Source organism: Hyla sarda, chromosome 7, assembly GCF_029499605.1.
Source record: "Hyla sarda isolate aHylSar1 chromosome 7, aHylSar1.hap1, whole genome shotgun sequence".
NCBI lineage: Eukaryota > Metazoa > Chordata > Amphibia > Anura > Hylidae > Hyla > Hyla sarda.
The window spans coordinates 206,774,294-206,846,382 of record NC_079195.1 but is presented as its reverse complement, the minus strand read 5'-3'; the positions used below and the strand labels follow the sequence as shown (position 1 = coordinate 206,846,382).

Here is a 72,089-nt window from a genome sequence, read left to right as displayed (position 1 = left end):
CAGCGATCCTTAGGTCAATAAAACCAAGATAAGCAGGCAAATTAATAACATTATCCCGCTTACCACAGTAAGTTGTGCAACCAATACACAACAATGGTAAAGGTGTGTAAGGTAAAAAAAGGATGGGATCTGCAGCCTTCCTGACCCAGATGATACAGAAAACACTTCATAAGAATGGGCAGGAATTCACCGGCGCTGATCAAAACCACCATGTAAGTTGAAGGATTAGCTTTATTGGACCATCATGCAATGCATTTCACTGTGCAATGGCAGCTTCATCAGGCATACCTCAACTATGAGAGACATAATGAGAAAAAAATCCATAAAATCACATTGTCTAATTTTTTAAGAATTTATTTGAAAATTATGTTGGAAAATAAGTATTTGGTCGATAACAAAAGTTCATCTCAATACAAAAGTTCATCTCAATACTTACTGTCATATACTCTTTGTTGACACTGACAGAGGTCAAACGTTATCTGTAAGTCTTCACAAGATTTTCACACACTGTTGATGGTATTTTGGTCCATTCCTCCATGCAGATCTCCTCTAGAGCAGTGATGTTTTGGGGCTATTGCTGGGCAACACGGACTTTCAACTTCCTCCAAAGGTTTTTATGGGGTTGAGATCTGGAGACTGGCTAGGCCACTCTAGGACCTTGAAATGCTTCTTACGAAGCCACTCCTTTGTTGCCTGGGCGGTGTGTTTGGAATCATTGTCATGCTGAAAGACCCAGCCACGTTTTATCTTCAATGCACTTGCTGATAGAAGGAGGTTTTCACTCAAAATCTCACGATACATGGCCCCATTCAATTTTCCCATTACACGGATCAGTCGTCCTGGTCCCTTAGCAGAAAAACAGCCTCAAAGCATGATATTTCCACCCCATGCTTCATAGTAGGTATGGTGTTCTTTGGATGCAACTCAGCATTCTTTCTCCTCCAAACACAACGAGTTAAGTTTTCACCAAAAAGTTCTACTTTGGTTTCATCTGATCATATGACATTCTCCAAATCCACTTCTGGATCATCCAAATGCTCTCTATCAAACTTCAGATGGGCCCGGACATGTACTGGCTTAAGCAGGGGACACGTCTGGCACTGCATGATTTGAGTCCCTGTTGGCGTAGTGTGTTACTGATGATAGCCTTTGTAACTTTGGTCCCAGCTCTCTGAAGGTCATTCACTAGGTCCCCCCGTGTGGTTCTGGGATTTTTGCTCACCGTTCTTGTGATCATTTTGACACCACGGGGTTAGATCTTGCGCGGAGCCCCAGATCGAGGGAGATTATCAGTGGTCTTGTATGTCTTCAATTTTCTAATAATTGCTCTCACAGTTGATTTCTTCAGACAAAGCTACTTGCCTATTGGAGATTCAGTCTTCCCAGCCTGGTGCAGGTCTACAATTTTGTTTCTGGTGTCCTTCGACAGCTCTTTGGTCTTGGCCATAGTGGAGTTTGGAGTATGACTGTTTGAGGTTGAGGACAGGTGTCTTTTATACTGATATCAAGCTCAAACAGGAGCCATTAATACAGGTAAGAAGTGGAGGACAGAGGAGACTCTTAAAGAAGAAATTACAGGTCTGTGAGAGACAGAAATCTTGCTTGTTTGTAGGTGACCAAATACTTATTTTCCACCATAATTTGCTATTAAATTCTTTAAAAATCAGACAATGTAATTTTATGGATTTTTTTTTCTCATTATGTCTCTCATGGTTGAGGTATACCTATGATGAAAATTACAGGCCTCTCATCTTTTTAAGTGGGAGAACTTACACAATTGGTGGCTGACTAAATACTTTTATGTCCCACTGTATAACAAGGTAGTCTACCTTGTTATACCTGCTATGCCTGATGAAGCTGCCATTGCGCAGTGAAACACTTTGCATGATGATCCAATAAAGCTACTCCTTTAGCTTACATGGTGGTTTTGGTCAGCACCAATGAATTCCTGCCCATTCCTGTGAAGTGTGTCCTTTGGGTTTGCCATATATAGTTATAGGCCCCTGTGCCCCCATTAGCGGTTATAGACCCCTGTGCTCCTATTAGTAGTTCTAGGCCCCTGTGCCCTTATATGTGGTTGTAGGCCCCATAGGCCCCAGACCACTGCCCCTCCGGGTCAGAGCAGTAGGCCCCCAGACCGGTGGAGCAGTGATTGGAGCACTGAAGGCAGCCTGCTGTACCTACCTGGAGGCCCGGGCCCTTTACTGAGGTGCCATATGTACCCCCCTGAGCAGCGGAGTACCCTTTTAAAAAGGAAACACGGAAACAGCAAAGTTGGTGTAAAATAAGCAAATGCATTATACCATTATACATATACAAAAAGGGTCTTTTTGTATACAACAATACTCATCAACTCTCCACAGGAGTGTGTCTGATTGTTGAGTCCCCGATAATGAAAAAGGGGTTCTATGTTCCCCATTGGAATAAAGTGGTAATTGAACATTTACCTTGATGTTCCATTCAACTTTATGGGCATGTTGAAGTGAGAGTCCTATCACTGGGCACACTACATTTGGTCATTATATTTGATGTATTCGCTGGAAAATTTTCCAAAATATACATTTAAGGCCCCTTTTACGCAGGCCGACAGGAGGAAGACGACAAGCTCTAAAAAAAACAATCAGCTGAAGATCTTGGCCCTTTCACATGGGGAATGAGCGTTCCTCAAGATGCTCCTTCTCAATAATGAACCCATGTAAGAATCTTTTACATTGACGTCCATTAGTCTGACACATTCCTAAACAAGTGTATTTTGGACCAGACCATGTCTTAGTACATCTACTAATGTAAATATTATTATAATTTCCTTATGGTTATTACTATTGCTTTATTGTAATTATTAAGTAGTTCCCAGTCACCTTCTTGTCCGTAAGCAGAATTAGCATTGTGTATTGCTTGTTTTGGAGTCAGTATTCTTACTTAGTAAATGTAGTTGTATTAGAAGTGTTATTTCTAGAGGTTTTAGCACTAATAAATGATCTATTCTGCAAATCATTACTAAGTCCCACTGTCATGTCCAAGAGATTTCACATATCCTTCTTGTTTAAGGATATTATTTAACTAAATCCCCCCAGCTCATGTCCTAAGTAAAAAAATACAGAGGTGCACTAGGGGGTAGCATATAGACTAGCTAGACATATCCCAAGGGCTTAAAGGGGTACTCCACTGCTCAGTGTTTGGAACAAAATGTTCTGAACACTTAGAGCCGGCACCGGGAGCTTGTGACGTCATAGCCACGCCCCCTCATGATGTCACGCCCCACCCCCTCAATGCAAGCCTATGGGAGGAGGTGGGACTAGCACTCCTCTGTGCTCACTCCTGTCCTGTCCATCAGACTCTTGTCTGAAAACAGAGAGGAGGGGGTTGCAGAGCAGCCTGCAGTGATTGGATGAAGAGACCCAGCACAGCACAGCAGACTTAAGAAGGAAGTGAATGTATGGTGAGTGAGGGCGGGCTCAGTGCTTGGCTCAGACACCCCCTTCCTGAGCAATGGATGTCAGAATGAGTGAGCGGCAGAACAGACGGATTTGTGAGCCAAATACAGAAGCTAGACACATCAAAAAATACATGTAAAGAATGTGCATGACCTTGTGAGTAACATATATAAGGGTGTTTTTTTTTTCTGTATTAAGTACTATCAAATAGATTTGGCCTAATTTCAGCACTGTTTCTCCAGACTTTACAGTCTTCTGTTTAGATCTTTCGGTTGCTCACGGGGCTATTTTGCTAGAAAGTATTAAAGGGTAACTCTGATGATAATCTGGTAACAGGATACCTGTTTAAAGCTCCCGGCAATGCCTTAGCCCGAGACTACAGCATGAAAGTAAATTTTCAGCAAATCTGTATCTTGGCTACAAAGTTGGCGGGAGACTTAAAGGGGTACTCCGCTGCTCAGCGTTTGGAACAAACTGTGCCGAACGCTGAAGCCAGTGTAGGCAGCTCGTGACATCATATCCCCGCCTCTCATGATGTCCCACTACGCCCCCTCAATGGAAGTCTATAGGAGGGGGCGTGACAGCTGCCCCTACCCATATACTTGCATTGAGGGGGCGTGGCGTGACGTCATGAGGGGGCGTGGCATGACGTCACAAGCTCCCGGCGCTGGCTTCAACGTCGGAACAGTTTGTCAAACAATTCATGATATGCATGGCTTTTCTTATAGTTCAGAAAGTTCCGACTGATGGTCTATATGGGGTCTTCTCCATGTATTGTGGCCTGATAACTAGATCCAAGCTGGGTTCCTCCTTACTATCCCTAATATTACAACATATCGCTAACTAACTGACAGGAAGGAAGAAATAGAGATTAACTTAACAAGTTCAACTCCTGGTCCGGCTGCACTCACGTTATCCCTGACTGGCTTGTAAATAAAATCTGTTGGCTTGTTACACAAATTCCCTCACATGTGCCACCTTGTCCTAAAAAAAAGAAAACAATGTAAAAATATATATATGGATATATATATATATATATATATATATATATATATATATATATATATATGTATACTGTTACGCCGAGCGCTCCGGGTCCCCGCTCCTCCCCGGAGCGCTCGCAACATCCTCGCAATCGCAGCGCCCCGGTCAGACCTGCTGACCGGGTGCGCTGCGATACCTCTTCCAGCCGGGATGCGATTCGCGATGCGGGTGGCGCCCGCTCGCGATGCGCACCCCGGCTCCCGTACCTGACTCGCTCTCCGTCGGTCCTGTCCCGGCGCGCGCGGCCCCGCTCCTTAGGGCGCGCGCGCGCCGGGTCTCTACGATTTAAAGGGCCACTGCGCCGCTGATTGGCGCAGTTGGTTTAATTAGTGTATTCACCTGTGCACTTCCCTATATAACCTCACTTCCCCTTCCCTTCCTTGCCGGATCTTGTTGCCATCGTGCCAGTGAAAGCGTTTCCCAGTGTGTTCCTAGCCTGTGTTCCAGACCTCCTGCCGTTGCCCCTGACTACGATCCTTGCTGCCTGCCCCGACCTTCTGCTACGTCCGACCTTGCTCTTGTCTACTCCCTTGTACCGCGCCTATCTTCAGCAGTCAGAGAGGTTGAGCCGTTGCTAGTGGATACGACCTGGTTGCTACCGCCGCTGCAAGACCATCCCGCTTTGCGGCGGGCTCTGGTGAAAACCAGTAGCAGCTTAGAACCGGTCCACTAGCACGGTCCACGCCAATCCCTCTCTGGCACAGAGGATCCACCTCCTGCCAGCCGAATCGTGACATATACACTCATGGCCGTAAAAGTTGTCCCAGTGTGAGAAAGCTGGGTTTACGTCCGAGATCTTGGGTCTTCCAGCAGGACAATGAAGCCAAACATACGTCAAAAAGCACCAGAAATGGATGGCAACAAAGCGCTGGAGAGTTCTGAAGTGGCAGCAATGAGTCCAGATCTAAATCCCATTGAACACCTGTGGAGAGATCTTAAAATTGCTGTTGGGAAAAGGCGCCCTTCCAATAAGAGAGACCTGGAGCAGTTTCCAAAGGAAGAGTGGTCCAACATTCCGGCTGAGAGGTGTAAGAAGCTTATTGATGGTTATAGGAAGTGACTGATTTCAGTTATTTTTTCCAAAGGGTGTGCAACCAAATATTAAGTTAAGGGTGCCAATAATTTAGTCCAGCCCATTTTTGCAGTTTGGTGTGACATTATGTCCAATTTGCTTTTTCTCCTCCCTTTTTTGGTTTAGTTCCAATACACACAAAGGGAATAAACATGTGTATAGCAAAACATGTGTTACTGCAATCCATTTCTGTGAGAAATATTTAATTTTCTAGAAAAATGTCAGGGTTGCCAACATTTACGGACATGACTGTAATCTAATAATCTTCCTAACCAATTTACTATTTCTGGGTCAATAACCATTTGAATGCCCTTTTGGTACCAAAATAAGAAGGCACCAAACAAATAAAACTAAACAAAAACAAAAAATACATAAGTTTGAAAAAGAGAGGAAATATAAAAATAATAATTACAGCTGTTTGACCAAAAAATATGTGCTTTGAAAAAAAAGGTCCATACTCCTGGGTATTAAAAGCAAAAGTAAATAATTCTGTGCTGACACCTGATACACAATGGTCAGGATACAAATAGACAACATAAAATTGTCATGGATTAACTCAATGGCCCTCCTGCCGATTTCACTGCAGATGTCCCAATCAAAGTTGATCGTCTTGTCTAAATGCTGTAAATTTCTTTACAGTAGCTGGGGAGGAAATTTACAGCATTTAGACAAGGTGATCAACTTTCATTGCCATGTCTAAAGGGTTAAAGGGGTACTATACCCCTAGACATCCCAAAGGAGAGGACCCCCAGCAATCTCCTGCAGCACCTGGTGCCACTTGTGGCAATGGAGGCTCGTGACATCATGGGGTCACGCCACTTTGTGACGTGAAGCCACATTCCCTCAATGCAATGCTATGGCAGTGGGCATGGCAGCCCTCCCATAGACTTAAATTGAGCAGGGCATGACTTCACAAGGGGGCATGGCCATGACTTCACCTGGCACTGATGCGAAGTTTGCTCCGTGCACCATATAACTAGGGTGCCACAGCTGCTTCACCACAGCTTTAAACCTACTAGACAAAGTTATGGGTGACTCCTTTGTATCACATTCTCCTATAACTTTACATAAATGAAGTCTGTCTTGGATGGTTATTGCTGTTGGAATCTATTAATGAAAGGGACCAGATGTATTGTTGTTGACTAAATATCTGGGATTTGGCCTCAGACAGTTGCCCCTTATAATCCCCATTTGGCTAATCTGGCTCTAAGGATAATACATTGGCCCTGAACAAATGTTCAACTCATATTTCTCTACCAACTCCACCAGTCCATTATTTCTTTCTGTTCATTCATCTATCTTTTGCAAATTATTACTTAACCTTTAACCTGTTGGGGATGAAGGGCGTACAGGTACGCTCTTGCATCCTGGTACTTAAGGACCAAGGGCGTACCTGTATGCCCTCGTCCCGCTCCCGCAGTTTGAAGTGCGCTCACGAGCTGAGCATGCTTCATACCTGGTGGGTTCCGACTGCTATCAGCAGACAGGACCTACGATTAATGCCAGACATGGCCGATTGGGCCGATGCCTGGCATTAACCCTCTAGACGCTGCAAGCAAAGTTGATTGCGGCATCCAAATGCGGGATCTAACGTTGCCGGTAGCCCAGCTGTTACGCCGAGCGCTCCGGGTTCCCGCTCCTCCCCGGAGCGCTCGCTACACTCTCGCTCCCGCAGCGCCCCGGTCAGATCCACTGACCGGGTGCGCTGCGATACCGCCTCCAGCCGGGATGCGATTCGCGATGCGGGTGGCGCCCGCTCGCGATGCGCACCCCGGCTCCCGTACCTGACTCGCTCTCCGTCGGTCCTGTCCCGGCGCGCGCGGCCCCGCTCCCTAGGGCGCGCGCGCCGGGTCTCTGCGATTTAAAGGGCCACTGCGCCGCTGATTGGCGCAGTGGTTCTAATCAGTGTGTTCACCTGTGCACTCCCTATGTATACCTCACTTCCCCTGCACTCCCTCGCCGGATCTTGTTGCCATTGTGCCAGTGAAAGCGTTCCCTTGTGTGTTCCTAGCCTGTGTTCCAGACCTCCTGCCGTTGCCCCTGACTACGATCCTTGCTGCCTGCCCCGACCTTCTGCTACGTCCGACCTTGCTTCTGTCTACTCCCTTGTACCGCGCCTATCTTCAGCAGTCAGAGAGGTTGAGCCATTGCTAGTGGATACGACCTGGTCACTACCGCCGCAGCAAGACCATCCCGCTTTGCGGCGGGCTCTGGTGAATACCAGTAGTGACTTAGAACCGGTCCACTAGCACGGTCCACGCCAATCCCTCTCTGGCACAGAGGATCCACCTCCTGCCAGCCGGCATCGTGACAGTAGATCCGGCCATGGATCCCGCTGAAGTTCCTCTGCCAGTTGTCGCCGACCTCACCACGGTGGTCGCCCAGCAGTCACAACAGATAGCGCAACAAGGCCACCAGCTGTCTCAACTGACCGTGATGCTACAGCAGCTACTACCACAGCTTCAGCAATCATCTCCTCCGCCAGCTCCTGCACCTCCTCCGCAGCGAGTGGCCGCCTCAGGCCTACGACTATCCTTGCCCGATAAATTTGATGGGGACTCTAAGTTTTGCCGTGGCTTTCTTTCACAATGTTCCCTGCACTTGGAGATGATGTCGGACCAGTTTCCTACTGAAAGGTCTAAGGTGGCTTTCGTAGTCAGCCTTCTGTCTGGAAAAGCTCTGTCATGGGCCACACCGCTCTGGGACCGCAATGACCCCGTCACTGCCTCTGTACACTCCTTCTTCTCGGAAATTCGAAGTGTCTTTGAGGAACCTGCCCGAGCCTCTTCTGCTGAGACTGCCCTGCTGAACCTGGTCCAGGGTAATTCTTCCGTTGGCGAGTACGCCGTGCAATTCCGTACTCTTGCTTCAGAACTTTCCTGGAATAATGAGGCCCTCTGCGCGACCTTTAAAAAAGGCCTATCCAGCAACATTAAAGATGTTCTGGCCGCACGAGAAATTCCTGCTAACCTACATGAACTCATTCATCTAGCCACTCGCATTGACATGCGTTTTTCCGAAAGGCGTCAGGAGCTCCGCCAGGATATGGACTTTGTTCGCACGAGGCGTTTTTTCTCCCCGGCTCCTCTCTCCTGTGGTCCTCTGCAATCCGTTCCTGTGCCTTCCGCCGTGGAGGCTATGCAAGTTGACCGGTCTCGCCTGACACCTCAAGAGAGGACACGACGCCGCATGGAGAATCTCTGCCTGTACTGTGCCGGTACCGAACACTTCCTGAAGGATTGTCCTATCCGTCCTCCCCGCCTGGAAAGACGTACGCTGACTCCGCACAAAGGTGAAACAGTCCTTGATGTCAACTCTGCTTCTCCACGTCTTACTGTGCCTGTGCGGATATCTGCCTCTACCTTCTCCTTCTCCACTAAGGCCTTCTTGGACTCCGGATCTGCAGGAAACTTTATTTTGGCCTCTCTCATCAACAGGTTCAACATCCCAGTGACCAGTCTCGCCAGACCTCTCTACATCAATTGCGTTAACAATGAAAGATTGGACTGTGCTGTGCGTTACCGCACGGAACCCCTCCTAATGTGCATCGGACCTCACCACGAAAAAATTGAGTTTTTGGTCCTCTCCAATTGCACTTCCGAAATTCTCCTTGGACTACCCTGGCTTCAACACCATTCCCCAACCCTGGATTGGTCCACAGGGGAGATCAAGAGTTGGGGTCCCTCTTGTTTCAAGGACTGCCTTAAACCGGTTACCAGTACTCCTTGCCGTGACCCTGTGGTTCCCCCTGTAACCGGTCTCCCTAAGGCCTATATGGACTTTGCGGATGTTTTTTGCAAAAAACAAGCTGAGACTCTACCTCCTCACAGGCCTTATGACTGTCCTATTGACCTCCTCCCGGGCACTACTCCACCCCGGGGCAGAATTTATCCTCTCTCTGCCCCAGAGACTCTTGCTATGTCTGAGTACATCCAGGAAAATTTAAAAAAGGGCTTTATCCGCAAATCCTCCTCTCCTGCCGGAGCCGGATTTTTCTTTGTGTCCAAAAAAGATGGCTCCCTACGTCCTTGCATTGACTACCGCGGTCTTAATAAAATCACGGTAAAGAACCGCTACCCTCTACCTCTCATCTCTGAACTCTTTGATCGCCTCCAAGGTGCCCACATCTTTACCAAACTGGACTTAAGAGGTGCTTATAATCTCATCCGCATCAGAGAGGGGGATGAATGGAAAACGGCATTTAACACTAGAGATGGACACTTTGAGTATCTGGTCATGCCCTTTGGCCTGTGCAACGCCCCTGCCGTCTTCCAAGACTTTGTTAATGACATTTTTCGTGATCTCTTATATTCCTGTGTTGTTGTGTATCTGGACGATATCCTGATTTTTTCTGCCAACCTAGAAGAACACCGCCAGCATGTCCTCATGGTTCTTCAGAGACTTCGTGACAATCAACTTTATGCCAAAATGGAGAAATGTCTGTTTGAATGTCAATCTCTTCCTTTCCTAGGATACTTGGTCTCTGGCCAGGGACTACAAATGGACCCAGATAAACTCTCTGCCGTCTTAGATTGGCCACGCCCCTCCGGATTCCGTGCTATCCAACGTTTTTTGGGGTTCCCCAATTATTACAGACAATTTATTCCACATTTTTCCACCATTGTGGCTCCTATCGTGGCTTTAACCAAAAAGAATGCCAATCCTAAGTCATGGCCTCCTCAAGCGGAAGACGCCTTTAAACAGCTCAAGTCTGCCTTTTCTTCAGCTCCCGTGCTCTCCAGACCTGACCCATCTAAACCCTTCCTATTGGAGGTTGATGCCTCCTCAGTAGGAGCTGGAGCGGTCCTTCTACAAAAAAATTCTTCCGGGCATGCTGTTACTTGTGGTTTTTTTTCTAAGACCTTCTCTCCGGCGGAGAGGAACTACTCCATCGGGGATCGAGAGCTACTAGCCATTAAATTAGCACTTGAGGAATGGAGGCATCTGCTGGAGGGATCAAGATTTCCAGTTATTATTTACACCGATCACAAGAACCTCTCCTATCTCCAGTCTGCCCAACGGCTGAATCCTCGCCAGGCCAGGTGGTCTCTGTTCTTTGCCCGATTTATTTTTGAAATTCACTTTCGGCCTGCCGATAAGAACATTAGGGCCGATGCTCTCTCTCGTTCCTCGGATGCCTCGTAAGTAGAGCTCTCTCCGCAACACATCATTCCTCCTGACTGCCTGATCTCCACTTCTCCAGCCTCCATCAGGCAAACTCCTCCAGGGAAGACCTTCGTCTCCCCACGCCAACGCCTCGGAATCCTCAAATGGGGTCACTCCTCCCATCTCGCAGGTCATGCGGGCATCAAGAAATCCGTGCAACTCATCTCTCGTTTCTATTGGTGGCCGACTCTGGAGACGGATGTTGTGGATTTTGTGCGAGCCTGCACTGTCTGTGCCCGGGATAAGACTCCTCGCCAGAAGCCCGCTGGTCTTCTTCATCCTCTGCCTGTTCCCGAACAGCCTTGGTCTCTGATTGGTATGGACTTTATTACAGACTTACCCTCATCCCGTGGCAACACTGTTGTTTGGGTGGTCGTTGATCGATTCTCCAAGATGGCACATTTCATCCCTCTTCCTGGTCTTCCTTCTGCGCCTCAGTTGGCAAAACAATTTTTTGTACACATTTTTCGTCTTCACGGGTTGCCCACGCAGATCGTCTCGGATAGAGGCGTCCAATTCGTGTCTAAATTCTGGAGGGCTCTCTGTAAACAACTCAAGATTAAATTAAACTTTTCTTCTGCTTATCATCCTCAATCCAATGGGCAAGTAGAAAGAATTAACCAGGTCCTGGGTGATTATTTACGGCATTTTGTTTCCTCCCGCCAGGATGACTGGGCAGATCTTCTACCATGGGCCGAATTCTCGTATAACTTCAGAGTTTCTGAATCTTCTTCCAAATCCCCATTTTTCGTGGTGTACGGCCGTCACCCTCTTCCCCCCCTCCCTACTCCCTTGCCCTCTGGTGTACCCGCTGTGGATGAAATATCTCGTGATCTTTCCACCATATGGAAAGAGACCCAAAATTCTCTCTTACAGGCTTCATCACGCATGAAGAAGTTTGCTGATAAGAAAAGAAGAGCTCCCCCCATTTTTTCTCCCGGAGACAAGGTATGGCTCTCCGCTAAATATGTCCGCTTCCGTGTTCCCAGCTACAAATTGGGACCACGCTATCTTGGTCCTTTCAAAATTTTGTGCCAGATTAATCCTGTCTCTTATAAACTTCTTCTCCCTCCTTCTCTTCGTATTCCTAATGCCTTTCACGTTTCTCTTCTTAAACCACTCATCATCAACCGTTTCTCTCCTAAACTTATCTCTCCCACTCCTGTCTCCGGTTCTTCAGACATCTTTCCCGTAAAGGAGATACTGGCCTCCAAAAAGGTCAGAGGAAAAACCTTCTTTTTGGTTGACTGGGAGGGCTGTGGTCCTGAAGAGAGATCCTGGGAACCTGAGAACAATATCCTAGATAAAAATCTGGTCCTCAGGTTCTCAGGCTCCAAGAAGAGGGGGAGACCCAAGGGGGGGGGTACTGTTACGCCGAGCGCTCCGGGTTCCCGCTCCTCCCCGGAGCGCTCGCTACACTCTCGCTCCCGCAGCGCCCCGGTCAGATCCACTGACCGGGTGCGCTGCGATACCGCCTCCAGCCGGGATGTGATTCGCGATGCGGGTGGCGCCCGCTCGCGATGCGCACCCCGGCTCCCGTACCTGACTCGCTCTCCGTCGGTCCTGTCCCGGCGTGCGCGGCCCCGCTCCCTAGGGCGCGCGCGCGCCGGGTCTCTGCGATTTAAAGGGCCACTGCGCCGCTGATTGGCGCAGTGGTTCTAATCAGTGTGTTCACCTGTGCACTCCCTATGTATACCTCACTTCCCCTGCACTCCCTCGCCGGATCTTGTTGCCATTGTGCCAGTGAAAGCGTTCCCTTGTGTGTTCCTAGCCTGTGTTCCAGACCTCCTGCCGTTGCCCCTGACTACGATCCTTGCTGCCTGCCCCGACCTTCTGCTACGTCCGACCTTGCTTCTGTCTACTCCCTTGTACCGAGCCTATCTTCAGCAGTCAGAGAGGTTGAGCCGTTGCTAGTGGATACGACCTGGTCACTACCGCCGCAGCAAGACCATCCCGCTTTGCGGCGGGCTCTGGTGAATACCAGTAGTGACTTAGAACCGGTCCACTAGCACGGTCCACGCCAATCCCTCTCTGGCACAGAGGATCCACCTCCTGCCAGCCGGCATCGTGACACCAGCGGAGCTGATCAGGACATCCGTGGTGAAATTGCGGGTCCCGATCAGCTGAGTGGACGGCGGAAGGGCCCTTAGCTGCCTTCTCACTGTCCAATTGGTGATCTGATGCTCCCAGCCAGCCATGGCAGGCTAGAGCAGCAGAGCACCGATAACACTGATCAATGCTGAGCCAAAGCTCATGTAAAAAAAAATACCAAAGTCCAAAATTGTGCATTTTTGGTCATTTCATATACCATAAAATTTTTTACAAAAAGCGATCAAAAAGCCCCATCAAAACAAAAAGGGCACTGATGAAAACTAAAGATCATGGCGCACAGAATGAGCCCCCATATAGCCCCATATGCGATACAATAAAAAAGTTATAGGGGTCAGAAGAGGACAATTTTCTGCATATTGATCGTGGTGCACAGAGGTTTAAAGTAGTAAAATAAATTAAAACCTACATAACTTGGGTATTTTTGTAATCGTATGGACCTACAGAAAAAAAAAATAAGTTGTCATTTTACCAAAAAACTGCACTGTGTAAAAATGGAAGCCCTCCAAAATTTACAAAATGGCGTTTTTTTTTTTAAATTTATTTCAGCCCAAAAATAATTATTTTTTGTTTTGCCGCGGACTGTGTTATAAAATAAGTGATGTTGTTACAAAGTACAATTGGTGACGCCAAAAAACAAGCCCTTATATTGGTCTGTAGATGCAAAAGTGAAAGCGTTATTTTTTTTATGAAGGGGAGGAGGAAAAAAATAAAGTGTAAAAACGAACATTGGCCTGGTCCTTAAGGGGTTAAGCTAATTCAAGAACAGACTTTGTAATCTTGTCCTAATTCTCTTTCATTCTGCCACGTGGTGTCCTTCTCTTCCGCTATCTCCTTTGTTTTTATTATTGAAGCAGTTTCATTGCATAACTTTTCTTTCTTCAACTTCTTGCTAATCTTTTTACAACCAATGTTTCATTATACAATAATCATCATATTTCTGGCATTACATACTCAAAGCCCTATACTGATCTCTCAGATCTGCACAGGTGTCATATATAGCAGGTCATGTTTCTTAAAAGGGTACTTAAGTACTTAACCCCTTAAGGACTCAGCCCATTTTGGCCTTAAGGACTCAGACAATTTAATTTTTACGTTTTCATTTTTTCCTCCTCGCCTTCTAAAAATCATAACTCTTTTATATTTTCATCCACAGACTAGTATGAGGGCTTGTTTTTTGCGCGACCAGTTGTCCTTTGTAATGACATCACTCATTATATCATAAAATGTATGGCGCAACCAAAAAACACTATTTTTGTGGGGAAATTAAAACGAAAAACGCAATTTTGCTAATTTTGGAAGGTTTTGTTTTCACGCCGTACAATTTCTGGTAAAAATGACGTGTGTTCTTTATTCTGAGGGTCAATACGATTAAAATGATACCCATTATTATATACTTTTATATTATTGTTGCGCTTAAAAAAAATCACAAACTTTTTAACCAAATTAGTACGTTTATAATCCCTTTATTTTGATGACCTATAACTTTTTTATTTTTCCGTATAAGCAGCGGTATGGGGGCTCATTTTTTGCGCCATGATCTGTAATTGTTTTTGATACCACATTTGTATATAAAAAACTTTTAATACATTTTTTATAATTTTTTTTTTAATAAAATGTATTAAAAAAGTAGGAATTTTGGACTTTTTAAATTTTTTTTCGTTCACGCCGTTCACCGTACGGGATCATTAACATTTTATTTTAATAGTTCGGACATTTACGCACGCGGCAATACCAAATATGTCTATAAAAAATGTTTTTTACGCTTTTTGGGGGTAAAATAGGAAAAAACGGACGTTTTACTTTTTTATTGGGGGAGGGGATTTTTCACTTTTTTTTTACTTTTACTTTTACATTTTTTTACATTTTTTTTTACACTTGAATAGTCCCCATAGGGGACTATTCATAGCAATACCATGATTGCTAATACTGATCTGTTCTATGTATAGGACATAGAACAGATCAGTATTATCGGTCATCTCCTGCTCTGGTCTGCTCGATCACAGACCAGAGCAGGAGACGCCGGGAGACGCACGGAGGAAGGTGAGGGGACCTCCGTGCGGCGTTATGAATGATCGGATCCCCGCAGCAGCGCTGCGGGCGATCCGATCGTTCATTTTAATCGCGAACTGCCGCAGATGCCGGGATCTGTATTGATCCCGGCACCTGAGGGGTTAATGGCGGACGCCCGCGAAATCGCGGGCGTCGGCCATTGCCGGCGGGTCCCTGGCTGCGATCAGCAGCCGGGATCAGCCGCGCATGACACGGGCATCGCTCCGATGCCCGCGGTTATGCTTAGGACGTAAATGTACGTCCTGGTGCGTTAAGTACCACCTCACCAGGACGTACATTTACGTCCTGCGTCCTTAAGGGGTTAAAGGGGTTTTCCAGGAAAAAAAACTTTTTTTTTTTTTTTTTTATCAACTGGCTCCAGAAAGTTGAACAGATTTGTAAATTACTTCTATTAAAAAATCTTAATCCTTCCAATAATTATCAGCTGCTGAAGTTGATTTTTTCTTATCTGTCTGGAAATAGTGCTCTCTGCTGACATCTTTGCTTGTCTCAGGAACTGCACAGAGCAGAATAGGTTTGCTATGGGAATTTGCTTCTACTCTGGACAGCTCCCGAGACACTTGCCATCAGATAGCATTTAGACAGAAAACAACAACTCAACTTCAGCAGCTCATAAGTACTGAAAGGATTAAGATTTTTCAATAGAAGTAACTTACAAATCTGTTTTAACTTTCTGGAGCCAGTTGATATAAAGGGATACTCCGCTGCTCAGATTTTGGAACAAACTGTTCCAAATGCTGGAGCCGGGAGCTTGTGACATCATAGCCCCGCCCCCTCAATGCAAGTCTAAGGGTGGGGACGTGACAGCCGTCACGCCCCCTCCCTTAGACTCACATTGAGGGGGCTATAACATCACAAGCTCCCGGCGCCGCATCCATCGTTCGGAACAGTTTGTTCCAAACGCTGAGCGGCGGAGTACCAATGTTAAATCTTATGCCCTATCCACAGGGTAAGGAATAAGTGTCTGATCGCTGGGGGATCCAACCACTGGGAGCCCTGCGATCTTCTGCCCACGTCTCGGTTCTCCCCATGCACGGAGCACGAAGCAGTGGTAAACACGTCCCCTCCATGCATTTCTATGAGAGCGCTGTACACCGGCTCTCCCAAAGAGATGCATGGAGGGGCATGTTGACCACCTCTTTGCGGGGCAGTCAACACAGTTCAAAGCACTGAGCAGTGGCTGCTCCGTGCATGGGTAGAGATGGGGCGCCGGCTTGGTCAATATGGAACTTGTAAAAGAGTTTGTTAAAGGGGCACTCTACAGGATAGTGGATTAAACATGAATTTATATAAACCCAATCAGACATATCCATTAAAGTAGACTTTATATGGGCAGTTAAATGTATTTCACTGGAGTCAATTATAATACAGCAGAAACTCCCGATAGCAGACACTCACAGGGAATAAAAAAGTGTTCGCCATTGAGAGATGTCCCCTATTGGGAAAAAAGGATCAACAATCTTTCTAAATGACCGAATACTGTACTCACTCCAGAGTGTAATTACTAATAAAATGTGATAAAAGGCTATATTACAGTAGAATCTCCTAGTGAAGTTAAATCACCACTTATAAACCCCCCTGTACTATTTCATCCCCCCTTTATGTTCTGTGCCGTTTTATTCTCCCTGTGCTTTGTGCCCAAATCATCCCCCCCTTACCCCCTGTGCCACATCATTTCCCCTTGATCCCCCCCATGCCATTTAATTCCCCCTTTATTACCCTCTGTGCAAATTCATCACCCCCTCTTTACCACACCACCCCCTGTGCCATTTCACCCCCCCCCCCCCTTACCCCTTGTGCCACATCACTTTTCCCCTTCCCTTCTTCCCTTGCTGTTCTTCTTTCCTGGCCAGCAGGCTCAGGTGCAGTGGCTCTTAGCGGGATTCAGGTTCTCCTAAGGAGGTCAGGAGCTTCACTTGTCAGTGCCCGCAGCCGCCGCTGCTCATAGTATCACAGTGAGTGCAGCGCAGAGGACATCAGGCGGAGGAACCTGCTGGTCAGGTAAGAGGAACAGCAGGGGAAGAAGGGTGATTTTGCACAGAGAGAGTAAAGTGGCACGGGGGATAAAGGGGGTTAAATTGCACAGGTGGGATAAAGGGGGAAAGAAATTGGAAAAGTAGGATGAAATGGCAAGTGGGTGCTGTGGGTGATGAATTTGCACAAAGGGTAATAAAGGGGGAATTAAATAGCACTAGGGGGGCGTCAAGGATAAATTCTGTGGCACAGGGGGTAAAAATGGGATGATTTGGCACAGGGGTAATAAAGTAGCACAGGGGGAGGGGGGAATAATGTGGTCGGCGGACATACAGATGCAGGAGACCACTGTTTAAACAGCAGTCTTCTGCTTCTGTGCTGGGGCTGCTGCATGGAGGTGTAGCATGGGCCAGGACCCTCTGGGAGCCTGGGCCCCTTACTGGGGTACTGGCTGTACCCCCCTGATGGCGGCCCTGTGTACAAGGTAGGGCCAGAACATAAGCCTGGTTATCCTCTATTGGGAGTGTTTTGTCACCTATTGGGTGTGTTTGCGTCCGCTATTGGGAGTTTCCCCTATTTGGGTGCAAATACATTAAGTCTTATGGGACTCTGCCAGGGAATTAAAAACTGACCGCTATTGGGAGGTGTCTGCTTGGGAGATTTTACTGTACTAAGAACACAAGAGTCAGGTCAGGTCATGGTACACTCCTAAAAGCACTTCATATTTGGACCGCTTCATCCAAATCCAATTTTACAGTCCATTAAGATAAGAAGAGATGATGGGCAACACTTTTTGTACAGATTGTCAACAATTTGTTTCAAGCCTGAAGTGATCGTCTGCTGGATACTGCAGGATCAATAATTGTTAGGCGGCTGTCAGCAGGTAGATAAACTCTGTCAGTCATTAACATCTGGTTAGTAATCAATGTGTAGATAAGTTCTGCTCCATCTGAGAGAGATGCATTCAACACTCCACCAAGAGCCATGGACAATGCCTCCCAGTCCTCAGGTCCTAAAGTGGCCAGCTTTGGGATTCCTGATATAGTTGTTGTTGTGGTTTATTTTGTCTTTGTCCTTGCAGTTGGAATATGGGTAAGTCCATAATATTTTACTGTTATGGTCCACAGTACAATTCTGGAAGACTCATTTACTTATATTAGTCTAGTATCTGGTTTGGATTTAGTTGCTACCAAATCCTTCCAGTACTTACCATCTTTGTCACAGATACTGAAGCTCATTCCCTGTGTCTACTCCTACTTTCTAGGGCATGTTGCACAGTATAGGTTGCCACCTCATCTAATCTTATTTGGTCTACAACCATTGGGAGAGGTTTACTACATCTAGGAAGAAACATTGCACAACAGGCCACAATATTCCACTGCTGAAGGTACCAGAGATGTCCAAAACAGGTGCACTCACTGCAGGTGTACTCACTACAGGTGTACTCACTACAGGTGTACTCACTGCAGGTGCACTCACTACAGGTGTGCTCACTACAGGGGCACTCACTACAGGTGTACTCACTACAGGTGTACTCACTACAGGAGCACTCACTACAGGTGTACTCACTACAGGAGCACTCACTACAGGTGTACTCACTACAGGAGCACTCACTACAGGTGTGCTCACTACAGGTGTGCTCACTACAGGGGCACTCACTACAGGAGCACTCACTACAGGTGTACTCACTACATGTGTACTCACTACAGGTATACTCACTACAGGTGTACTCACTACAGGTGCACTCACTACAGGTGTGCTCACTACAGGAGCACTCACCACAGATGTACTCACCACAAATGTACTCACTACAGGTGTACTCACTACAGGTGTACTCACTACATGTGTACTCACTACAGATATACTCCCTACAGGTGCACCCACTACAGTTACAGGTGCACTCACTACAGGTGTGCTCACTACAGGAGCACTCACCACAGATGTACTCACCACAGGTGTACTCACTACAGGTGCACGCACTACAGTTGTGCTCATTACAGGTGAACTCACTACAGGTGTACTCACTGCAGGTGCACTCACTACAGGTGCACTCACTTCAGGTGCACTCACTACAGGTGTACTCACTACAGCAGCACTCACTACAGGTGTACTCACTACAGGGGCACTCACCACAGGTGCACTCACTACAGGAACACTCACTACAGTTGTGCTCACTACAGGTGCACTCACTACAGGTGTACTCACTACAGGTGCACTCACTACAGGTGTACTCACTACATGTGCACTCACTACAGGTGTACTCACTACAGGAGCACTCACTACAGGTGTACTCACTACATGTGTACTCACTACAGGTATACTCACTACAGGTGTACATACTCCAGGTGCATCCACTACAGTTCTGCTCACTACAGGTGAACTCACTACAGGTGTGCTCACTACAGGTGCACCCACAACAGGTGAACTCACTACAGGAGCACTCACTACAGGTGCACCCACAACAGGTGAACTCACTACAGGTGCGCTCACTACAGGTATACTCACTACAGGTGCACTCAGTCCCATACTACTGATCTCCATATGTAATGGTTTTTCCAGTTTACCTTGGGTGGGGTCTAATGGTGTCTACCTGTTCTTCTGGATCACGTGACTATATTGGGGTCTTTCACATGCACAGAGCTCTGGCTTATAAAGAGCTAGTGGCTACTGTGGCTGTCATAAACTAATATAGAGAAAACATGGATTTTTTTAAGGATCCCAAAGGTCGATTTATTTTTAATGCTGTCAAGTTGTGATATTCATGTTAATGTCACCAAGGTCCCATGCATATAACTTTCAATGACTGTATTAAAACAAAATAGTCACAAGAACTATAAGATATTTCCTATGCACACAAGGTAGAAGTAGTTGTTATGGCAAAAGGTCAGTTGTAAGCAATTTATCAAGTCAGATAATTTCTGATAACTACAGGTCTTCCACTTCAATTCCCAACAATATAGAGGAATGAATATGATATTGGGGCCAAAAGGGCTAAATTTTCCCCAGAATATGATCTAAATGAACCAAAGTACAATTGGGAATTTTTTTGGCGAAGATGTCGAGATCTGAATCAAGGAAGATTTATGGATTAGAAACGATAGAACCCAAGGGCCTTACCTCTGAGTAAGAGATTTTTTGATTTTTGTAGGACCCCTGTTGGGCTCTGACCCATTCCCTGTCCAATTCAACAAACTTTTATGTGACTGGCATCTGATATATTAATTCAGTCATCCTGGTTATCGCTGTTTAGTGTTGGAGTCAATGCTCATTTTTGCATGTTATAGGCACTGTTTGAGTCCATTCATTCTTCATTATTAAAACCATTGTGATTGAATGTATATGTGATCCTAATCTAATAGAGATTGTGGCGGTAAAGGGTGAAGAACTAACAAACAACCCCTTTGTCTCTGGTCCCTTTTTAAGTCCTAGTAAAATCAATTAGGGACCAATTTTTAGTCCTAGTCAAATCAATTAGGGACCCATTGGTCCTCATCTTTAGAAGGACCAAAGGTCTTTGCACTGCTCAATTATCAAGCAGACACAAACCACCACTGGATCATTCATGTGGCGATTTACCTTCATCTTTTGTTGGGCACATGCCCCCCTATTACACAGGAAGATGTGCGTCCAACAAATGAGGATGCTTTAACCTGTTAAAACAATGCGATCTGCCATCAATGAAGAATTGGCTCATTTATCAGCTGATCCCTGTGACTATTACAGAGGGTTATATTAGCCTGTTCAGCCGATAATTGTCCCTTAAACCAGAGAGGTCAGTGAACTCCCCCCTTATGATAACTCAACTCTATTCAGAAAGTAGGATGAAGAGGAGCAGATATGATAAAATTCGAGATCATTGGCCAGAAAAGTAGTCAGGTTATTAGAAGAAGTTGTGTCTGGAAATAAGTCAGATATTAATGAAGATGGTCCCATGAACATTTCGGTATTACCCATCAATGCTTATACAAATTCTAGTATCTAGTTTCAGTCTATGTGGACCTAAGGAGGACCACACTCATGCTGTCTTTTACTGTGGGTGCCAGCTGACAAAACTTGGGTCAGGGGTTTACCATGAAGACAAAACAAAAAAGATCCAGCAGCACTCCAAGGATACAATTAATTAGTTTTAGGCTTTATTCATCAAATACCACTGATAATGGCTACGTAAGGCAGCCTAAACGTTGCTTCACTATTTGATGAATAAAGCACTAATTCATTGTATCCTTGGAGAGCTGCAGAATCTTTTTTGTTCTATCTATTCTTTATTTGTTTTGCTTCTTTTCCATAATGCAATTGACAAGGACTTGGAAGAACATTTGAAGGCGAAACTAAATAAACTAGGAAAGTTGCTTTTTTTACACATGTCTATGGGCTGTCTGGTTTTGCAGCTTATCTTTACTCCAATGAATAGAGCTGGTTGGCAATACTAGGCACGGCCCATGGATAGATGTGGTCCTATTTTTTTGACTAGGACAACTCCTTTAATGGGTGTTGCCCAATATGAATATTCTTCCCTGCACTTAGACCTCTTGCGGCACCATGCTGTATCGGTATGGTACCAACGTGATTATTAGTAGATGATCATTGTGCAACTATAGAGTGTGTTCTGTAGATATATATATAGTTAAGTATTATCTTGTCTTAACTAATTCAGTATCAGCCGACTGTATCTTCACCCTATCAGTACCTGTAATACAAAGGTCAATAGAATGGAATCCTAACAGTAAACACTCATGGTCATGGGAATTCCTTACCATTAGAATATATGAATTATATGTAACTAATAGGACACTAATCAGTTTTTGTTAATTGTTTTTCAGTCTTCTGTCCGTGCAAGTCGGGGAACAGTAGGAGGATATTTCCTAGCTGGAAGAACAATGACCTGGTTTCCTGTAAGAACTTGTACAGCATATTGGCTAAGGGTCTATTCACACTGCAGAATTTCCGCTTGCTGAATTCTGCCTCAAATTAAAGCCCATAGACTTCTATGGGATTCCGCACTCCCATTCACACTTTTGAATTTCTGCTTGCAAAATTCCGCAAGTGGAAACTAAGAAGTGTGAATGGGAGTACGGAATCCAATAGAAGTCTATGGGCTTTAATTTGAGGCGGAATTCAGCAAGCGGAAATTCTGACACGTGAATAGACCCTAATGTTCATGTTTCCTTTACTTCCAATACAATGATTATTTTCATAACTGAATCATTCAGTTTTCTAATATTAAAAAGTATAGAATTTTATGAAAAGCATCTATAAGTATTAAATGTCCATGACTTAGCTTTAAACGGTTATTCCAGAGGAAAACATTTCTAATGTTTAAGGCTCTGGGTCCTCTAAAATAGAAAAAAAAAACATATACTTACCTCTCATACTCCCCTGCTGCCCTTATGCTGTCAGTCCCAACTGCGCTGTACTTCCTTGTGTTGATGTTCGCACAAGGACCTTCCCATTTAGCCCATCAGTGGGTGAGGTGGGAAACCACTGCGACCAGTGATTTGCTGATCAGCAACCCAAGGAAGTGCAGTACAGAGAGGATTAAGACTGTAACAGCAGTGGTGACGTGAGAGCAGGGAGGGTAAGTATGTTTTTTTTTATTTTACATCCTGAGCCTGTATCTTTATAAAAAAATATATACATATATTTTCTGTAACCCAAAGGAGTTTCCCAAATGTCCAAAGTGATAGTATAGAAGCAGGAGAAATCACTTTAGTATTGTTCAGGGTCTGAACACTCATCTTAAATTTTTCCCTGCTCAGTGGCATCCCAGCCACCATCTGAACAGAAAAATTGCAGCACAACTCCATTTAAGTAAATTGGATGAGCTGCGATTACCTGCACATCCAGATAGTGTAAAGTAGAGCCCTGGATTGGGATCCCACAAGTCCCGCAGGACCCAATACAAGACTTGCGGACGTTAATGAAGTTGCTGCGGGCCGGAGCAGACAGTCACATACAGTGAGTCCTGCAAAATCATTCACAGTCCCACAAACCTCTAAAGTGCCACAGGGGCCCAATGAAATGGCACAGGGGGGTAATGAAATGGCACAAGGGGGGTAATAAAATGGCACAAGGTGGCAATGAAATGGCATAAGGGGTAATGAAATGGCCAAGTGAGTGATGAAATGGTACAAGGTGGTGATGAAATGGCAAAAGGGAAATAATAAAATGGCAAGGGGGTACTATTTCTAAATTTGTGACAAAATGTTTAACGTAGCGGACGGGATTAGATACATACCTTGTGGGAGTGTAAGAAAACAGTCCCGGTCAGGTGTCTAGTGTCAGGTGCCATCATACTAGAACAAAAGTGAAGTGGCCAGTGCATTTAATCAGTATCAGTAAGGCTGCATTCACACTACGTTTCCTTCATACGGGGACTGGATCTGTCTGGGGGATGGGAAAACCGGGCGCACCCGTATCCCAGCCGGCCCCGGCCCCCATCTCATTCATTTTAATGAGCCGGCCGGCATCAGATAATGACTCTTGTCTGCTAATTTTTGCCCCATTTCCAGTTTTCTGGCTGGACTAAAAACCGTGGTATGCTGCGGTTTTCAGTCCGGCCAGAAAACCAGATACGCGGCAAAACTGAGCCGACCGGAGTCACTTACTAACTCCATTCGACTCATTCAAATGAGATGGGGGCCAGGGCCGGCTGGGATACAGGAGCGCCCGATTTTCCCATCCCCCAGCCGGGTCCAGTCCCCGTGTAGTGTTAATGCAGCCTTACTGATAGACACTATTGTACTTTCAGTCTATTACTAACACCAACATTTTAAAGATTGGAGGATATTCATACACTGGATCTTTTATCCACACAACTTCAAGTTATCATTATTGCTTAGATAACGGAAATGGCTAGTGCATTATTTTTTCATTATAATGCCAAAAGTTTTTTCTCCAATTTTTTTTCATAGATTTTGTAAAAAGAGAAGAGAACATTTGCAACACGTTTATATTGGGGATTGTCTCTAGCCTGGTTAGTGTAGTGTATTTGGTGCTATCCATGTTATTAATGCAACTTCTATAACCCTAAAGCACTGCCAAGGACTAGATAAGGCATTACTATTTCTCTTGGCATGCTTCCCATCTAGTCTTAACCCTTAGACTCATTACATAAAAAATTCTAACAAATTATTATCATTCCACGTGAACACCACATGTGGTGCCGTGTTTCCCCCATTGTTGTCTCAAAATAACTACAAGGAATTATTTATTTAATAATAAAGTAACTGACTTTTCATTATTCCATTATATTGTGTCCAGAACTGTCCAAAGTAGGAGCAAATCCCCATGGCAAACCTCTCCTACTCTGGACAGTTCCTGACATGGACAGAGGTGTCAGCAGAGAGCACTGTGGTCTGACTGGAAAGAACTACAGCAGTTGATAAATACTGGAAGGATTAAGATTCTTAAATCGATGTAATTTACAAATGTGTCTAACTTTCTGGCACTAGATGATTCTGAAAAATGTCCCCCCCCCCCCCCCCCCTTCGGAGTACCCTTTAACCTTTTGTCAATCAGTTTTTACTTCCAACTTCAAAAGTGTCAGGAGCACCAAACATGTAGACTATAGACAAGTCCAGTGCAAATTGTACATAGCTCACAGACCTGGTAAGGCTATAACTCTGAAGCTGTAGGATTGGCGCGGCTTGGTTAATAAATGCTTAGATACAAAATGAGGTCAGTGAAAGCTCTTATCTGGTAATATTTAATAAGGAGCAAAACTTTTACAATGGGAACCTAAACCCCATTGCTGCTTCTATAGAAGGTCATTTGCATCCACAGAGATTCCAAGTGGATGTATTAACCATACTGGGCTCCCAACCGCTGTGCCCATTGTTAATTATTAGAAGAAAGTACAAGGGTGCTAGGAAAGAGGCAGTAAGGCCTACAGTGATAGAGCAGTCGGGGATCCCATTGTATCAATACTTACTGAATATCCTAGTGATATGCTCTCAGTTGGAATAATGCAAAACCCCTTTAAAAGTTGTTGTTTTTTTTGTGAAAAATTAGTGTTCATTTGGGGTCTTGTTCCATAACCCACTCCAAACAGCAGAGTGACCTTAGGGATGTGTAACCTGTGAGGTTGTTGGGGATCACCACTAGTCTGGATGCCTCAACACACAGATCTCTCATCCAATTCTTGGTCCCCAAACCCACATTAATCAAGCTGCATAGGCTTCGGAAACCATTCCATAGATTATTGATTTGGTAGAGGTTTAATATATTGTACACCATGAGAGAGGATATCCACATAAGGTGCTGTAAAGGGCACCAACCCGCCGAAATCCTACACACGTGGTTAGTGTATTATTTGCAATTTGCAACTGCAAATCCAGTATCTGGCCCTGATTTACTAAGAATGTTGTGTAGGTTTCTTTGTGGGTTTTAATTCCCTACAATTCCCCTAATTCCCCTACATTTTGCTTAGCTCAAATACACCACATTTTCTGTGGAAACCTTAGTAAATATGTTGGGTTTTTGTTATAATGTTGGGAACACCCCCCTTTTCAGTGACCACGCCCCCTTGTCCCGATGGCCATGCCCCATTTTCGGGTTTTCTCAGTAAAATGGAGAGTTAGTCTGGTTTTTCTCAATTCTGGTGCAAATACTGGTGCAGACAGAATTTATGGCACAATGCGCCAGAATCTGTCGCACAACCCGCAATAGTAAATGAAGGCCTCTGTGCCTGATGCTGCACTCGAAACAGATGGCGTTGCAGTACCAGGAAGAGCTACATAGACATCTACAGCGCTGTTAGGTTGGCTGCTGCAGTGGAAGGGCAACTACCACTGATCGCTCATTGAAAACCAATCCCAGAATCTTAAAAATATGTTCTCTGGGTTGAAGATTGAGGTTCGGCTGCTATTAGGATACATTGGCCCAAAAATTTGTTGTGTTTCCATTTTAAGAGTCCACGTAGAATTGTGTTGATTTGGTTTACCCATTGAACACCAAAAAGGTTATTGGCCTATAATTGCTCCTGTCGTCCTGTGGTCCTATCAAATTACCCTCACCAAAAAATCAAACCACATGATACCGAATCATATCAAATAATAACAAACTTTATTGATTCAAAAAGGGGACAAAACATGTTGATACAAAAACACACACAAATATATGCTCAGGCACGGCTAGTAGCACAAACTGAAAAAAGGAGAGATATACAAAGGAATGTATAGGTGATAAAGTACAAAATCACAAGTATACAGATGTAGGGGTATACAGCATAAACAGCAAACAGAGACTGCAAAAAGAGAAAGCAACCTGCCTACATACTGAAATCAGCAATGAAAAGTGCACCTAATGGAAAGACATCTCACCTCCAGCCCCTATCACCTCACCTTTACCCATTGAAGCTAACCTTTCACACTGAGCAGGATCAGGGGAGTGAAGTAAGTTATGAGCACAAAAGTAGATGCAGGGCGGGCCATAGGTTGGATGGTGCCCGATGCAGAACTCACTATTTATTCTCTCTCAACAATCCAGAATGTAACTCTCCATGGAGAGCAATGGGAGAGTAAAGTATTGTCACACATGTGCTCTGTTCATACAGGGAGCATGACGCACCCCAAACTGCGGCAGGTGTTGAGCACCACCAAGACTATATCTTAATTCCACAGTAGATACAAACATAGTACTTTTATATCAATGCAAATATCTAGAACATTGTTTTTGTCCTTTCAGATTGGTGCATCTTTAATGTCCAGCAATGTTGGAAGCGGTCTCTTTGTAGCAATGGCCGGATCAGGAGCCGCGGGAGGTTTGGCAGTCGGAGGTTTTGAATGGAATGTAAGAACATTTTTCCCTTACTATGAACTTTCATGTAAATAAGCAGACTTGACTTTGAGATTTGTCAACAGAGCAGCAATCAAACTTTTCCTTGTTGCATCAGCCATTACTGAAAATAGATAGTGATCCAACACAGTGACAAAATCATAGATGGTCATTACAGACTAAGAAACTTATGACAACCAATATGGCTTCACTTCCTATTGTCCCTTTAAAAGTATCTGTGGAAACACAATACAAAAATACAGACAATGGGAGAACGCAACATTGATTTTACCCGATTTTTTTCAGTGGAAAATTGTTGTGCATTTTTGCCTGCAATGGGTAAAATGGTCCAAAAATTTTGTCCAACTCTTTTAGACTAAAAAAACAAAACAACTTATGTGTAGTGTGGTATTTTTAGCTTTTTATGCTAGGTTTTTCCAGTGGTCGGTGTTTGATCAACTGATTTTTTTTTTTTTTTTTTTAATTGTCGCTAAATTTTTGTGCAGTCTTACACTAGCCCAGACCATACCTACAAACTTGACAACATCTATGCTACTTTGCTGTTTAGAAAGAATGTATTTCTCTTTGATAAATATGGGGGAACATACATGATATAAGCCCAAGAAAACGAGGGTAAAAAGATTTTGATTTACACAATGATAAATTCGCCTCAGAAACTAAAACAGAACTTTGGCTTTTGCTTTAACTTCTGATTTACTATTCAAAATGTTGTTTTGGGAGGAAACTTTGTTACTAATGTTTTGGATAACATAGTGTGGTGACCCATGGTGTATGGCGGGACCAGGGGGTGTATCGGTGTAGGTGGAGGGGCAAGATGGTATTAACCCCCTGGGCAAGGTGTTGTTAACCCCTAGTGTTTGTGTCGCCAGAGTGGTTTTTGGGTACCGGAACCACACGAACGGTATCTCCGCTATTCCAATGGCTAGGTAGTGAAAGAAGAGTCCACAACCAGTTATGGTTTAACAGAGGCTTTACTGAGTTTACATAGATGGTATTATGTTCACAGCTAGGCCAGATTCCCCAGAGAGGTGGCCAGGAAAACAGAAGGACCTCGCAGCTTGCTGGGACAAATTAGACTTGTAATTGACTTTAGATAATTATCTTGAGACTTGACTTTAGACTGGACTTGACTATGGGTAGTGACAGCAGACACAGACTTTTGACTTACTGGAATGACTGTAGCATTGCGGCCTTCCAGGTGCTGGTCACTAGCACTAAGATCTCAGGTCTTGACTTTTCCTCAGCAGGTAGCATAAGAGCTAAGAGAGAGAATTGTAATGGCCGCCCCCTTATATAAAGGGGGGCTAAGCCAAAGCCCATTGGTAAAGCTGTGGGTCATGTGTTAAGCTGGTGCTCTCTGGGTAAACATGTGATAACATAAGCATGTGACAGTTCACATGTCCTTTAGACAACTGCTGGAGTCTTCCAAAGGTCCTTTATACTAACTATACATTAGGACACTGACTATCCATAAAATAAAATAGATTACAGTACAGTAACAGCAGGAGAGACACTGCAGGAGAGCCCCCAGGTCACCGAGGGACTCAACCTGACAGGGCCTAAGGGTAGTACAGAACCATATTCTGTACTGGGACATTACTATAGTCCTTAAAGGGGTTCTCCACCAGAAAACATCTTATAAGGAATAGGATAGGGGATAAGATGGCACGCCCCCTTCCCATAGATATGAATAGAGGGGGCGTGGTGTTACTTCACGAACACGGAAGCTCCAAGCTTCCATGTTCTGGAAAATGCCGCTGCCAGCGGCGGTACCCCCGTGATGAGACATCTTATAAGATGATAAGATGTTTTCCGTCAGAGTACCCCTTTAAGGAGTGTTCCACCCCTGCATTCATAAAAGTTGTGCATGTGTGACTGTTCCTCTATTCCATGTCCTCCTCCCCCATTCGAGTAATTGCGGGGTCCATGTGATCATACATTTATCACCTATTCTGTTACAATGTCATTGTAATTGCACAATAATGGTGTCCTACCTTGACCAGTGATTTGTTTAACAGAAGGGGCATATTTAGAAAAAAAAAAAAAATTACCACCAAATAACCACTCACTAAATTTTCTGTTCTTAACTTCCCTATTTACTTTTTATTAAGGTTGATGAAAATAGATAATTTCAACCATGATGATCAAACATTGGGCAAAATGTAACAGTACATGAAAGTTTTGGCCCATTGATGAGACTGTTATTAACATTTTCAGCCAATGCAGGGAAGATCTTTTGTCCACAAATGGTCTTGCAGATAAGAATGTCCTTGACAACTTGAAACCGGTCCCTTCCATCCGCTGAAGTGCATGGGCGTCATAGTCAACAAAACAAACAGAACTGGACAAAGTCAGGAACATAACAGGAATACAATACACAACAAACAGATATATAAATACAAACAAGGCAGGATATAGCATAATAACCTACAGTTCAGAAACTGGAATCAAGATTAACCGCAGATATGATAATATGAACAAGAATCGATATAAGGATAAGTAAACCACAGACAAAAACCAGGAGATGCAGGAGATGAACAGGTTAACTGAATATCAGAGCACTAAACAGGTCAGGAAATAAAGAGCACTGTTCACACTGGACACAGAACCAGAAACACACTGGGCACCCCACTCCAAGCATGGAGGGACAACAATACTAAAGTCGAATAGGCTCCTAGCTAGTGGGCACACTCCACAGAGATCAGAATACTAGCCTGAGAGAAAACAAAAATTCAAAATACAAGCAAACATGGGTACAGACTCAAGGCTAACTCACTCCTAGATAAACGGATTAGCACAAGGCTCAGAACAGGATTCTATCCTAGGAGATCCAGGATCAAACAAGGTTAAAACAGGACTGACAAAATGCACAGTGTGAATGCAACTAAAGAAACATAAGACAGAACACAAGAATACTAAATACTAAAAATCGTGTCTGTGAAATGATTTTTCATCATGATCATTTATTTACATCCAATCTACTTCTATCTATTGTGTATGGCCACCTTTAGTGTGATAATGGTATCATTTTTATTTGCAAGGCATCTTGGATGCTGATCGCTCTTGGATGGATCTTCGTACCTGTATATATTGCCTCTGGAGTAGTCACTATGCCTGAGTACTTGGAAAAACGTTTTGGTGGTCACCGTATTCGGATTTACATGTCTGTCCTATCCCTCATCCTCTACATTTTCACCAAGATATCGGTAGGTTCGATATCGGCTAGACTGTTATTATTTACTTTATCGCTGTAATTATTAAAATTGTATCAGATATTACTGGTATCAATCATTTCAGTATTATGTTAGGCCCATTAAAACGTTCCAACTAAATTTTGCATGGTGTATCTTGTATTTTAGGTGCAAATATAAAGGCAAATCTAATCAATCATCTCAGAGGTATTATAGGGCCCTATTTAATTATAGTACAAAATTATAGGGCCCTATTTCCTGCTAAACCTACTTCATTTTAGTTAGAGTTAATGGTTCAGATTTATCAATATGTCTGAAAGCAAAACTATCTGGTTTTGGCCATATCAACCAATCACTGTCATGCTGGAAGGGATAATTGCAGCCCTGTACTGACTCATACCCTCTGTCTATGCCTTTTGGGATGCCCACCTTCTTAATACGGTGGCCCCAACCACAGTGCCAGTCCCTATGCTATTAAGGTGCAGGGCATAGTGAAGATCAGGACACAAAAGGGTTAACATACATCTGAACGCTTCCTGCTTGGCCTGAGCATTGTTTTGCAACAGATGGAGAAAAATTGTTATGAAAACACTGCTATAAGTAGTATATCTATTCTTTATTTAACTCATTAGTGACCCCCTTTTACCTTAAAGTGTGCCTATAGTTAGCAAAACATTTTTATATAATGTAGATAATACCATTATATCTATATTTGTAATATACATTGGTTAAAAAATGTGTATATTTTGGGTGAAAAAAATGCTGTCCCTGCAGATATTGCCTGTGTGTCTCTATGAGGAGGCCAAATACAGGAAGTGAGGGCGGGACAAGCAGGGCTTTGTGCAGGCTCCTGGATTGTCAATCATCCTGCTGTGTGAGGCAGGAGCGTGTCACAGAGCCTCACTGCACAGAGCCCTGCTTGTCCTCAGTGTACAGAGCCCTGCTTGTCCTCAGTGCACAGAGCCCTGCTTGTCCTCAGTGTACAGAGCCCCGCTTGTCCTCAGTGTACAGAGCCCCGCTTGTCCTCAGTGTACAGAGCCCTGCTTGTCCTCAGTGTACAGAGCCCTGCTTGTCCTCAGTGTACGGAGCCCTGCTTGTCCTCAGTGTGCAGAGCCCTGCTTGTCCTCAGTGTACAGAGCCCGGCTTGTCCTCAGTGTACAGAGCCCGGCTTGTCCTCAGTGTACAGAGCCCTGCTTGTCCTCAGTGTACAGAGCCCTGCTTGTCCTCTGTGTACAGAGCCCTGCTTGTCCTCTGTGTACAGAGCCCTGCTTGTCCTCAGTGTACAAAGCACTGCTTGTGGTTATGTAATGTAGCAAAACCCATACAGAACCTGTCTTTTTTATGCATAATGGCATTGATGATAACATTTACATTTATTAATTTTTATTTTCATTTATTATATATTTATTTAATTTATTTATTATTATTATTATTATTTTTTTGTAGACAGATATTTATTCTGGAGCTCTGTTCATCCAGTTATCCCTGGGTTGGAATATTTACCTGGCTACAGTGATATTACTAATAGTCACAGCCATTTACACTGTTGCTGGTAACTATCTTTATAATGTATTTTTTATATATTACTACTGGATGGATGGTGGGATGATGATGTTTTTTTTTTTTTGTTCCCTAAAAGGGGGAGGTGGAGTGGGTTTCAAAAATGAATCAACTTTAATCCTCTATTATACAAGACCTTTTACCCCAAATCATTTACAATAAAAAGTGTGAAATGTGTTGCTGTAATTTAAAGGGGCACTCTGGAGAAAATCAACCAATCAACAGGTAATTGCAAGTTACACATATTTATAAATTACATCCATAAAAAAATGAAGCCTGCCAGTACTTATCAGCTGCCAAATTTCTTGAAGACAGTCATGTAGTCCTCTAAGTTTGACCACAGTGCTCTCTGCTGACACCTCTGTCCATATCGAGAACTGTCTAGTGCAGGAGTGGTTTGCTCTGGGAATTCATGCTCTGGAAGTTCCTGATACAGACAGAGATGGCAGCAGAGAACACTGTGTGTGACTTGAATGACTACAGGAAATCCTCCAGAGCATAAAGCAAATGATAAGTACTGGAACAGGCTTGAACAGGGGTTAATTGTAGTAAATCGGTCATGCACAACCCCTTCATGTGTAACCATGTTCCCTCTGCACCAAGCCCCACTCACTTGGCGAGGCTGCTCAAATTTGCAAAAAGTCACAAAAGTTTTGCACAATCCTGGGGTTTGGGCAAAAATCTGTGATTTATAGGCAATTTATTCCAAGTGCAGAAGTTAATAAACCCATATATATATATATATATATATATATACATACATATATCTCAATACTCTGGTTGTAAATGGGTTAAATAAATAGCACTTTCTCCCTGTTATCACGGCGTAATCGCATAATTGCACTTTGTCCAAACCATCATGATAGGAATGTAAGCTGAACCCGGGGGTTGCTAAGATTAATAATCTCTTCATATGATTCTCAAGGACTGTGCCAGCAATTCCTTTTTGGGCAAAAAGGTTATTGTTAAACACCGGCTGATAAAAATGGAGGGAGCCAATCCTGTGTACATGAGCATTTCAGCGTATAGGACCAGTTCTGCACCAGTCAACTACACAGCCTAAGGGTCTGTTCAGACTACAGACGATTTTCAGCAGGTATTTAAGTTTAAAGGGGTACTCTGGTGGAAAAAAAAAAAACATTTTCTAATCAACTAGTCGCAGAACGTTGAAAAGATTTGTAAATTACTTCAAATTAAAAAATCTTAATCCTTCATGTAATTATCAGCTGCTGTATGCTCCAGAGGAAGTTGTGTAGTTCTTTTCTATCTTGAAGTAATTTACAAATCTGTTCAACTTTCTGTTTAGTTGATTTAAAAAATAAAAAAAAATTCCACCAGAGTACCCCTTTAAGTGCAGTTGCAGATTTTTTGCTGACCTATTGAAGTCAATGATAGCATAATCTGTTACAGATTTTCTGCAGAAAATGTGCACAAAATCTGCTTACTGCCACGATCTAACACTTTTGCCATATCCTTAGGATAGGGGATAAGTTTTCTATCCCAGGATACTCCTTTATGTATAAAAAAAAAAGTAGTAATTGTTGAATGCCTCATTGCTCTGTATGTAAAGGTGTAGGGACTCCTGTTTTTGATAGGAGTCCTTGCTCCTGTACATCAGCCCAGAGGTGTTCAGCAATGTACTATACATTTCTCATTACACTTCTTAGTACATTCAGTGAGCCAGACGCTCTTCACCATACCCAGCAAGTGCACGGGCCGAATACTAATCGGCCAATGAAACAAATCCACCTTTATCAGATAAGACACGTGTGTATCTTGTATGTGTATCTTATTTCCTACATCCCAAACTGCAGAAAATATAAAATGATATTACACTCCTGCTAATTCAGAACATGCAAATATCATGTACATTTTAATTAAATAAAGTTGAACAGTTGATATAACGTAAAATGTGCTGTATCCAACAGGTGGACTAGCTGCGGTCATCTACACCGATACCCTGCAGACAGTCATCATGGTGGTCGGGGCCTTCATCCTCATGTTTATTTGTAAGTTTTTCACTGTACACAGAACTTATTCTTCAAATTTTCAATAGTCGTAAGCCCAGTCCGACCAATGGGGAATCGATGTCATATTAATTTCATCATTTTAATAGGTCCTTGATACCAGTGCTAGTTGCACATTGCTCATGCCTAATGATGAGCGGCATAGGCCATATTCGAGTTTGCAATATTTTGCGACTATATGGACGAATATTCGTCCTATGTTCGCAAATTTCACATATTCGTTCACCTTTCTTTTCCATGCGAAATTTGTAATGAAATTCGCAAAGTGCGCATGCGCGATTATATCTTTCAACTAACTACTTTCCTATTGGTTGCTAGGGATGTTGCTAACCTCTGACAACTGTGTTTGCATCCTTCTCATTGGCCCACAAGCTAAAAGAAGGGAGGGATCAGTGTCCCCTAGAAGTGCCGATATTGGCGAATTTTTGCATATTCGCATATATGAAATATTCGCGCTCCACACCGACTCACACAGTAAATAATATTGGAGCCTTCTTCTGGACCACAAGCTGGAAGCAGGGAGGGAGGATCACTTTTTTTTTTTTTTTTTTTTACACAGTACACGTCATATGTACCCTTCAAATTCAGTTTATATATTTAGTTTACATTTTCATTCATTTTGCAGCATTTGTGGAAATTGGCTGGTACACAGGATTAGAAGAGAAGTACATGAAAGCGATCCCGAATGTAACTGTTCCCAACACAACCTGTCATCTGCCCCGCAGTGATGCCTTCCACATGCTACGTGACCCGATCACTGGCGATCTGCCCTGGCCCGGTCTCATATTTGGTCTGACAATATTGGCCACTTGGGTTTGGTGTACTGACCAGGTGAGTCAAAGACACATGACTTCCTCAAAAACCACAGCAATTAAAAAGTAACTTTCCAATTTCGGGGATGTTTATATCATTTTGGGGATGTTTATTATTTTTGACATTTCACAAAAGCCTGTTATTAAATTGCATCCTGGGAAGGGTTTTTTTTTCCCCCACGAACTTCAAATTCACAGTAAAAAAGTAAAAAAAAATACTGCTGCATTACAAAAGCTCAGTTAAATCTCCCTGCTTCACCCGGCGTTTGTTTAGAGCGTCGGGTGCAGAGCCAGAGGCTCGTGACATCCCGGTCACGCCCCGTTTGTGTCATCATGGCCACGCCCCCTCAATGTCACGCCCCCTCCCATAGACTTGCATTGAGGGGGCGTGGCCGTGACGGCATGAGAGGGGCGTGACTGTGATAGCACGAGCCTCCACCCCACATCACCAGTCATCTGAAGTTGTGAAGTTCGCTCTGTGCCCCAGATTTCGCAGCCGAGATTGTGTGGTCCCCAGCGATCAGACATCGTATCCCGCATCCTTTTGGATAGGGGACAAGATGTCTAGGGGTGGAGTACCCCTTTAAGCAGTTTGGGTTGTATTTTGGCAAACATGTTTATGGTTTCCATTAACATTGTGCAGAATTTCTACGTCAGCCCTACAGGATAATAATGGATGTAACTCAGGATCAGTGCCAGATCAGCACAAGTCTATAATTAATTATATACTGTATACTAGAGTGTGATCATACGCTTTAGGCTCGGCCTCCAGCTTGACATATCGGGCCTCATTTACTAAGAGTTTCGGGTTTTTACTAGTGGGAAAAGTTATTCAGACTTGCAGGATTCCTCTCTATTTACTATTGGGAAAATTGAATTTTCTATAAATCAGTCGGGTTGTGAAACCACGCCCCTTTTTGGGTCTACCACGCCCCCTCTGCGGCCGACCACGCCCCCTTTTAAGCTTTTCACAGTGCAATGTCGGGTTTGTCGGATTTTCCTGGCGCACACTGTCGCACCGTGGCGCAGACATGTCTCAGACACTCTGCGGCAAAAAAAAACTGGACGGTTTCAGCTTAGTAAATGAGGCGCGGAGTCTATGTTCATACAACAGAATTTTTGAGAGGAATTCCGTAGAAATATTCTGTAGTGCCATTGATTTCAATAGGACTCTGCTGCACTGTGCACATGGCAGAATTTCTGCGGTAGATGTTTCTGCCCTTGAAATCCCGATTCTGACGTCAACAGAAAGAATAGACATGTCTATTCTTTCTGCGGATTCCGCTCAGAAATGCATTGCCGTCTGTGCATTTCTGAGCAGCCCTGGAGCCCGCAACATTCAAATGTGCAGAACGTCCACCCGTGTTTTCCTGGGTGAACATTCTGCACATTTTTGACTGTGTGAACATGGCCTGAGTCTCTGACAAAATGAGCATTGACATATTTCACAGGGACTTCAGTGTTTTTCAGTCTCATGTGAAAAAGAAAAAAAAACAAATGACACCTTTCCACATGTTTTCCTATTTTTTTTTTCCCATTAAAGTGTACCTGTAGCTTTGTAGGGGTTATCCAGGAAAAAACTTTTTTTTAAAATATCAACTGGCTCCAGAAAGTTAAACAGATTTGTAAATTACTTCTATTAAAAAATCTTAATCCTTTCAGTACTTATGAGCTTCTGAAGTTTAGGTTGTTCTTTTCTGTCTAAGTGCTCTCTGATGACATGTGTCTCGGGAACGGCCCAGTTTAGAAGAGGTTTGCTATGGGAATTTGATTCTAAACTGGGCGGTTCCCGAGACAGGTGTCATCAGAGATTACTTAGACAGAAAAGAACAACCTTAACTTCAGAAGCTCATAAGTACTGAAAGGATTAAGATTTTTTAATAGAAGGAATTTACAAATCTGTTTAACTTTCTGGAGCCAGTTGATATATATATAAAAAAAGTTTTTTCCTGGATAACCCCTTTCAAAAACTTTTGATGTGTCCTAGAGACGGGTGAAAAGTTTTGATAGTCGGGCCTGAATGTTCAGACCTCAGCCGATCACTAGAATAAGCTGTTAGAGAAGAGTACAGCTGAGCACGATGATCAAGACAATCCCATAGACTTATATTATAAAGTTGTCTCAGTCACGTGGCACAGAGCCAGGAGAAAACGCTATTTTGATGTGAATTTTCATGCAGATTACAACAGGTAAATTCTGCACTGAAAATCCACAATCCGTTGCAAGTCAAAAAAAAAATAATTTATTTATTTATTTTTTGCTACAAGTGAATGGGATTTTTAAAGGGGTACTCCGGTGGAAAACTTTTTTTTGTTTTAAATCAACTGGTGCCAGAAAGTTAACCAGATTTGTAAATTACTTCTATTAAAAAAAAATCTTAACCGTTCTACTACTTATTAGCTGCTGAATACTACAGAGGAAATTCTTTTCTTTTTGGAACACAGAGCTCTCTGCTGACATCTCTGTCCATTTTAGGAGCTGTCCAGAGTAGGAGAAAATCCCCATAGAAATCATATGCTGCTCTGGACAGTTCCTAAAATGGACAGAGATGTCAGCAGAGAGCTCTGTGTTTCAAAAAGAAAATAATTTCCTATGTAGTATTCAGCAGCTAATAACTACTGGAAGGATTAAGATTTTTTAATAGAAGTAATTTACAAATCTGTTTAACTTTCTGGTACTAGTTGATTTAAAAAAAATAAAAATAAAAAAAAGTTTTCCACCAGAGTACCCCTTTAAAGTAAGGTTTTAGAGTAAATGGACTCCCAGAATTTATATGTACAATTTACAGGATGGACCCTTATCACTGTCTATGGTAAATATATTTCAGGTGATTGTGCAGAGGTCTCTGTCAGCCAAGAACTTGTCCCATGCTAAAGGGGGCTCTATTGTTGGGGGATACTTGAAGATTCTGCCCACGTTCTTTGTGGTACTGCCTGGGATGATCAGCAGGGCGTTATATCCAGGTAGGGTCACTCTGCATCCTCTTATTAGACCATAAGAGAACATTCATTATTTTTTACTATGATTGGAAATCGCGGTCTTGTTTACATCATTCTCCATATTTTTTTCTAATTTCATATAACTTTTTTGACTCCTCAAAACTGGTCTCGTACTGTGAACATATTGCTGGCTTAGGCATAACTGGAAAGATTATGGCACCACAAAATGACCTATAAACTTGACCTCACTGAATGTCCTTTGCAGATGAAATCGGCTGTGTTGACCCTGAAGAATGTCGGAAATACTGTGGCATTGATGTCAGCTGCTCAAATACGGCCTATCCCAAGCTGGTAATAACACTCATGCCTGTCGGTGAGATGTCAATTAATTATCTACAATTATTACACATACTATAGGACTAGTGTTGGGCGCGAATATTCGCATTTCGAATTTTTATCGCAAATTCGCAAATATTGCGAATATATTTGCTATATATTCAAAATTACAAATATTCACTTTTTTTCCACATATTCCTTCTTTTCACTTGTGGGCCAACTAAAATGATGCAAATATACTTGTCAGAGGTTATCAACAACATCCCTAGCAACCAATAGTAAAGTTGCCCACCCCTCACCCTCCCCTCACTGTTTTCTTCCTCAAATACGCGAATATTCCTCTATATCTGCGAAATATCGCGAATTCGAATATGGGCAATGCCGCTCATCACTATATAGGACATAGTTGACCTCAGGACAATATTGTTTCAGAGGCAAAACTGTAACAGGGACTCCTATAAACTAGAGAAAAAGGTCTAAAAGGTTTGTCTCGTGAAAACCATCCATATGGTGGTACATGGTCATCATAGATGGTGGTCTACCACTTGTAGTCTCCATTAAAGGGGTATTCCTGTGGAATCAACTGGTGCCAGAAAGTTAAACAGATTTGTAAATTACTTCTATTAAAAAATCTTAATCCTTCCAGTCTGACCCCCGCAGTCAGACATCTTATCCCCTATAATTTGGATAGGGGATAAGATGTCTTAGGACCGGGGTACTCCTGTAAAGACTGTCCCAGTCCATACTCTGAGACTACCGTATTTTTTGCCATATAAGACGCACTTTTTCTTCCCTAAAACTGGGGGGGAAAAGTCGGTGCGTCTTATACGGCGAATACACCCCTATGGCGGCAGTCCCTGCGGCCATCAACGGCCGGGACCCGCGGCTAATACAGGACATTATCGATTGCGGTGATGCCCTGTATTAACCCTTCAGATGCGGCGATCAAAGCTGACCACCGCGTCTGAAGGGAAAGTGACACTAACCCGGCTGTTCAGTCGGGCTGTTCGGGACCGCCGTGATTTCACCGCGGCGGTCCCGAACAGCCCGACTGAATAGCCGGGTTAGTGCTTACAGGACACCGGGGGGGACCTTACCTGCCTCCTCGGTGTCTTCTCTGTTCAGGGATCCCCTGTATGGCCGGCGCTCTCCTTCCTCGTCATCATGTCGTCGCGTACGTGCGTCGGCGTGCGTAACGACGTGATGGCGGCGACGGAGAGCGAGGATCCAGCCGGCAGCAGAGACGTTTCAGAGCGACAGGGACAGCGATGGAGCGACATCCAGGGCAGCGGTGACGGGTCCGGAGCGGCGGACACACGTGATTATTACCTCCTATGCAATGGTCTTCAATCTGCGGACCTCCAGATGTTGCAAAACTACAACTCCCAGCATGCCCGGACAGCCGTTGGCTGTCCGGGCATGCTGGGAGTTGTAGTTTTCAACATCTGGAGGTCCGCAGGTTGAAGACCACTATTGGATTCAAAATCTTTATTTTTTTTAGATTTTGCCCCTAAAAATTGGGTGCGTCTTATACGCCGGTGCGTCCTATAGGGCGAAAAATACGGTAAAATGTCACCTCCATATGCGTACTAGTGTTGAGCAGCATAGGCCATATTCGAATTCGCGAATATTCGCGAATATATGGACGAATATTCGTCATATTCGCGAATTATTCGCATAGTCGTAATATTCTCGCTTTATTTTCGCATATGCGAATATTCGCATGCGCGAAAATGAATATATGCGAAAATTTGTGTATACACAAAATAACAAGCGAAACTTCGTATATGCGAAAATATGCATATGTAAAGTTTCGTATATGCGAATATTCACACACCAGTCTCACACAGTAGTATTAGAACCTTCTTACACCACATAAGCTGGAAGCAGAGAGGGGTGATCACTGTGATGTGTACTGTGGGAAAAAAAAAAAAAAAACGAATATTCGTAATTACAAATATATAGCGCTATATTCGCGAATATTCGCGAATTCGCGAATATGCGATATTCGCGAATAAAATTCGAATTGCGAATATTCGCGAGCAACATTGCGTACCACTTTACCAATTCAACAACATGCATTTCTATGTTAAGTATTTATAACCTTTGACTCTGGTGCCACTTGCATCATTCTTTACTTGCTAGAGGAGAATTACCAAATGGCGACACAGTACCTCACCGCGCACACTCTCTCTGTCCCAGTCTTAGTCTGACTATGTTGACTTGTCTTCCAATCTTTCATACACTTCTTTGATATATACAAGACTTGTACATGAGCCCTAAACCACAGATTAAGGAGGTTCCTGCTTGAAATAATCCCTTGTCCATAGTACAATGCCAATCACTTGCTTTCTAGTGTTGCTCGCGAATATTCGTTTATTTTTTTTTTGTAATTTTTTTTCACAGTACACATCACAGTGATCATCCCTCTCTGCTTTCCAGCTTGTGTGGTGTAAAGAAGACTCTAATACTACTGTGTGAATTTTCGCATATACGAACATTTGTATATGCTAATTTTCGCATATGCGAATATTTACTTGTGTTAATTTTCGTATTCGCGCATTTTTCCCTTAAGCGAAAATAAAACGCGAATATTCGCGAATATATGACGGATATTCGTCCATATATTTGCGAATATTTGCGAATTCGAATATGGCCTATGCCGCTCAACACTATTGCTTACCGGGGTACGAGGCGTACAGTCCACATAGTCCTGTGAAATACTGATAGGTGTTTTTTTTTTTTTTTAGTAATTCTTTCCCTTCTTCTAGGATTAAAGGGTTTGATGATAGCAGTCATTGTGGCGGCTCTTATGAGTTCTCTCACGTCCATCTTCAATAGTGCCAGCACTATATTTACTCTTGATATCTGGATCCGTATACGCAAGAATGCCAAGGAACAGGAGCTTATGATCGTCAGCAGGTACAGTATGGGCATTGTTGTTTCTGGTCAATGCTAGAAAAATAATGGCATGTTGACCGGTATGTAAAATAAGACTTGAAAAAAAATAGGATTTTCTTAAAGGGGTACTCCCGTGGAAAACTTTTTTTTTTTTTAAATCAACTGGTGCCAGAAAGTTAAACAGATTTGTAAATCACTTCTATTAAAAAAATCTTAATCCTTCCAGTACTTTTTAGGAGCTGTATACTAAAGAGAAATCCAAAAAAGAAATGCATTTCCTCTGATGTCATGACCACAGTGCTCGCTGCTGACCTCTGCTGTCCATTTTAGGAACTGTCCTACTTTTTTTTCCTTCTCTGGACAGTTCCGCAAATGGGCAGCAGAGGTCAGCAGAGAGCACTGTGGTCATAACATCAGAGGAAATGCATTTCTTTTTTGGAATTTTCTTTAGTATACAGCCCCTAAAAAGTACTGGAAGGATTAAGAATTTTTTAAAAGAAGTGGTTTACAAATCTGTTTAACTTTCTGGCACCAGTTGATTTAAAAAAATAAATAAATAAATAAATAAATACTTCTACGGGAGTACCCCTTTAAAGGATCACAAAGTTTTTGCGTGCCACATTTAAAGAAAAATGTTTTTGCATGTTGGTCTCTATGGTAGAGTAAAGAACACTTGGCTCTTATAACCATAGGAAAGACCCAACCTATATGCTAGTCACTCAGTATACAAACAATGGGTCTGGCATCTGTAAGTCCCTAAGGTTCCATAGGTTGTGTCTTTCAGATGAGTTAGATTGGTTCAGGTTGGTGGAATGAGGAGTCATTTAAAAAAAAAAAAAATGATATCACACGAGACATGTCAAAAGTTTTGATCAGTCGGGGTCTCAGTGATGCAACACACACACCAATCTGGAGAATGAGTTTGGGCCCTGTAGATAACAGAACCACATGTTGTAGAGCGCTGAGAAACGGGGAGTGAAGTGCGCTGCCACAGGCTTCTCCCTGCTTCTTCTGCTGAAGAGACTTCATTCAAGCTTTTAAACTGAATAAGCTCACTGCAATACACTTAGGTATATATCAACATCCCCTCTTGGCAGGACGCAATGTGCACCCTATAATGTACTTGACATACGTAACACAGCCCTGCCAGAGACATGTCAAAATTTGTGAGGACTCAGAACCAGATAAATACATAGAAACAAAAAATACAGTAGCTGTGGTGGCCTCTAGATCATTTGTACCATACATCTTTGTGTCCCGTTGGCTTCAATCAGTATCACTCAAAATAGAAGTCATGACTCCCATACAAAACCAAGAAAAGTCATCAAATGGGTACTCCACTGGAAAACTTAATTTTTTTTAAATCAACTGGTGCCAGAAAGTTAAACAGATTTGTAAATGACTTCTATTTAAAAATCTTAACCCTTCCACTACTTATCAGCTGCTGTGTGTTCCACAGGAAGTTCTTTTCTTTTTTTTTTATTTCCTTTCTGTCTGACCACAGTGCTCTCTGCTGACACCTCTGTCCATTTTAGGAACTGTCCAGAGTAGGAGAAAATCCCCATAGCAAACCTCTCCTGCTCTGGACAGTTCTTAAAATAGACAGAGGTGTCACCAGAGAGCACTGTGGTCAGACAGAAAGGGAATTCAAAAAGTAAAGAACTTCCTCTGTAGTATAAAACTGCTGATAAGTACTGGAAGGATAAAGATTTTTAAATAAAAGTAATTTAAAAATCTCTTTCACTTTCTGGCACCAGTTAAAGGGGTAGTCCAGTGGTGAAAAACGTATCCCCTATCCTAAGGATAGGGGATAAGTTTGAGATTGCGGGTGGTCCGACCGCTGGGGCCCCCTGCGATCTCTCTGTACGGGGGCCAGGCTCTCCGGCCAGATAGCGGGTGTCGACCCCCGCACAAAGCTGCGGCCGACACGCCCCCTCAATACATCTCTATGGCAGAGCCGGAGATTGCCGAAGGCAGCGCTTCGGCTCTGCCATAGAGTTGTATTGAGGGGTCGTGTCGGCCGCCGCTTCGTGCGGAGGTCGACATGCCTCCTTCCCGCGGGCTGTCGGGGCTCCGTACAGGAGATCGCAGGGGGCCCCAGCGGTCGGATCCCCCCCGCGATCTCAAACTTATCCCCTATCCTTAGGATAGGGGATAAGTTGTTCACCACTGGGTCACCACTGGACTACTCCTTTAACTTAAAAAAATTTTTTCAAGGGGAGTAACCCTTGAAAAGTGGAAAGCAATGGGCGGCTGCCAGACACATCTAGAGTCTGAATGTACCATAATATCATGTATTGTGACTTTTTATAATGTTCCACCATCTAAGAACTCATAACCATCTGATCCATGTTTTCCTTTCAGAGTCTTCATTGTGGTACTTGTGGTAATCAGTATTTTGTGGATCCCCATTATCCAAGCAGCAGGTAGTGGTCAGCTCTTTGACTATATGCAGTCTGTTACCAGTTACCTCTCTCCGCCTGTTACTGCTATATTTGTTCTGGCAATTTTCATCAAGAGAGTCAACGAGCCAGTAAGTGTCCGCTGGAAAGGTTCCATTGTACCTACTGTACATACAGAAAACTCAAGACTAAACTTGTTGCATCTATTGACAGGGAGCTTTCTGGGGTCTGCTCATTGGCCTGCTGGTGGGTTTGATTCGAATGATCATGGACTTTGTTTATGTAGCTCCCAATTGTGGGCAGGAGGACACCAGACCGTCAGTGCTGAAACACGTCCACTACTTGTATTTTGCCATTTTACTCTTTGGACTGACCTCAGTTATCTGCATTGTCATCAGTTTGTTCACAAAAGCCATACCTGATGAAGAGGTAAGGGTACAGGGTATCTTTTATATTACTCCTTCCTTAAAGGGGTACTTTACCCCTAGACATCTTATCCCTTATCCAAAGGATAGGAGATAAGATGTCTGATCGTGGGGGTCCGGACGCTGGGGACCCCCGCGATCTCCCTGCTGTACCCGGCATTCGTTTAGAGCGTCGGAGGCTCGTGACATCACGACCACGCCCCCTCAATGCAAGTCTATGGGAGGGGGCGTGACTGCCGTCACGCCCCCATCCATAGACTTGCATTGAGTGGGCGTGGCCGTGATAAGCATGGCGTGACCATGGCGTCACGAGCCTCCGCCTCGCATCCCCAGTCATCTGGCACAGAGCAAAGTTGACTCCGTGCACCGGATGTCTGGGTGCCGCAACCGAGATCCCCAGCGGCGGGACCCCCCGAGATGAGACATCTTATCCCCTATCCTTTGGATAAGGGATAAGATGTCTAGGGGCGGAGTTCCCCTTTAAATGATGTAAGAATAATAATTACATTATGAATCCTTACTAACACGTTATGACTTGTTTTATTTCATACTGCCTCATGTACATGCTGTAGAGATGAGCGAACTTACAGTAAATTAGATTCGTCACGAACTTCTCGGCTCGGCAGTTGATGACTTATCCTGCATAAAGTAGTTCAGCTTTCAGGTGCTCCGGTGGGCTGGAAAAGGTGGATACAGTCCTAGGAAAGAGGACTCCTAGGACTGTATCCACCTTTTCCAGCCCACCAGAGCACCTGAAAGCTGAACTAATTTATGCAGGAAAAGCCATCAACTGCCGAGCTGAGACGTTCGTGATGAATCGAATTTACTGTAAGTGCGCTCATCTCTAATATGCTGTATACCAGGGGGCTAGTGTTTCTCTTTATGGGGATTGCCAGCTGGAGCCTGATTTGGCCAGGCAATGTACCATGGGAAAAAATATATGCAGATCAGCTCTCCTCCAGAAGGAAGAACTATGGGGGAGATTTATCAAAACCTGTCCAGAGGAAAAGTTGCCCATAGCAACCAATCAGATCGCTTCTTTCATTTTTAACAAGGCCTCTGCAAAATGAAAGAAGCAATCTGATTGGTTGCTATGGGCAACTCAGCAACTTTTGCTTTGCACAGGTTTTGATAAATCTCCCCCTATATCTCTACTCGAAGTAATATTCTATACCTCAGTGTAAACCAACCTGTTGCAAAACTACAATTCCCAGTGAGCCATAGGGTGGAGATCAATGTTATGTGTCAATGTCCAATCCATAAACAATCCTTGAAGCAAGACTAGGAATTATGAGTCGTACCAAAAATGTCCAAAAAGAAAAGGACCCATCTATAGACAGCTATCACTACAAAGCTAGGGTACTGGTTGGCTGGGTAAGAAGTGTGCGTTAGTCTTAAAGGGGTACTCCGGTGAAAAACATTTTTTTTTTTATCAACTACTGGTGCCAGAAAGTTAAACAGATTTGAAAATGACTTAATCCTTCCAGTACTTATCAGCTGCTGTATGCTCCAGAGGAAGTTGTGTAGTTCTTTCCAGTCCGACCACAGTGCTCTCTGCTGACACCTCTGTCCATGTCAGGAACTGTCCAGAGCAGGGGAGGTTTGCTATGGGGATTTGCTCCTGGGGTCAGACAGAAAAGAAATTCCTCCGGAGCATACAGCAGCTGATAAGTACTGGAAGGATTAAGATATTTTAATAGAAGAAATTTACAAATCTGTTTAACTTTCTGGCACAAATTGATCTGAAAAAAATTGTTTTCCACTGGAGTACACCTTCAAAGGGGTACTCCCCTGGGGAAAAAAATAAAATAATCAACTGGTGGCAGAAAGTTAAACAGATTTGTAATTTACTTCTATAAATAAAATCGTAATCTTTCCACTACTTATCAGCTCCTGTATGTGCCAGAGGAAGTTGTTTTATTTTTGAATTTCCTTTCTGTCTGTCCACAGTGCTCTCTGCTGACACCTCTGTCTATTTTAGGAACTGTCCGGAGCAGGATAGTTTTGCTATGGGGATTTGCTCCTGCTCCAGACAGTTCCTGACATGGACAGAGGTGTCAGCAGAGAGCACTGTGGTCAGACAGAAAGGGAATTCAAAAAGAAAACAACTTCCTATGGAAAATACAGCAGATGATAAGTACTGGAAGGGTTAAGATTTTTTAATATAAGTCATTTACAAATCTGTTTAACTCTCTGGCACCAGTTGATTAAAAAATTTTGTTTTTTCCAGTGGAGTACCCCTTTAAGGTGTCCATACGCCTTTTACTAAAGTCGGCTGAACCTACAACCGCCTTTGACCAACTATCTAGGTTGTATGGTGACCTCCCAACTCCTGAGAGAAGGGTCGGGTGTGGTGGATTGTTCTCACCTGACAACCTTTTGTTTTTGTGACTATAAATTGCCATCAGAAATGTCTGGCTGCATTTCTGGCTCCCTATAGACGACACTTGACATTTGGCCAACAGTTATTGAAAGTGTGAAGCATGAAAGCAAGACAGAGCAGTAGGCTTAAAGGGGTACTCCCCTGGTAAACATTTTTTTTTATTTTTTATTTTTAAATCAACTGGTGCCAGTACTTTTATTAAAAAATCTTAATCCTTCCAGTACTTATCAACTGCTGTATGTCTTTTTGAATTTCCTTTCTGTCTGACAGCAGTGCTCTCTGCTGACACCTTTGGTCCATTTTAGGAACTGTCCAGAGTAGAAGCAAATCCCCATAGCAAACCTCTCCTGCTCCGGACAGTTCCTAAAATGGACAGAGGTGTCAGCAGAGAGCACTGTGGTCAGACTGAAAGGAAATTCAAAAAGAAAATAACTTCCTGTGGAGCATAGAGCAGCTGATAACTACTGGAAGGGTTAAGATTTTTTTATTGAAGTAATTTACAAATCTGTAACTTTCTGGCACCAATTGATTAAAACATTTTTTTTTTTCCAATGGAGTAGCCCTTTAAGGAGACATATACAGTTGTTATAAGGCTGGATTATGAGCTCAATTTAGAATATTGGGTTACAAAATATTATTTCATAGTCTAGGATCTTGTTGTGCCAAAAGTGTAATTTTTTGCTGTACACTTTCTATTATTTAGCTTGGTTGCATGACTTGGTGGACACGGCATAGACCCGATCAAACTCCTTCCCTGAAAGCTGAAGAGGACATTGCTGTCATATCGACCACAATTCCACCTATTGAGAAAGAGCCAGGTAAAGGAGATTTGTCTTTCTGGAATCTTTAGGTCTGGGGAGTGGACCTCCACTTGGGTCCTCCACCAAACCACCAATGACTTCAATAACCAATAGTGTTGACTAGTGTTGAGCGGCATAGGCCATATTCGAATTCGCGAATAATCACGAATATATGGACGAATAATCGTCATATATTCGCGGATATTCGCATATTCGTAATATTCTCATTTATTTTCACACATGCGAAAATTAACATATGCGAAAATTAACATACACGAAATTAACATACGCTAACATTCGCATATGCGAACATTCTCGCAGCAGTCTCTCACAGTAGTATTAGAACCTTCTTTACACCACACAAGCTGGAATTAGATAGGGATGATCACTGTGATGTGTACTGCGGAGAGAAAAAAAAATGTGAATATTCGTAATTACGAATATATAGTGCTATATTCGCGAATATTCGCGAATATTCGCGAATTCTTTAATATGCGATCTTCGCGAATAAAATTCACATTGCGAATATTCGCGAGCAACACTAGTGTTGAGCAGCATAGGCCATATTCGAATTCGCGATATTTCGCGAATATCTGGACGAATATTCGTCATATATTCGCTAAATTCGCATATTCGCATCGTTCGCGAATGGAATTCGCATTGCGAATATTCGCGAGCAACACTAATAACCAATAGTGTTGCTCGCGAATATTCGCAATACGAATTTTATTCGTGAATATAGCACTATATATTCGTAATTTTTTTTTTTTTTTTTCTGAGTACACATCACAGTGATCATCCCTCTCTGCTTCCAGCTTGTGTGGTGTAAAGAAGGTTCTAATACTACTGTGTGAGACTGGCGTGTGAATTTAGGTTTATGTTAATTTTCGCATTTGCTAATTTTCACATATGCGAAAATTAGCAAATACGAAAATTAACATAAACCTAAATTCGCATATGCGAAAACAAAAATTTGCATATACGCAAATTGGTTTATGCTAATTTTTGCATATGCGAATTTAGGTTTATGTTAATTTTCGTATTTGCTAATTTTCGTATATGCAAATTTTTGCTTATGCTAATTATGGTTTATGCTAATTTTCACATATGCGAATTTTCCCATGTGCGGAAATAAAACGCGGGTATTACGAATATGCAAATTTAGCGAATATATGACGAATATTCGTCCATATATTCTCGAAATATCGCGAATTCGAATATGGCCTATGCCGCTCAACACTAATAACCAATAATCAGATACAAAATGTAAAGTTTAAGTAACATGAGAAAAGATGTTATGTTATGTATTCCTGGAGAAAAAGGAGATTTATTAAAGGTCATTGGCATCTTATGAATCACTATAGGCACTTATTATCTTTTTTTTATTTTGCCTGTATGTTTACATATGACTGCCTTAAAGGGGTACTCCACTGCTCAGTGTTTGAAACAAACCGTTCACGCCCCCTCCCATAGACCTGCATTGAGGGAGCGGGGCATGACATAATGAGGGGGCGTGGCTATGACATAACGAGCTCCCGTCTCCAGTATTCGGAGCGATTTGTTCCAAACACTGAGCAGCAGAGTACCCCTCCTATAGACTTGCATTGAGGGGGCGGGGCATGGCATCATGAGGGGGGCGTGGCTATGACATCATGAGCTCCCGTCTCCAGTGTTCGGAACGATTTGTTCCAAACACTGAGCAGCAGAGTACCCCTCCTATAGACTTGAATTGAGGGGGCGGGGCGGGGCATGGCATCATGAGGAGGCAGGGCTATGACATCACGAGCTCCCGTCTCCAGTGTTCGGAACGATTTGTTCCAAACACTGAGCAGCAGAGTATCCCTCCTATAGACTTGCATTGAGGGGGCGGGGCATGGCATCATGAGGAGGCAGGGCTATGACATCACGAGCTCCCGTCTCCAGTGTTCGGAACGATTTGTTCCAAACACTGAGCAGAGGAGTATCCCTCCTATAGACTTAAATTGAGGGGGCGGGGCATGACATTGTGAGGGTGCGGGGCTATGACATCACGAGCTCCCGTCTCCAGTGTTCGGAATGATTTGTTCCAAACACTGAGCAGCGGAATACCCCTCCTATAGACTTGCATTGAGGGGGCGGGGCATGACATCATGAAGGGGCGGGGCTATGAAGTCATGAGCTCCCAGCACCAGCTCCAGCATTCCAAATGCCGAGCAGTGGCGTACCCCTTTAATCAGATTATTGTCCAATGTGGTGGACAATAATAGGCGCACAATGTTACCAAAGTTTCTGTGATATTGTGAGGTCATTGGCCAGGACATGTAGGGGTGGCTTTATTTGCATAAGGGAGCCACAATTTAGTACTTGCCCCAGTGACCCTCTCTGCCCCCTGAGGGGAAAGTTATCGGGCCCATGTTGACTCACCATGTCATTCCCCCCACTGTACTAGATTCTCACAATCCTTCCCTCGGATGTGGCTAGATGGGCTATGGGGCTGTCCCTTTGGTTAACCCATTGTATATTGCCTCATTTTCCCTCTTTTTTGTTTTTTAAAGGGAAACTGACAGCACATAGGTAGATGACCCTGTCTATAACACTTATTACCGAGACAACTGGTGCAGCCGTTCAGGAGATATTCATCTTGTTGCTACTATGGTATTTTCTTCTTAACTGCACTGAAGGAGTCTGCTAATATATGTACAATGCTTTCTCCCTTCCACTCCAATGATAACCCTGCCCCTGCTGCCTATAACTTCGCCCCTTCACGTACCTGCTGAGGAGAAGGAGGGATTAATATTTATGAAGGGGCGGGGTTATCACTGGAGCGGGCGGGAGAAAGCATTGCTGATACAGCAGCCTCCAGTGCAGTTAAAGGGGTTCTCCACCATAAGGTGATTTTAGTACATACCTGGCAGACAGTAATGGACATGCTTAGGAAGGATCTGCGCTTGTCTTGAGGCTAAATGGCTATGTTGTGAGATTACCATAACACTGTGGCTAGCTTTTTGCAAACTTGTATTTCCTGTTTGACTTTTCTTTTTTTGACTACAAATCCCACAATTCCATTTTCCTCCCTCCCACACATCAGCCATCCTACCCATTGAAACATAAATGAGCTAAAGACCTGTGGTTTTCAAACAGGGTGCCTACAGCTGCATCAGTTGCAGATTGATCTCTCTCCCACCAAGCGATCGCTCCACCCATTGAAGCAGACAGGCTCCCTGTCATAAGCTGACTAGTGAGTCAGGTCTCGGACGCATTGCAAGCTGGGAAAAATCCGAGACAACAGTCATTTTGTATGCTGATAAAAATAAATAGTGGGGTGAAAATCACATAAGAATTGTGAGAAAACCGTCACACACAGGTACAGACACTATATTATGGACTACACTAACTTTACAGTCCCTGTAGCATAGTCAAATAAAAAAAAAATCCTGGAATTCCCCTTTAAGAAGAAAACACCATAGTAGCAATAAGAAGGATTTCTCCTGAACGGCAGCATCAATTTTTCCCCAGTAAGAAGCGTTAGTAACAAGGTCACTGCACAGTCTAACTATATATGCAGGTTAGTGCGGGTGACCCTGCTGTCCGCACAATGACCCTCTATGGGATCAGGATATATAGTAGTTATACACCTTTCCTTCTGCTCTAGCTGTATACTGCTGCTGCTATCTCTTTGGTATCCGAATAAATAGTAGCCATACACCTCTTCTGAGCTTGTGTTCACACATTGTATTTCTTGCTTAGTGGCTGTATACTTCAGAGGAAATTATTTTCTTTGGGGATTTCTTTTCTGTCACACCCACAGTGCTCCCTGCTGACACCTCTGTCCATTTTAGGAACTGTCCAGAGCAGCATATGTTTGCTATGTGGATTTTCTCCCGCTCTGGACAGTTCCTGACATGGACAGAGGTGTCAGTAGAGAGCACTGTGGACAGACAGAAAAGAAATCCAAAAATCAAAGAATTTCCTCTGTAGTATGCAGCTGCTAATAAGTACTGGAAGTATTAAGATTTTTTAATAGAACCAATTTACTAATCTGTTAAACTTTCTGGCTTCAGTTGATTTTTTTTAAAGAAAAGTTTTCCACCAGAGTACCCCTTTAATATGTGAACACAGCCTATAGGTTTCAATTCTTCAGAAAACACCTCAATTGTGATCACAGGTCAGATTACTTTTGCCTCATGGCATTATTACTTTAAGAAAACACAGTTTAGATTAGAAAAGGAATCAAAATTGCACATAGTGTAAACTGACCTCAACCCACTTATGAGTCTAATTAGTCCACCGGGTATACTTCAGCACCAGCTTCTTAATTAATGACCAGATGCAGTGATAAAACTCCACACCCTCAGCCAGAGGATTCATGGGAAATGTAGGCAGCATTAGGAATCCGTATTAGTGATAAAATTGCATCCAGTATGGAGCCAAACCTATGCATGCCACATCAGCTAAAACAGGTAAGCACATACTATATAAGCAAAAACAATCCCTGGAGCGTTTCTTTATTCTTTATTTCTGTTTATATTTCCAGAAGGAAGCGTGATGCCACAAGATGACATTTTCCAAGACAATTGTTCTGTACAGGAGCAGAAAACAAGTATTTACAGTAAGTACATAGATTATTTATTCTACAAGCTTATACTTTAGAAGCCCCTTAGCTCCAGTTATAGATTGCGACAATTTCAATAAATGACAATATTGTACCAACTGTATACCATGTTCTTGACAAGATGCCCAATAGATAACAGACTACTTGGCTTTTAAGATTTCAGTGTTTTATCAAATCCATATTACTTTTTAGTTGGCATTTTACAAGATATTCCATAAATTATAGTAGAGAAGGGAACCTGGCCCCCAATGGGCATTAGAACCAAAATAATATTTTTTGATGACTCTGAGTCCCCTTCAACAACCGAATGCATCGATGACTTATATCAGTGTCTCCCAACCTTTTTCGGCTCAGGGTATCCCTTGGAACATTTGTTTTCGCGGGGCACCCCTACCGAAGTTGATGAGCTTAAAATTTTAAAAAACAAAGGAAAAAGCCACAATGCACAACATCTGTTTATCTGTGGGTATATAGATTACAGTGCTGCTTTATACAGCAACTCACAAGTGACGTCTTCTCTAATCAGCATTGTTCCCTTTTCTTCTCCATCTGGTCCGGACCGTCCTGACCATTTCTTCCAGCCACAAGTCTTTACCTATAAACCTACAAAACAAATCTATTAGGCTCCGCACTTTTCCAGCATCAGCCTTCAGATTCCCCTTTTACAAGTGAAGAGGAATACAGGGGTCTATAGGTGTAAAGAGAGGTGCAGAAAGGTGTGCATGGGCGACAGGAGTGTAGATGAGTGTACATGGGTGGCAGGTGTATAGATGAGTGTACATGAGTTTACATGGGTGACAGAGGGGTGTACATGGGTGGCAGGTGTATAGATGAGTGTACATGAGTGTACATGGGTGACAGAGGAGTGTACATGGGTAACAGAGGGGTGTACATGGGTGACATAGGAGGGTACATGGGTGACATAGGAGGGGTGTACATGGGTGACAAAGGGGTGTACATGGGTGATAGATGGGTGTACAGGAGTGTACATGGGTGGCAGAGGGGTGTAGAGGGGTGTAGAAGAGTTTATATAGGTGACAGGGGCTCATAGGGGGTGCCAGAGGGGTGTAGGGGTAACAGATGGGTGTAGAAGAGTGTACATGGGTGACAAGGGGGCATAGGGGGTGACAGAGGGGTGGACAGGAGTGACAAGTTGGTAACAGAGGGGTGGACAGGGGTGACAAAGGGACAGAGGAGTGAATAGGGGGTGGACAATGGGGGAGAACATGGGTGACAGGGGGATGGAGAGGGGTGACAGAGGGGTGAATATGGGGGCTGGAGATGGATGACAGGAGGCTGGAAATGGGAGACATGGGGTCAGAGGGATAGACAAGGGTGACAAGGGGGTAAAAGATGGGTGAACAGGAGTGCCAGAGAGGGGTGGACTGGGGTGACAAAGGGACTGAGGGTTGAATAGGGGGTGGACATGGGTGACAAAGTGGTAGACTGGGGGGGGTCAGAGGGGTGGGCAGGGGGGGTGGACATGGGGGTGAACAGGGGTGGCCAAGGGTGACATGGATGACATGGATGACAGGAGGGTGGACATGGGAGACAGGGGGTCAGAGGGGTGGACAAGGGGGACAAGGGAGTAAAAGAGGGGTGGACAGGGGTGACAAAGAGACAGAGGGGGAATAGGGGGGACATGGGAGACGGGGGTTAGACTGGGCGGAGATGGACAGGAGAGGGTGAACATTGGTGATAGGGGGTAGACTGGGGGGTGGACAGGGGGTGAACATGGGTGACGGGGGGTGGACAGGGTTGAGAAGGGGTAACAGAGGGGTGGAAAGGGTACAGTACCTTAAGCAAGGCGGCACAGGTATCCGGTGCAGTTTCCACACTCTCCAGCAGGCCATTTTCAGCCTGCGACTAACTCTGCCGTAAGGGGAAGCTTCCCTTCCCCCCTGCAGCGCTGTGAGTCACAGGTGTACAGCCGGGAATTTTTTTTTTAAAACCCAGGCAGTTGGGAATCACTGACTTATATAATGCATTTAATTCAGATATATGTTTTAAACATTATCATTTTTCTATGGATGGTGGCATGTTATCTTTCGGAACATTAGGTGAGGCAAAGCCTAACAAACTACTGCAGAATAAAGGTGGTGATGTTATGAATTGATCCATGACATGTGACTGGTTTTTCGTGGATACGGTGTGGGCCACATCTTTCAGTACATCCTCCTGTCCATTGATTTTATCTACCGTCTTCTTACAGCTCCAAAAACTTCCTGGTGGAAAAAGTTTTATTTCTGGTTCTGTGGTATATCAACGCAGCCTGAAGCCAAAATGTCCAAAGAAGAAGAGATGAAGTTGCAGAGGAAGTTGACCAGTATTGAAGAGAAACCATTCTGGCGAGCCGTGTGCAATATCAATGCCGTCATCCTCCTCGCCATCAATGTTTTCCTCTGGGGTTACTTTGCATAAACTACAATGAGCAGAAGGAACTCTGTAAAGTTTGTGGTCAGAGTGTGAATTGACAGCAATTGTAGAATATCACCGACCCAGAGCTGTCGTCTCCCTCTCCCACCTCCGATCTTCTAGACCTTGTAGACAAACCCCAAGTGGTGCAATGTTTTTCTATATAATAACCGCCATATCTCTATTTACCCCATAACATCCGTACCTTAGAAACCATTTTTTAAAGTTTTATAGCACTGGAATCCATCTTAAGAAGCCAAAGACTATCTAAGTGAGTCCCAAACAGCAAAGCACACTAGAAGGGTCATCCACTTCGCTTACACATGGAGGAAAGGAAGGAGAGGTCTCTAATCATTCATATGGGATCCAGGACTAAACTAAAGGATGACGATAGATGATTTAATGATATTATAAGGAGTCTGTGGAGAATGTGCATAAAATAAAGGTTAAATATAATCCATTCTCTAAGTGGAGGTCCCAGCAGTCGGACCCCCACCAATATGATACTCATAACTAAGCTGATGCTAACTATGTAATGTGTATGGGGGTCTCCTGACTCTCCTCTAATGTCAGCGTAAAGAAGGGTGTTCTAGGGCTGGGCGGTATACCAGTTCATACCGAATACCGAAATTTTTGGGCTGCACGATATGAATTTTTCCCATACCGCAATACCGGTTTGGCCCCTCCCCCTCAGGAATGAATGAATCAGCTCAGCGTTGCGCTGTCCCCACATCGGGGAACTAATCATATGTGACCCGCCAGCACTGTCACGTAAGGAGCTCTGGCCGGCTTCTTACATGACATTGGGCTCAGCCTATCACTGGCCGGGGCGGGACATCGCTCTGGCCGGTGATAGGCTGACAGCTGTCCGAAGTTCCCGCCCCCCCAGCGTGCGGCCAACGTAGGTAAGTTAAAGTTTATTTTCTTTATCTTTTGCAGCCCGGGCATAGGGATACAGCGTACAGCAGTGCGCTGTCTCAAACCTGCGGACCTCCAGCTGTTGCAAAACTACAACTCCCAGCATGCCCGGACAGCCGTTGGTTGTCCAGGCATTCTGGGAGTTGTAGTTGTGCAACATCTGGAGGTCCGCAGGTTGGAGACCACTGGCGTACAGTGAGTTCCAGCGCCGGCGGCCCCCAACAAAGAGGAGGAGGGCAGTGCTTGACATATGTGAGTAATACCCCGCTGGGCTGATAATTAATTGGGGAGGAGCATAACAGCGCTGGCGGGTCACATGATTTGGGGGGGGGACATCACTCGCGGGTCACATGATTTTTGGGGGGGTGAAAGAAATACCGTTATATACCGTGGAACCGCCATAAGTTACAAAAATATCGTGATACACATATTTGGTCATACCGCCCAGCTCTAGGGTGTTCCATATCGGACTTAACCAGTTAACGACCATGGATGTCTATGCTCGTCCAATGGCCGTTAACGGGGTATGACGCGGGCTCCCAACTTGAGCCCGAGTCACACTGGCCGGCCCCCAGCTGATTCCTGTAGCTGGGGGCCGGCGTTGTCTAAAGGTGCCTTTATCCTGTCCCTGGTGGTCCAGTGGGGTGGATTGTCCCCCCACAGCACGATCGCGGGCAGGCGATCCACTGCTGAGGTAGCCTGAGGGCTTACCTCTCCTGCTGCGGAGGCTCCTGCACTCTGAATGATAAAGCCTGGCAGGGCTTTATTAATCGAGCGCAGAGCACACAGATCAATGGGATTCTATGGAATCCCATTAATCTGTATGAGGAATCAAATGGTTCCTCCTAAAAGTCCTCTAAGAGGACTAAAAGTGTAAAAAAAAAAAAAGTTAAGAGTTTAAAAATCACCCCTCTTTCACCAAATTCCATATAAAAATATATAAACATAATAAAAATAAGCATATGTGGTATCACCGCATGCGTAAATGTCCGAACTATAAAAATATATCATAAATTAAACCGCACTGTAAATGGCGTATGCGCAAAAAAATTCCAAATTCCAAAATAGTGTATTTTTGGTCACTTTTTATACCACAAAAAAAGGAATATGCCCTCATACCACCCCGTCCGCGGAAAAATAAAAAAGTTTTAGGGGTCAGAAGAGGACAATTTTAAATGTATTAATTTTCCTGCATGTAGTTATGATTATTTTCCAAAAGTACAACAAAATCAAACATATATAAGTAGGGGATCATTTTAACCGTATGGACCTACAGAATAAAGATAAAGTGTCATTTTTACTGAAAAATTTACGACATAGAAATTTACAAAATGGTGTTCTTTCTTCAATTTTGTCGCACAATGATTTTTTTTCCCCATTTCGCCATAGATTTTTGGGTAAAATGACTGATGTCATTACAAAGTAGAACTGGTGGCGCAAAAAATAAGCCCTCATATGGATTTTTTAGGTGCAAAATTGAAAGGGTTATGATTTTTAAAAGGTAAGGAGGAAAAAACAAAAGAGCAAAAACAGAAAAACACTTGGTCGTCACGCCCCCTCCCATAGACTTGCATTGAGGGGACAGGGCTAAAACGTCACAAGCTCCTGGTGCTGGGAAAATTGGGGGGAAATATTTGTCAGCCAAATATTTGTTGGCAGATCCAACAAAAAAATGATGAGATAAGCCAACGTTTATCAAATCTGTATGGCCCGCTCTACATATACAGATATTCATACCCTGGAGAACTTAAAAGGGTAATATGAAGGGGAAAATAAACATTTCCAGATTTGGAAATTACTTATATTATATAATATATAAAAATCTTAATTCTTCCAGTACTTATCTTGTGTTGTTCTTTCCAGCCTGACCACAGTGCAAGCATTACACAACTTCCTCTGGAGCATACAGCAGCTGATAAGTACTGGAAGGATTACGATTTTAATATAGAAGTAATTTACAAATCCATATAACTTTCTGGCAGCAGATGATTTGAAAACCTTTTTGTCCTCCAGGGTACCCCTTTAAAACTCTTTACACCCTCCAATTTAAGTCTTGATGCTGTTCTTGAGCTCAGGTAATCAAACTATAGACACTTTCAAATTTCTTTTATGTAAATATATCTAAAAGGGTCATTTATAAAGGGTATGCGGGTATGATAGATAGATAAATAGATAGATACATAGATAGATATATAGATAGATAGATAGATAGATAGGAGATAGATAGATATGAGATAGATAGATAGATAGATATGAGATAGATAGATAGATAGATAGATAGATAGATAGATAGATAAACAACCACATTTTACAGAGACCCCTCCCCCCTGTCTTTTGTTGAAAATTCAAGACAAAAAAGAAAAGAAGTCACACAAATCTGACATTGTAAATGACAAAGTAGAGATGAAACCAACTTCCCATTTTTCAATTTACTTTGTATATTAATATTCATGAGCAACATCAATGTCCTGGTGTATGTAGATATGATATGATTTAGAATACTTCAGAATTGTATCATAAAGAAATATAAAGCTTTAATAATGGTGCTATAAATTAAAATATTCTGCTGCTTCATTGTATCCAGCATAGAGGGATATATGTATTGTGATAACTTGAGGACAAGTTAGTTCATGGGATTTCTATATCCATCTGACTGTCTGTCTATTTATCTACCACATATCTATCTATCATTTATTTTTATATCTATCTATCTCATATATCTATCTATCTCATATATCTATCTATCTCATATCTATCTATTATCTATCTATTTCATATCTATCTATCTCATATATCTATCTATCTCATATATCTATCTATCTCATATCTATCTATCTATTATCTATCTATTTCATATCTATGTCATATATCTATCTATCTATTTAATATCTATCTATCAATCTCATATGTATCTATCTCTCTATCTATCTATCTATCTATCTATCTATCAAAAAAGTTGGCCAGCACATACTGATACACAACTATTGCATGGACCCGGCATACAGGTGCACGCTGCTAGGCTAAATATACACAAGCAGGAGAATACAGCAGCACACTGCTAGCACAAAGATATATATGAAATATGTCCATAAAGAAGGAAATAGTAAGTACGGCACTGCCGCGTACCTTTTTCTATAGCGGGAGACCGTAGTGTAAGTCGGGTCAACACCTGTACACTGGTAGTAGTAACTTTCTTGACAGTGCTCTATCCTCAGATAATAAAGAGAAGGAATCCAACATGGAAGGAAAACAAGAGGAGGCACTGGAACTGCAGTTTCTCAAAGTTTATTCCATCAGGTCTTGGATACAACTGAGGCCGACGGGCCGTTTCTCGCTCACATACGCTTAATCATGGCCCGTCGGCCTCAGTTGTATCCAAGACCTGATGGAATAAACTTCGAGAAACTGCAGTTCCAGTGCCTCCTCTTGTTTTCCTTCCATATTGGATATATGAAATGCTATATTGCTATAATGAAAGATGAAAAATGTAGGTACTTGGCTTACCATTTGGACAAATAGTGTGTACCATCCCACCACTATAAGGTGACCTCATTGGGACAGACCCTACACTATAAACAGCCTCTGAGCAGTAAGCACCTGTATGCCGGGTCCATGCAATAGTTGTGTATCAGTATGTGCTGGCCAACTTATCCTTTTTATGTATTGTACATATCGGGGGGAGGTGGCTACCTCCATGTTGGTTCGTGCCCCCGCAAATTTTATAAGGTGCTGGATGTTCCAGACCTGGCAAGTCTGTTTACTGAATGGTCAGAGGCATATTCATAGTGTAGGGTCGGTCCCAATAAGGTCACCTTATCATGGTGGGATGGTTCACACTATTTGGCCAAATAGTAAGATAAGCACCTCAATTTTTTATTTTTTATTATACCAATATAGCATTTCATATTTCATACATATCTTTGTGCTAACAGTGTGCTGCTGTATTCTCCTGCTTATCTATCTATCTATCTATCTATCTCATACCTATCTATCTGCCTATTTTATGCTCCCAAATCACAGGCAGCATGAAACATATACAGGCAGCAGGATGGCCAGACATTATGATTTACTCTGAAACTCTTTTTAGAGGAATGATAGTTTTAAAAAGTTGCCCGGACCTAGTCATGAGGGTATTTCCGGGTGGCAGGGCCATTTTAACACACTGGTGGAGCCAATGCAAGGTTTCCTGGAGTCCCCCCCCCCCCCATTCTATTCTAGAGACATTTTTTGGGACACATTGGCGCATGATTACACATGTTGCTTTTATATTACATTTAAAACCCATTAAAAACTAATTTAGAAAGCCAGATATATGTAAAAATGCAAAGATGCTATGTGTCATAGAGATGTCATTGGAAAAGTTTTGGACCCATATGTGTTGTCTTCATTGATTGGATAATTTCTTCTCTATTTTGCCTAGACCGCCATGATGACTTCTTCCAGCCACAACTTGATAGCGCCACTAAAAACAATAGAGCCAGATAGTTAACCAAACTAGAATAGTGCCCCACACAGCACAGTGCCTCCGCCTGGGTCTTGAGAAGAGCTGGCAAGGTTTCTCTTCTTCTCACAGGGGTTGACTCAGGAACCCCCCACCTAGCCTAGTAAATGTAAACTCTATATGGCATAAACACAAGTGCAGCATTACAAAAATGTCTCCCTCTTAAATTGGGACACAGCCACAGACAAGGACAGAAAAAGGATGGTCAGTTAGAATACTTGGTATTGGCCTTAGAAATGGTGGCTGATGGTGAGTGCACTAACAACCTATCACACCTTCTTATAACCCCCCCCCCCGCACATGCACGCACTGTATTATATGCACTGCAGCCAGATTATCAGGTGAAATGGCCATACGTTGCCGCAGATGATGAAGAGCTTTAGACATCACGGGTGCTCTTATATACTTGTATCTAAGCTGATTCAGTGTGATGCTGTCCAGAGCCGTGTATCTAAGCTGATTCAGATATACAACTCTGGGCAGTATCACACTCATTGGGCTTCGATACAATGCTCTGGGTAGTATCATACTAAATCTGCTAAGATACACGGTTATAAACAGTATCACACCGAAAAGGCTTAGATTCACGGCTCTAGGCAGTATCACACTGAATGGGCTTAGACACTACCCAGAGCCTTGTATCTAATGATACTGCAACGTAAAACAAAAAGGAGAACAAAAGATGTGTCTGCACTCACCACAGTTTTCATAAACAGTTCATGCTTTATTGAGGCACAACATCCTCGAACAAAGTCGAGGCACATCTTTCACCCGGGGTACAGGGAGGGAGAGCGGCTATACAGGCCACGACAGGAGCGACAGTGCGGTTTCGCGTCAAAGACGCATCTTCTGGTTACCCCTTGTGAAAATGTAAAAAAAATTGGGTAATCCCAGCAATTTAGAGTTAAAAAAAAATCTAATTTTTCAATTTACGGCCAACTGTTGAAAAAACCTATGAGGTGTAAGTACTCACTGTACCCCTTGTTACCTTCCTTGAGGGGTGTAGTTTCAAAATTGTGGTCACTTGCCTTTTTTTTTTTTTTTAGATTTTGTGTCAGATGCTCGGCCTTTGCGGTGTTTGGGAATCACTGGCGTAGAATAACCCTATGTCCACCCCTAAGCAATTCCTAATTTAGTTCTCAAATGCGCATGGCGCTCTCTCACTTCGGAGCCCTGTCGTATTTCAAGGAAACAGTTTAGGGCAACATTTGGGGTATTTCCGTACTCGGGAGAAATTGTACTACAAAGTTTGGGGGGCTTTTTCTCCTTTAACCCCTTATGAAAAGGAAAAGTTGGGGCCTACACCAGCCTGTTAGTGTAAAAATATAAAAATGTTTACACTAACATGCTGGTGTTGCCCTATGCTTTCTATTTTCACAAGCGGTAAATGGAAAAAAAAAGACCCCCAAAATTTGTAACGCAATTTCTCCTGAGTACGGAAATACCCCATATGTGGGCATAAAATGCTCTGCGAGCGCACAACAAGGCTCAGGAGTGAGAGCACACTATGTACATTTGAGGCCTAAATTGGTTATTTGTACAGGGGTGACTGATTTTACAGCGGTTCTGACATAAACGCAAAAAAAAATACCCACATGTGACCCCATTTTGGAAACTACACCCCTCACGGAACGTGACAAGGGGTATAGTGAGCCTTAACACCCCACAGGTATTTGACAAATTGTCGTTAAAGTTGAATGGGAAAATGAAAAAAAAAGAATTTTCACAAAAATGCTGGTGTTACCCTAAATTTTTCATTTCCACAAGTAAGGACTACAACGCTCAGAAGAGAAGGAGCGCCATTGGGCTTTTGAAGAGAAAATTTGCCACGTGTGTTTACAAAGTCCCCATAGTACCAGAACAATGGACCCCCTCCCACACATGTGACCCCATTTTGGAAACTACACCCCTCATGTAATGTAATAAGGGGTACAGTGAGCATTTACACCCCACAGGAGTCTGACCGATTTTTGGAACAGTGGTCCGTGAAAATGAAAAATGTAATTTTTCATTTGCACAGCCCACTGTTCCAAAGATCTGTCAAACGCCAGTGGGGTGTAAATGCTCACTGTACCCCTTATTACATTACAGTAAATACTCACTGCACCCCTTATTAAATTCTGTGAGGGGTGTAGTTTCCATAATGTGGTCACATGTGAACTGAACTGTTCACTGTTCTGGCACTATGGGGGCTTTGTAAACAAACATGGCCCCTGACTTCCATTCCCAACAAATTCTCTTTCCAAAAGCTCAATGGCGCTCCTCCTCTTCTGAGCATTGTAGTCCGCCAGCAAGAGCACTTGACGTCCACACATGGGGTATTTCCATACTCAGAAGAAATGTTGTTACAAATATTGAGGGTAAATTTCTCCTATTGCCCCTTGTAAAAATGTAAAATTCGGGGAAAAAACAGCATTTTTTTTCATGTACACATCCAACTTTAACAAAAAGTCGTCAAACACCTGCGAGGTGTTAAGGCTCACTGTACCACCTTGAGGGGTGTAGTTTCCAAAATAGTATGCCATGTGGTTTTTTTTTTTGTTTTTTTTTTTGCTGTTCTGGCACCATAGGGGCTTCCTTAATGTGACATGCCCCTCAAAAACCATTTCAGAAAAACTCACTCTCCAAAATCCCACTGTCGCTCCTTCCCTTCTGAGCCCTCTAGTGCACCCGCCGAACACTTGACATACACATATGAGGTATTTCCTTACTCGAGAGAAATTGGGTTACACATTTTAGGACGATTTCTCTCCTTTTACCCCTTGTAAAAATTCAATAACTGGGTCTACAAGAACATGCGAGTGTAAAAAAATTAAGATTTTGAATTTTCTCCTACACTTTGCTGCTATTCCTGTGAAACACATAAAGGGTTAACAAACCTTTTGAATGCCATTTTGAATACTTTGAGGGGTGCAGTTTTTATAATGGGGTCATTTATGGGGTATTTCTAATAAGAAGGCCCTTCAAATCCTATTTCGATTTAGAAAATTTTGTGAAAAATTGGAAAATTGCTGCTATACTTTGAAGCCCTCTGATCAGGGCTGGATTAACATAGGGGCGGATGGAGCTGCCGCTCCAGGCCCCTACGTTAAAATAGGCCCAGTGAATAGCACGGGCGCCCCGCGACAGTTATATTTACAGAAAAAGAGGGCCGACCATGCGATGTCCCGTGCCCGCAGGGGGCCCCCATCACATTCGGGACATCCCTGTGTCCCGAAAAATCTTTTCAGGACACAAGGATGTCCCAGCGGTTACCTCTCTGCGGCGGCCCCTGCGTCAACTTTAAAAACGCAGGGGCCGCCGGGAGGTAGCGCATGCAAGAACGTTACTGACATCCTGTGCGTGCACCTATAGGAGTAAGGCAGAGCGGAGCATCGAGGAGGACGCGCGCAAGGTAAGTCACCAGCAGCATGTCATCTTCAGTGTTCCGACCTCCGGTCCTGAGACCAACTGCTATGGCCCATAGGCCATAGCAGTAGATCGTGACCCCGGTTACCGGGGTCCCCGGACTGGAGGAGCGGAGGTCAGAACACTGGGGCAGTAAACAGGCATACAGCCTCCAGCTGTATATGGCTGGAGGCTGGATGTCTGTGGGGGAACTATACTGCACTTAATGTGGGGAACTATACTGTACCTTATGTGGGGGAAACTATACTGCACCTAATGTGGGGGACTATACTGTACCTAATGTGGGGGAACTGTACTGCACCTAATGTGGGGAACTATACTGTACCTAATGTGGAGGAAACTATACTGCACCTAATGTGGGGGACTGTACTGCACCTAATGTGGGGTAACTATACTGCACCTAATGTTGGGGGACTGTACTGCACCTAATGTGGGGAACTATACTGTACCTAATGGGGGGGAAACTATACTGCACCTAATGTGGGGGAACTGTACTGCAGCTAATGTGGGGGAACTATACTGTACCTAATGTGGGGGAAACTATACTGCACCTAATGCGGCGAACAGCTGTCACGCCCCCTCCCATAGGCTTACATTGAGGGACGGAGGGTGACGGCACACGGGGGCGGGGCCGTGACGTCACAACGCTCCGTCCCCGTGATCGACAGTAATCAGACCCGGAGCGAGCACGCTCCGGGGACTGATTCTAACGGTGGGCTGCATGCAAGATCACGGGGGTCCCCAGCGGCGGGACTCCAGCGATCAGGCATCTTATCCCCTATTCTTTGGATAGGGGATAAGATGTCTTAGCGCCGGAGTACCCCTTTAACTATTCCATATCTTGGGTCCAATATTTTACTCTCCAGCAAACATGGGATATCTGTCCAATAAAGTGACGGTAACCTTGAAAATTACTGACAAATACAACATTTCTCTTGTGATAACCTGCAAGGCATTTTGGGTAGGAACAGGTAATTGCATTGTGCTTATATGACTATGTTAGTAGGTGTTCTGGGGTTCAGGGCTGATTGCATTGGTGACCCCTCCGGCAGTTCCGGGACAATAGCTTTTACATCCAGTCTCTGAGTCTCAGCACAATCTGCATAAGGTTTCATTCGACCTTGAAGTATGAGATACCTTAAAGATGCTGCAGGCTGTACGCTCTAACTGTATGTTTCACCTATGAAATACAGATTATGTTTAGACAAACAGTTAACTGTAAGACTATGGTTATAAACTTTAAGGCCGGGTTCACATTGTGGAATCTTCGGACGGAATTTCAACCGGAGATCCCGCGGGCGGCGTGAGGACCCCACAGACTGCATTGCGGCCCCCATAGGCAGCAATGTATTTCTGAGCGGATATTTCGGCGGATACACTCGGAAATCCATTGCTGTCCATGAGGACGGCAATGCAGACTGTGCGGTCCTAGCGCTACCCATGGGATCTCCGGTGGAAATTCTGTCTGGAGATACCGAAGTGTGAACCCAGCCTAAAGGGGTTCTCTGCATTGAACAATTCATTCTTCTTAGATGGGTCCCCCCGAATAATGGGTTGATCCTGCTGCTAAGACCCTTGGGGATCAGATGTAATCTCTAGGGGAATAATGGCAGCAAGTGATCGGTTCTTCTGCAGTGCCTCCACAGGGGAAGTGAAGGATTACACTGTGCCCCTTGAAATTAATGGTGTGTCCAGGTAATGCAAGGACTTTCCAGGTCCTCCAGAGCATTAATAACCTTCTGGTGAAAAAACTAGGATTTGTGTTTGCTTGTCTGCCTTTTAAAGTGGAACCTCTTTAACCCGTTTACCACCCCGGACAAGCATACTCATCCTGGAAACATTAAGGGGGAATTCAGGAATTAAGCCGGATCCATATCTGGCTGCTTTTAGCAATTGAGGGCTACCACCAAAATTCGGCATTGAGTGATCTCCAATGCTGGCTGTTTTAACTGTTTTAATGCTACTGACAGAAGTGACAGCAGCATTTAAACAGTAGCACAGCACGTTATTAATGGTTCAAAGGTCAGATGAACTAGATCATGGGGAGATGATCCATTGCCATGGCAGCTTTCTGAAGGCTCAGTTCCTTCTAGTCAATATAGTCAAAAATGTTTTTGACTATGTCGCGCCCCCTTCCCATAGACTTTCATTGAGGGGGCGGGCGAGACGTCACGAGGGGGCGGGCAAGACGTCACAAGGGGGCAGGCGAGGGGGCGGGCGTGACTTCACGCCCGGCGGCTGCGAACACGGAAGCCCGCACACAGCGTTCAGAGTAATGAACTTCCGGACGCTGTGAGCGGAGCTCCGAAAGTCAGGGCAGCGCACAACCCCTTTAACCTGTTAAAGTGGTACTCTGCTGGAAAACATTTTTTGTTTATCAACTGGTGCCAGAAAGTTAAATAGATTTGTAAATTACTTCTATTAAAAAATCTTAATCTTTCCAGTACTTATCAGCTGCTGTATATGCATAGCATTGAACAGTGTATGCAATCAAAAGACCGCATGGTATAGCCCCCTATGGAGACAAAAAAAAAAGTTAGAAGTGTTAAAAAAAAAAAAAAAGTTAATAAATGTAAATAAGCCCCTCCCTTAATAAAAGTTTGTATCCTTCTCCATTTCCCATTTTTTAAATATAATAATGTAATAAAAAGTAAACATAAACATATGTGGTATCGCCGCGTGCGTAAATGTCCGAACTATTAAAATATAACGTTAGTTAAACCACACAGTCGATGACGTACACATAAAGAAATACCAAAGTCCAAAATTGTGCATTTTTGGCCACTTCATATTTTATGAAAAAAAAACTAATTTATAAAAAGCCATAAAAAAGTCACATCAAAACAAAAATGGTACCGATGAAACTACAGACCACCCCACAAATATGTTTTTTTTTTTTTGTTTTGCCGCACACTGTGTTATAAAATAAGTGATGTCATTACAATTGGTGACGCAAAAAATGGGGTTATAGTTTGGGTGAACAGGAGTCCAACAAGGGGTCACTTACTTAGATATGTCCAGTAGGTCCTGAGCTCTGCCTCTCAGAAGATCTTCTGCTAAATTCCGTGAATCGAGCACAGCGGATGGGGCTCCACCCACTCAATTTACATATTCATTGTCTGTGACTCCACATGCTAGTAAAGTGGAGTCACAGACCATAAATATGTAAATTGAGTAGGCGGAGCCCCGTCCCCTGTGCGTGCTTCGCTGAATTCAGCAGAGGATCTTCTGGGGGACATATCTCAGGATGTACTGAACATATTTAACCAAGTGACCCCTCGTTGGACTCCTGTTTACCCACATTATACCCCAGTGTATTGGGTTTAGTGTGGGTGAACAGTCTTCCTTTAAAGCCAAAATGGGCTGAGTACTTAAGGGGTTAAAAAAAAAAGTAAACAGAAAAAAGATAAACATATTTGGTATTACCAAATGCAGAAATGTCCAATCTATTAAAGTATAATGTTAATGAAACCATGCAGCGGATGGTGTAAACATAAAAAAAATACCAAATGATATAATTGTGTTTTGTTTAGTTTTTTGGCCACTTCACTACTCAAAAAAAAAAATTAAAGGTCATAAAAAATTATCAAAAATCAAATCAAAATAATGATTATGGAGCTAAACCGCATTACTTTGCTATATGGCTTTATTTTGCATTCCCTGTTTTGTTTAGACCAATGTTCTCAGTACACAATGAGTATGTACTACAGAAAGATACTCTGAATATATCCATTTCTCATTAAAGGGGTTCTCCACAATAAGGTGATTTTAGTACGTACCCGGCAGACAGTAAAGGACATGCTTAGGAAGGATCTGCGCTTGTCTTGGGGCTAAATGGCTATGTTGTGAGATTACCATAACACTGTGGCTAGCTTTTTTGAACTGGTATTTCCTGTTTGAGTTTTCTTCTTTGCCTACAAATCCCATAATTCCCTTTTCCTCCCTCCCACACATCATGCACCCCACCGATTGAAACATAAATGAGCTGCATCTATTCAAAAGACCTGTGGTTTTCAATCAGGGTGCCTACAGCTGTTGCATTAGTTGCATAATGATCCCTACACCCATTGAAACATAAATGAGCTGCATCCATTCAAAAGACCTATGGTTTTCCATCAGGGTGCCTGCAGCTGTTGCATTAGTTGCAGATTGATCTCTCTCCCACCGAGCGATCGCTCCACCCACTGAAGCAGACAGGCTCCCTGTCATCAGCTGACTAGTGAGTCAGGTCTCGGCCACATTGCAACCTGGGAAAAATCTGAGACAACAGTCATTTTGTATGCTGTTAAAAATAAATATTGGGGGGAAAATCGCAGAAGAATTGTGAGAAAACCGTCACACACAGGTACAGACACTATATTATGAACTACACTAACTTTACAGCCCCTGTAGCATAGTCAAAAAAAAAAAAATCCTGGAATACCCCTTTAAACTACCTTTTTTTTACCCTCACCCACAACTGCTGCCCAGAATAAGATGAAGCACAACCTTCCCGCCTCCGGTCTTTCATTTATTGGAACATTTTAGGATTAATACGGCTTCATTTTTGACAAGTACGTCTGCATGTTATTTTAATGTTTCATTTCATGTAAATATATTTAACAAATGCCAACATCCTAGCAAACAGTCTCGGCTCAGTCCGTCATTCAGCTTGATAAATGGAGCCATTCAGGGAGCAGAACATTGCTGCGCAGTGCAACTTCTCAAGACAGGATGGAATGTTCACAAGCCCTGGCAGCAGGAATAATAAATGGCTCCAGATAATGTTTTTCGCCTAAGTTTCCAGGGCCAGTTTTGTGCCTGCTAGTAAATGGTTGAATTTGTACTATTGGGGGAATTTATCATCCCCTGCACCTACGGTTGCCACCTGGCCGGTATTTTGGCCACCCTACTGTTTTTTAATATTAAAAATAATAGCAATGCAATGGTTGGTATTTATCCAACCAATCCTCCAACACCCAGAATGTTGCACCATAACCTATATCAGTGTTTCCCAACCAGAGCGCCTCCGGCTGTTGCAAAACTACAACTCCCAGCATGCCCGGACAGCCGTTGGCTGTCCGGGCATGCTGGGAGTTGTAGTTTTGCAACAGCTGGAGGAAACCCTGACTTATACTATATACTACAGGAACAAATCTATCCTGCTCTGGACAGTTCCTGACATGGACAGAGGTGTCAGCAGAGAGCACTGTGTTCAGACTGGAAAGAACTACACAACTTCCTCTGGAGCATACAGCAGCTGATAAGTACTAGAAGGATTAAGATTTTTAAATAAAAGTCAAAGGGAATCTGTGAGCTCCATACCAGCGGGTACGGACAGCTCTCTTCTTATCTACATGCCAGAGTCTGCATCTCAGACAATGATATGAAGCTAGCTTATTCCCTTAAAAAGATCAGGAGTACAAGCCTCAAAGTACATCCCTCCTATAGACTTGCATTGAGGGGCAGTAGCCTGGCGTCACGACCCTCGCAGCCTACATCCAGTATTCAGAACTAAATGTTCCGGACGCCGAGGTAGTGGAGTTCCCCTTTAATGTAAGCAGAAGGGTCCTTGCTTAGCTATCCCTCACTGACTAGTCGATTCTCCTTCGCGGAGCAGAAAACAGGAGACTTGAAGATAATTTGTCCTCTCAGCATGGACTGGAGAAAGTCTTAGGTGAAAAGTGCCGTGATCACCGCGATTCAACCCAGATCTGCCAACTGGAACTGAACTTCATTGTAGCTGCTTTAGCTTAAACAAGATATTATCTAGACTGTGTGCAATAGCTGACATGTAATGCATCAAATAGCTAGTTATGAATATTTGAAGCAATACCATCAATGGCAACAGGTTTTAGTAGTAAGATCCGGTGCGATTAAAACTTTTGCCTGGGCAACATGTCAAAAGTTTTCTAAATACTATTAACCCTTTAAATATCAAAAGAAGGAGAAAATGGAAGTCTCCGGATGTGCCTTAAAATGATGTGCCTTAAAATTATTAAACTTTCATAGGTGTTGGTTCATGGATAGCCCAATGGCAAAAATAAACAGAAGAGGGTGCTAATTTATGGAAGATTGCTGAGCCCAGCCAATATCCCTATAGCACAATCACTGTTAAAAATATATATAGATAAATACACAGCCAGCGCAGTCGCTGGAAAAGGTACGTCACAAAACAAGGTATTGTTAGGATAGAATTACCGCCAACGCGTTTCTGCCACCTGTCACTGTGACGTCATCAGGGAGGAATATATAACCATCTTATATTTGTCCAAATCGGTACCACAAAGTATATAGAGATCAATTAATGTATATGCCAAAGAATCCTAAAAAGGAAAGCATAATATCAAACTTATATACAGACAGTGGAATCAAGCATGTAGCATATTGCCCCAGGGAACTTGTAGTCAATAGCAACGCCTGTAGGGAAAAGAAGTATGCAGATCCACTGTCTATGTTCATAATCCTGCGATCCACGGTTTTCACGGATCAGTAGAGTGACGGCGTGAGACACCTGCAATCCTGCAGGGAGCCGGGGATTACCGGCTCACTCGCGGGTTCCAGCGAGGAGATGGCGTCTGACCATCCCCGGCTCCCTGCAGGATTGCTGGTGTCTCACGACGTCACTCTACTGATCCGTGGAAACCGTGGATCGCAGGATTATGAACATAGACAGTGGATCTGCATACTTCTTTTCCCTACTGGCGGTGCTATTGACTACAAGTTACCTGGGGCAATATGCTACATGCTTGATTCCACTGTATGTATTTTTTATTTTTTTTACAATTAAAGAAACTCTCCAGTATGAGGGTGACAATAAATAAATACCGCCATGGCATGTTCTTAGTAATAACACTAATAACCCATAATTCACCATGATGTCACCGTGACCACGATAGATTATGGCTGCCCCATTTGGTACATGGAGGCAATTTCTGTCTGATTGAGGTCTGTAGACTGTCTAGACATGCTGGGACTTGTAGTTTTGCAACATCTGGGTGTCCATATTTTGGACACCACTGGGAGTAGTGCATTGAAAAATAACATCCCCTATCCAAAGGATAGGGGATAAGTTATAGATGGCAGGGGTTCCGACCGTTGGGGCCCCCCCGCGATCTCATGAAGGTATAGTGGAAGGGGGTTTGGGGCCGTTGAACTGCTGGGACATCCCGCTTCCTCCAGAACGGGGCACAGAGCATATGCCGTAAACGGCATGCCCTCATTCACTCAATCATTTCTATAGGAGCACCGAAGCAGTAAAATTCTGCAATAGGAACACAAACAACTAGAGATGAGCGAGCTGAGCCCCCCGAACCTGGTTTTCGTGGCTTGCCAAGCTTTTAAACGTTGCCAGATTCAGCTCGCGCGAACCTGTTAATGTCAGGGCTGAGCTGTGTTTGCAGCTGCCAGCGGGGGGGTACAGTTCAGCCCAGCAAGGGTTTAGCAGTGCTAATTAACTCCTTCAGCAGTGCTAATTAACTCCTTCAGCAGTGCTAATTAACTCCTTCAGCAGCACTAATTAGCTCTTCTCTTGCTGGGGCATAGTGGTCAGCCCAGAAAGATCTTACAGTAAACCAGTGAATTTGCTGGTTTACTGTGACAAAAGAGTTAAGTTCCCCTGCGAACTGAACGCTTAAGGAAAGTTTGGCGAGCACGGCAAGCCGAACTTTTGGAAATCTCGCTCAACACTTCAAACAAACACTTCTAACCAAGACACAACTCTGATATCAAAATTCTGTAAGCGTCATATTCAAAATTACCACTAGGTGGCAGAGGAAGATAGGAAATGTCAGTGTTGTCTTCTTACTGCGGGGAACGTTTGAAAGCCTGAAAACGAACTGATGAAAAGAAATATAGAAAGGGGAATGAGAAAAACCTAAATTATTATGCAACAGGATATTAGAAAAACGGAACGTAATCATGAGTTGTTGATCTATTCATCAAAAGCTTTATTTTTCGGTTTGCGCGCAATTTTTAATGGTAACATAATTTTTTTTTTTTTATTCCAGGATTTCATATAATAGATTTTTCCTTTAATTAACATAAAAATATTTTGTTTTTTAGAATTTATATTTAAGATTTGCTGTTGATTATTATGATTTTTTATGTGAATCTCAATAAAAACGTATATATCTGCATAGTGGGGAGTCAACATCTTCATCTTTATTTTTTTATTACAAAGTATATTTTATTATTTTGCATGCCCGTCTGGCTACATTGTATCTGTGTGAGCCTGCAGAACCTTTGTTCTACCAGCAGAGCAGTGTTTCCCAACCAGTGTGCCTCCAGCTGTTGCAAAACTACAACTCCCAGCATGCCCGGACAGCCAACGGCTGTCCGGGCATGCTGGGAGTTGTAGTTTTGCAACAGCTGGAGGCACTCTGGTTGGGAAACAATGCAGTAGAGAGTTATTCAATAAAGAAATGATTGGGATTTTATTTCAACAGGTGCTCTTCCTTTTGAGGGAATTACTATTTGACTTATACAACTCTTCATGGGGTGTTTCCGATCCAGGGTGCCTCCAGCTGTTGCAAAACTACAACTCCCAGTATGCCTGGACAGCCTTTCGCTGGTATAGGTGTAGTCTTTGCTTCACCTATACCAGTTTTTCCCAACCAGAGTGCCTCCAGCTGTTGCAAAACTACAACTCCCAGCATGTCCAGGCATGCTGGGAGTTGTAGTTTTGCAACAGCTGGAGGCATACTGTTTGGAAAACATTGATCTACAACATATGGGATACATTTCAGATCATGGGGGTCAAATTGCTGGGACCCTCTCCAATCTGTCAATAGAGTATTAAGGTTTGAATACTTCTTGTCCAGGCATGCTGGGAGTGGTAGTTTTGCAACAGCTGGAGGTACCCTGGTTGGGAAACACTGATTAACAGAAAAGTTATCTTCAATAGGTGGAAGTAGAGAGTCAGCTATTTTCCTTCTGGAGAACTATTTAGCCATTCTTCAGCTGGAGGCACACTATAGGGTTGGGTCACCGGCGGATCCGCAGCGTGAAATGTGCGAAAAATACAGATTTTGACAAATTCTATGAGCTCTGTCTGATACTGTAATACTAAATTCAACCTCAGGACAAGAGCGGCGCTGTTTCTAAAAGAAAGCATATATCTTTATCTAATGTCAAGACTCACGCACTGCGTACATATACATTTTCGGCAGGTAAACCGTAGCAAATGACAAGTGTCTGCAAGATCTATGAAATATCAAGTTTAAAGGGGTACTCCGGTGGCAAACTTTTTTTTATTTTTTATGAACTGGTGCCAGAAAGTTAAACAGATTTGTAAATTACTTCTATTTAAAAATCTTAATCCTTCCAGTACTTTTTAGCAGCTGTATGCTACAGAGGAAATTCTATTATTTTTGTCTTGTCCACAGTGCTCTCTGCTGACACCTCTGTCCGTGTCAGGAACTGTTCAGAGCAGCATAGGTTTGCTATGGGGATTTTCTCCTGCTCTGGATAATTCCTGATAACGGGCATCAGGTGTCAGCAGAGAGCACTGTGGACAAGACAAAAAAGAAAAGAATTTCCTCTGTAGCATACAGCTGCTAATAAGTACTGAAAGGATTAAGATTTTTAAATAGAAGTAATTTACAAATCTGTTTAACTTTCTGGCACCAGTTCATAAAAAATAAAAAATAAAGTTTGCCACCGGAGTACCCCTTTAAACTTGATATTTCATAGATCTTGCAGACACTTGTCATTTGCTACGGTTTACCTGCCGAAAATGTATATGTACGCAGTGCGTGAGTCTTGACATTAGATAAAGATATACGCTTTCTTTTAGAAACAGAGCCGCTCTTGTCCTGAGGTTGAATTTAGTAT

At 43.4% G+C, this 72,089-nt stretch overlaps 1 protein-coding gene across 2 annotated transcripts; it reads left to right on the top strand.

The window, feature by feature from the left end:
* The first annotated feature begins 17,847 nt into the window (after window positions 1-17,847).
* On the top strand, window positions 17,848-54,234 carry SLC5A9 (solute carrier family 5 member 9). 2 transcript variants are annotated; one of them, XM_056532468.1, is made up of 16 exons: window positions 17,848-17,964; window positions 21,693-21,764; window positions 23,784-23,845; window positions 26,557-26,661; window positions 29,709-29,873; window positions 31,305-31,410; window positions 33,347-33,427; window positions 34,071-34,276; window positions 37,085-37,220; window positions 37,462-37,569; window positions 40,304-40,454; window positions 42,798-42,966; window positions 43,049-43,264; window positions 46,347-46,461; window positions 50,957-51,031; window positions 53,247-54,234. In XM_056532468.1, the coding sequence occupies exons 1-16, from the start codon at window positions 17,961-17,963 to the stop codon at window positions 53,453-53,455; spliced, it is 1,980 nt and encodes a 659-aa protein (XP_056388443.1). In that variant the 5' UTR covers window positions 17,848-17,960; the 3' UTR covers window positions 53,456-54,234. The 2 variants fall into 2 exon arrangements, with proteins under 2 accessions (XP_056388443.1, XP_056388442.1); XM_056532467.1 differs by lacking the exon at window positions 23,784-23,845 and having other exon boundaries at window positions 17,854-17,964.
* The last annotated feature ends 17,855 nt before the right edge of the window (window positions 54,235-72,089 follow it).

Excerpts from the sequence above, each read along its gene's own strand:
- SLC5A9 (XM_056532467.1), top strand. The coding sequence starts at position 17,857 with ATGGACAATGCCTCCCAGTCCTCAGGTCCTAAAGTGGCCAGCTTTGGG. Across the intron at positions 29,874-31,304 it reads ACATTTTCACCAAGATATCG|ACAGATATTTATTCTGGAGC; the intron begins GTAGGTTCGATA and ends ATTTTTTTGTAG. Across the intron at positions 33,428-34,070 it reads CTTCATCCTCATGTTTATTT|CATTTGTGGAAATTGGCTGG; the intron begins GTAAGTTTTTCA and ends TTCATTTTGCAG.